Source organism: Saccopteryx leptura, unplaced genomic scaffold (genome assembly GCF_036850995.1).
Source record: "Saccopteryx leptura isolate mSacLep1 unplaced genomic scaffold, mSacLep1_pri_phased_curated manual_scaffold_17, whole genome shotgun sequence".
In the NCBI taxonomy this organism is placed as follows: Eukaryota; Metazoa; Chordata; class Mammalia; order Chiroptera; family Emballonuridae; genus Saccopteryx; species Saccopteryx leptura.
This window is the reverse complement of record NW_027095699.1, coordinates 2,809,250-2,881,338: the sequence shown is the minus strand read 5'-3', so window position 1 is coordinate 2,881,338 and position 72,089 is coordinate 2,809,250. Positions and strand designations below refer to the sequence as shown.

The window sequence follows — 72,089 nt, the reverse complement described above, 5'->3', positions numbered from 1 at the left end:
CCATCTACTATGCCTTGCCTGAATATTTAAGTTTTATTTATCCCTCAAAGATCTCTACTATGGGTATTGACAGTCTGATTTTTATTGCTTTATTTAATGTTTAGTATCTCCTTTGTTCCTCTTATCTCAATGCCCCATGCCTATTATAGGCTGGGACCTGCTGCTAATTCCAGTTAGAAGCAGTGGTCACTAGGACTTAAACTCTAACTGCAAAGTGTGGAAATGTAACACCCTTTCCCTAAGTACTTGCAGGTTTTATAGGTTACTCAGTAAATTGTTCAAAGACTGTCCAAGAGGCACTGCCAGCATTACATCACCCAAGGACTGACTTTCACATGGACAGGTCCACACACCATGATCCTGACAACTCCCACTGCTGCTAAAATAGAAAAACGGAATGCCTTACTCCAACCACAAACCTGAAGCTGGTTGGTCTATGTTTGGCAAATATATGAAAAAACTAAGGACTCTTTTAGTCAGGCTTTGGGAAAAAGGGAAACTAGGATAAAAAGAAAGTCAACTTGATTGTCACTAGAGGTTAAAATTTTTTAAATCAAGAGTTCTGACTAGAAAGGAATTGTATGGTTTTGATAATAGAAGGCATAAGGTATGGAAATACTTTTGAAAGAAAAAGGAAAAGCAAGTTGTTATGAAGGCCAGTTATTTCTGGATAAGAAAGTGCATGAAAGTTGAAGGTTTATGTAAGTTGTAGAAGGTTTGTGCAGGTTGTAGGAGATTTGTACCGAGAAAAAAGAATTTGTACAGTCAGAAAACTGGTTTTCAAAGAATGTTTAATCAGTCACCCTAGCTAACAATCCTCTACCCTCCCCACTTATTAGGATGACTCTTTCCTCCACCCTGACCATCTGGAGCTCAGAAACAGAGAAACAAAACCGACCTCTTGTCCTTCTATTCTCTATTCACCTCTCAGCCTGCCTCAGCAAATCAGGAACTTTCTACTCATATGGGACCAACACCTATCTGAATCTCCATACTAATTAGACAAAAGTAAGTACCCTAATTTATCTCACCCTAAATATCAACCTAATTCCACCCCATGAGCCTCTTCCCATTCCTAATACACTATCCATCAATGTAAGGACCAAACGAGCTATACAGGTAATTTCTCTTCTTATTGATTTAGAAATCTCTACAAAAGTAGATCTAGACGTGGGGGGACTGGCCATTTCCCTGTCTTATTTCTACTCTCTCTCTCTCTGAAGCCCAGCGAATTCATAAACATGGAATCAGGGGTTTCACACGAACTGGACATCTTACTATTGCCTTTCATTAGACCAATCACTCTCCTATTTATTTTTCTAACTTTTAAACCCTGCCTCTTATGTTTGCTTACTAGTTTCTTATAGAACCACATGCAGACCTTCATCAATCAGAAAACTGGAAAATCTACCTAACCCTACACACCAACCCTGAAACCTGTTCTTGTGAAACAGAAATATCTGAAACCCTATATCAGCAAACCTCCTAAATTCTATCTTTCAACCCCTACAGGTCCCCTAAACCCTAGCAGGTGTCCCCAAACTATGGCCCCCGGGCTGCAATGCGGCCCCCTGAGGCCATTTATCCAGCCCCCACTGCACTTCTGGAAGGGGCACCTCTTTCATTGGTGGTCAGTGAGAGGACCACTGTATTTGGCAGCCCTCCAATGGTCTGAGGGACAGTGAACTGGCCCCATGTGTAAAAAGTTTGGAGACCCCTGCAAAGCTCTCCTGTATCCCTCAAGAACTAGGAGAATGTATAGCATTCACTTCTAAATACTTCTCAGTCTTTTTCCCTTCACATAGTAAAAGGACAAGATCACTGGGTCTTCTTGGCTGAAGAAGAGCCTACAAACAGGCATGAAACATTTCTTTTAGCTCAAGCTAACTACTCTCTTCAGGGCTGCCAGGACAAAATATCTCTGACTTTACCATGGAAGAACTTTCACACACACACACCCCTATACAACCCTCCTTATCTCTGCATTGCTAATCTCCAAATACTTGCCTCTTTCTTTATTAAGTTCATACAGGCCGGGATGAGAGAAATCTCTAGGATTACCTACAATCAAATGCTCCTACACTCCTATTCCCCAGTACCCCAAGGAGAACTTCATGAGGGAAATATCAAATAGGTAGGGATGACAGCAGGAAGAAGCCACCCCTCAGCCCAAGAAGTTCCCTCCTGAATGTTCTCCAAACTCCCCCTTCCTTTTCAACCACACATACGCAGTCCTTCTAAAAACTTACACCAACAGGTTCCCTGTCTCCTAAAATCTCCACATGTCCTCCCATTCAAGAGGAACCAGACCAGCACGTCTTGTGGGAATCATCCAGGAGACCATGGATCACCATGTCACTCTGTCCACTCGGCACTAGCAGCAAGCAACTAACAATTATTACCTCGCAAATTTTTTTTTACTTCCTCACTCAGTTTTTCAGAGACATCGCCTGGTTCAGACCTCACAGCATGGAAATTGATGACCTTCTGAACTGGATGGGGGTCTTGGCTTGGCAAGGTTCCCTTCTCTAGTTCTCTCCAGAAGAAGCAATAATTTTTGCAATTTTTTCTCCTTTTTCTCCTCATTACCCCTTACCATATATTATAAAATTAATAACTGCCTTTCTTTTATATGTAACCACAGAGTTGAGTAATGATAGATACGTGAATTCCAAACTGCCCTCTTGATGTTCCGCTTATCTGTCAGACCTCCCCTTACTGGACTAATGACCCTGAGACAGAGGAATTCCAAAAAAGCTGAGAAGCCACCCCAAGGAGGGGCTCCGGACATACCAGGACTATTGATTCAACACCCACATGCTCGAAGCCCCCCAAGGAGAAGCATTCCAGACATACCGGGACTTTTGCCTCAGTATCCCCTCAGGCTCTGCCAAACACTACATAACTCGCCGCTAGTCTGTAACCCGGTGCACTTCTCCTGGAGGGGTGCCCGAGCAGGTCTTTCTTCTCTAATAAAGCCTGCACATCTGGTGATCGAGCACCATCTCATTTTTACACAATAAACTTGAGAGTAGAACAGAGGAACTCAAGAGAGCGCTTGAACAACAAGGAAATGTAATAATCTTATCCGGCTTGAGCGCGGATTCACCGTTTTGAGCGCGGGATCACAGACATGATCCCATAGTCGCTGGCTGAGCCCAAAGGTCGCTGGCTTAAAGCCCAAATTGCTGGCTTGAGCAAGGGAGTCACTGACTTGGCTGGAGTCCCCAGTCTGTCCCGTCCTTGCATCGCTGTGGCTAGTCCCACGTGCGCCCCGTGGGCCAATCAGTCAGCCTCAGCGGTGTCTCCCAGGCAGGCATGTCGAGGCTTGGCCTGCAGGGTGGACGCAGACGGAATTCCACGGGGCGGCGCGGAGGGAGCGGCGCGGAGGGTGTGGGCTGCGCTGCAGGTGAGCACAGGGCGGCAGGCGGGGGAGAGCCCGGACCCAGCGGGGCGGGGGGCGGTTCCTTCCAGCCACTGCGCAGGGTCAAGTGGCTTCGTTTCTCCCCCTCCCCCCACCCCCACAGGCCCCGGGTGCCCTCAGGGACATCTGCGCCTACATCTCCCGGACAGGTGGCCGCCAAGGTTGACTGGGACAAGGCGCGCTGCCCCAACGTGGAGAAAAACCTAGACGCGCTGCTGCGCAAAGGTGATGGAGCGCAGGCCGGAATCGCGGGCTGCATGAGGGCCAGTTAAGTGTCGGGCCTACCAGCGCTTCGCTTTCGGGACCACAATTTTGTTTCTCCCCAGGGCTCTGCGCCCATCTGCTCGCTTTCTTGGTTCACCGCTGGCAGGCCACCAGACCCCCAACGGACGACACTGAGGACTCACATGAAGGCACTCGGAGGCAGCGAGGTGAGGGGCTGCAGGCAGATGCTGTCCATTTGAAATGGACCCAGGGTCAGGTCCCCAGCCTCTAAACAGATAACGAGGGACAGAGCTTGCGTTTAGCAAACAAGTGAGATGCATGCTGTGCATTGTGAAGTAAGGGGGGATTTGCTACACTGCTTCCATGTTTATAGATGTGTTTACACATGTTTAATTACACTTGTTTATAGATGTGTTAATGAGCAGGAATGGTATAAAAGTATAAAAGCACATAAGAAATAACCCATTCAGAACACTTCTCATCACAAGAGGAGGATGAAGGTCTGGCCAGTGAGCAGTGCTCCAGGACAGGGCTCCCTGGGCAGCACCGGCCACATTGCAGATGGGAAAGGATTAATCATGGTGATTAAGGCAGCTGGGGTTATGAGCCAGGGTAGGGACCATTGTATCAGGCCCTGTGTCAGCCATCTCTTCAGTGCGTCTGGTTTTATGAGGGTGTGGTCAGTAAGGTCCTTCCGCTTTCATGGTCTAGCATTGAAACACAGATGAAGCACAGATGTGATCTCAAGCTTGACCCAATGGTTTCTGTGGTCCACGGAATTTGATGATTTAAGGAAGGGCAAGAACAGCCAAATGTGTAAAGGTGAAAGGATAAGAAGGAAAGCAGGCAAGGTGGTCACTGTACCATTAGACTGGACAAGGCTACTCTGAAACAAGAAGACAGAAAGGAACCCTGGCCAAGTTGCTTAATTCATTAGAGAGTCGTCCCTGTGCACCAATGTTCTGGGTTTGATGTCCAGTCAGGGCCCATATAAGAATCAACCATTTGAGCCTGACCAGGTGGTAGCACAGAGGATAGAGCATCAATCTAGGATGATGAGGACCCAGGTTCTAAACCCAAGGTTGTTGCTTGAGGATGGGTTCACCAGCTTGAGTATGGGGTCACTGGCTAGAGCATGGGATTGTAGATGTGACCCCATGGTCACTGGCTTGAAGCCCAAGGTTGCTGGCTTGAGCCCAAGGTTGTTGGTTTGATGAGCAAGTGGTCACTGACTGAGCTGCAGTCCCTGGTCAAGACACGTCTGAGAATGCAATCAACGAACAACTAAGGTACTGCAGCTATAAGTTGATGCTTCTCATCCCTCTCCCTTCCTGTCTGTCTCTCTAGCTAAAAAAAATAAAATAAAATAAAAAGAATAATCAACCACTAAATGCATAAATGAGTGGAACAACAAATCAATGTTTCACTCTCTTCCCTCCTCTCTCTCTAAATTATTTAATTTATTGATTTTAGAGAGAAGAGTGAGAAAGAGAGAATGGGGAGGCAGACAAGAGCAGGAAGCATCAACTTGTAGTAGTTGCTTCTTACATGTGTCTTGACCAGGCAAGCCTGAGGTTACAAACTGGTGACCTCAGTGTTCCAGGTCATTGCTTTATCCACTGTGCCACCACAGGTCAGGTAGACAGAAAAGAGAAAGTTTTATGTTAAAGAAATGGATTTTCTGTCCACTTAAGTGACCTTTATTATATTTTTGACATGATCGGCTTTTTTTCTTTTTCTTTTTTATTTTAGTGAGAGATAGAGAGGGAGGGACAGACAGGAATAGACTGGCTAAAAGGGAGAGAGATGAGAAGTATCAATTCTTCATTGCAGCTCCTTAGTTGTTCATTGACTGCTTTCTCATATGTGTCTTAACTGGGGGGCTACAGCACAGTAAGTGACCCCTTGCTCAAGCCAGCTACCTTGGACATGAGCCACCAACCATGGGGTCATGCCTATGATTCCATGCTTAAGCTGGCAAACCTGTGCTCAAGCTGGTGAGCATGCACTCAAGCCAGATTAGCCTGCACTGAAGCCAGCAGCCTAAGGTTTTCAAACTTGGGTCCTCAGCATCACAGTCCATACTGGAAAAGCAAGACCCTCTGGACAACACTTTAGATGAAAATTGGATAAGAGAAAATCATTTGTAGATTTTAGTTCCTCTGAGTCCTCTGGAAAGGCTAATAAGTATGACCTAGGTATGTGTGGGGGATTTTGGATAGGCCTGGATTTAAGCTCTACTAAACTGAGAGTGAATTTAGCACTGGAGCTTTGGGCAAATCTTACAAATTCTCTGAGCTCTTGAATGCTAATGTGTAAGGTGAAGATACGTGCATATATTCTTTGATAGTATTCAATTCAATTTACTTATTTGTGTATATATTTATTTATTTTTTAGATAAGAGGAGGGGAGATAGTGAGGCTGACTCTCATATGCACCCTTACCAGGATCTACCGGCAACACTAATTCTCGAGTACTGAGCTGGTTTTTAGCACCTCAGGGTGATGTGCTCTAGCTAACCAAGTCATCCTTAGTACCCAGGGCCAATGCCCGAACCAATTGAGCCACTGACTGCAGGAAAGGAAGAGAGAGAGAAGAGGGAGAGGGAGGGGTGGAGAAAGAGATGGTCACTTTTCCTATGTAACCTGACCAGAATCAAACCTGGGACATACACTGGGCCAATGCTCTATACTGGCTAGGGCTTAAATTCAATGTAAAGGAACTAACACACATTGTCCAATAAATACATCTCTGATAATAGCAACCATATGCTGCTGGTGTTGTATACCTGCCTTTCCTTATGCCTTACAGATACTGTGCCCTTAATAAATATTTTATGAATAACTAAATTTTGGGAAATTAAACCTCACAATGGGAAGATCTAGAAACAAAAATTGAATTGGCCATTTGTAGTCAGTGTAGAGGCTTACTATTATAGAGGCTCTCTGAGCCAATAGTTGACAAAAGAAAATACCAGAGTATGTAGAAGGACAGGTGATAATTTGATGGAAGGAAATTGTGTGTTTTTGACAAAATAGGGACTAACACTCCTAACTCCACCAAACTCACTCTTCTCCAACTTAGAACTCAGGAGAACGGAGACTGAAGTAAAGATGTATAACCTATGAGAAAGAAAAGGCCATGTGTACCAAGAGGTCAGCAGGCCCCAGGATGATAACTACCTCTGTAAGTAACCCTCAGAAAGCATGATATATCTTCATACAATAATTTCATCTGGTCATTTGCCCCTTAGAGCATTCCGTTCCCCTAGGGACTTGCACTACAGAATTGGGTTCAATGATGTGAGTTCCTGGGCTCTTTCTGAAGCTCTGTATGTCCAGAAACATGCACTAAACCTTCCTTAATCCCTGTTGCTCTCACCCCCAGATTGTGAGAAGTATCAGAACTTCTTCATTGACAGTTGTGACATGCATGGGCCCCCTACATTTGTAAAAGACAGTGCAGTGGATAAGGGGAATCAAAACCACGCAGCCCTCACTCTGCCCCCTGGGTTGAGAATTGGACCATCAGCCATCCCTGAAGCTGGTCTTGGAGTGTGGAACAAGGCATCTGCTCTGCCAGTGGGTCTGCACTTTGGCCCTTATGAGGGCCAGATCACAGAAGATGAAGAGGCAGGCAACAACAGATACTCCTGGCAGGTGAGAAGTATTTACCTCTTCCCCTGTCTTGTGGCTTCCCACATTTCTCCCATGGCTTGGTGGGACCTGCCCTTCTACATGCTAGGACATGGATGGAGACAATATGGTTAGCTCTGGGTACTGAGTGGACTCTTCTGACCATAGAGCTCCTGTTGAGGATCACAGGTTAAGTGGGAGCAAAGTGGTACAGACACAAAGGAATGCCTCCTCCCAGCCCTGAGTGAACAGGTCAACTCAGATGTGATGAGTAAAGAAAGTATCATGTGGTCACGAGTGGCAATGCATGCAAGCTGTAAGAGTTTTGTTGATAGTAGGGTAAAATAATTTCTCTATTACTTCCTCAACCAAAAAAAAACCTTTATTTTTTCTTCCTGAAATGCAGATCACCAAAGAGAGAAACTGCTATATGCATGTGAATGGGAAGGATGAATCCTGGGCCAACTGGATGAGGTAAGGCCAATAATTTTCTGGGAGTCACGAGAATACTCATCCCTCTCAAGCCCATACATCTTTCCTTCTCATCATGCCTCCCTCAGTGGTCTCCCTCAATCCTCTCTTCCTCTTTTTTCTCCATGCAGTCCTCTTTCAAAGCAAGAGGTATTTAGAGGAAAAAAGGGGATAAAAATATAGCATATGTCCTCAAAATATAAATCTCTATGATAGACAAAATTTAGGCACTAGAAAAAGACTTTGAGGGTCTGAATTACACTTTAATTGATCTAATGAACATTATTTAAGCCCTTCCTATATTCCAGTTTAAATGCAGGTATTCATTACCTAAGCAGATCATATAACCCATCTTCTTATGGAGGATTAATTGCAGGCACAGTGAAACAATTGATATTACAAATATTTAACTATAATTTTTTTTGAGAAGTGCACAGTGCCAGCATATTTAAACCAAGGATAGCCTAAACCAGTGGTCAGCAAAGTGCAGCTCATGAGCCACATGCAGCTCTTTGGTCCCTTGAATGTGGCTCTTCCACAAAATACCATGTGCAGGCACTACCTCGATAAGGAATGTACCTACCTATATAGTATAAGTTTAAAAAAATTTGGCTCTCAAAAGAAATTTCAATCATTGTAGTGTTAATATTTGGCTCTGTTGAATAATGAGATTGCTGACCACTAGCCTAAACCTGTGAGGGCAGCAAATATCCCAGCCTCCCTTCTAACTAGAACTGAGTTCTGAAGCCTGCAGAGCAATATCATGGGGCACTTGCCTGAGAGGATCTTTTATGAGGAGTTACAAAATGTGAATAAGCTATTATTTTTCTTTAAGATTTTGCTAAGGCAAAGAGACCTCCAAGTCCTGGCAGGTTGGCTCAGTGGTAGAGCATCAGCCTGGCCTGTGGAAGTCCAGAGTTTGATTCCCAGCCAGGGCACACAGAAGCGCACATCCGCTCCACTCTTCCCCCTCTCCTCTATCTCTGTCTCTTTCTTCCCCTCCCCAGCCAAAGCTCCATTGCAGCAAAGTTGGCCCCAGCTCTGAGGATGGCTCCATGGCCTCCACCTCAGGCAATAGAATGGCTTTGGTTACAGCAGAGCAGTGACCCAGATGGGAGGTCATCACCCCCTGGTGGACATGCCGGGTGGATCCTGGTAAGGCACATGCGGGAGTCTGTCTATCTCCCCGCTTCTCACTTCTGGGAGTGGGAGAGACCTCCAGGTTTTTATGGGAACCTGGTTGAAGCTACCTAAATAAAATGTGAGGAGAATGGAGAAAGGCCTCTCAAGAAAAGATGGACTTGGTCTGAGTATTGAATGATGTGAACTAATCTAGACACACAGTCCAACATCAAGTAGCAAGTTCTGTGATATAAACAAGAACTGAGCTAGTTTAGAGAAGCTAGAGTTCACTGTGTTTAATGGCCAATCTGGGTTAAGGTTACATCTGCAATTGGCTTTGGAAAATGGTATTAGGCAGGATGAGCACCGTAAGCAGGACATGGACATTGGAAGTCATATGACATTGTGAAATGCTCAGACATTGGAGAGAAGGTTCTCCGGGAGCACTGTGAATGTCAGCGACATCACAGCCCAAGTGTCATGTGCAGAGCTGGACATGGATCTGAGAGGTTGTAAGAACTCATCGCCTGTGGGTTTCTTTTCTTTCATCTGCCTCAATCCCAGGTACATGAACTGTGTCTGGGATGATGAAGAGCAGAACCTGGTGGCCTTTCAGTATCATGGGCAGATTTTCTACCGAACCTGCCAGGTCATCAGGCCAGACTGTGAGCTGCTAGTCTGGCACGATGACAAGTATGGCCAGAAGCTGGGCATCAAGTGCAGCAGCAAGTGGAAGAGAGAGCTCACAGCAGCTAGAGGTGGGCACAACTGCTCTTCAAAATGAAAAGAAAAGAAATAACTCACCTTAGAAATTTTCATGGTACACTCTAAAGTCAGTAAGATTTCAAATCAGATGCTTCAGAAATGAAGAATTCATTTCATATGCCTTTGATTCTTAGGAAAAATCTTTTTATTTTTTACTTTGGATTTAATTTTTTATGTGAGAGGAGTGGAGATAGACAGATTCCTTCATGTGCCCCAACCAGTACCCACCCAGCAACCCCAGTATGAAGACCATGCTCAGACTAGCTGAGCTATCCTCAGTGCTGGAAGTCAACACCTGAACCAACTGAGTTATTGGGCTGATGCTCGAACCAATTGAGGCACTGGATCTAGCAGGGGAAGAGAGGGAGAAGGGAGAGAGGGAGGGGGAGAGAAACAGATAGTCACTTCTCATTTGTGCCCTGACCGAGGATTGAACCTGGAACTTCCACATGCCAGGCCAACACTCTGTCCACTGAGAAACTGTCCAGGGCCTGTTTTCTGAGGGCCACTCCTGTTTAGCATACAGGGTAAGAGCAGAGGTCTGATAGATGCCCAGCAGCCTGGAAATGCTATGCTGTGATCCAAGCTAAGACACTGGAGACCCTCCTGAGTGAGGTGGGACAATGGTGCTATTTTCAGCTACAGGGAGACTTATTCTCTTATTTGCTTTGTTAATTTTTGTAAAATACACTTCAGTGGGGAATCCTCTCAGAGATTACTTCATCTCCAAGTGAGGATAGTGGATTACCTAGAGAGAAATAGGAATCAGGCATGTAAGTAGTATGGTTGGGGGCCCTGGCTGGTCAGTCGGTTACAGCATCATCCTGTAATACCAAGGTTGAGCCTGGTTCAGGGCACATATGAGAAATGACCAATGACTGCATGCCTAGGTAGAAAAATGAATAAATGCCTTTCTCTCTCTCTCTCTCTCCTCCTTCTTTTTCTTCTTCTATTTCTTCTTCCTCCTCCTCTCTGTCTCTCTAAAATCAATCAATTTTTAAAAAGTATGGTTGGGGAAATATTTTGAAACAGGACTTCCCATTGTATATGAAATGGGCTGACACTAAATAAAATCAAGTATGAATATTTGGTATGAGGCTTGAGTAAGGACATATTTTCAGTTTATCATCTATGGGAAACTATGAGGGAATCAGTTCCTAATTGGGCCCAGTGGTCTTTCTAAACAACTGTGTTAAAATCTATGTGTATATAAGAAAGGTCAGCATTGTTCTACCCATACAAGGGGTGAAACAGCCCCTGATGCTACTTGACAGTTCCTCATCTGGTAATATGTACAAAGGAACCTTGATATGGGCTTTCTGGATTTCTAAAGAAGATACAGTATATAAAAATTAAAAGATAATATGAAAAAGATGGCAGTGGAGTAGGCGGATGCACAGAGGCCCAGCTCTCACCACCAAACTGAAATACAAATCAATTTAGAAAAAATCAGCATGAGAAACCAACTCTGAACTGCAAGAACGGCTCTCAAAAACCAAGGAGCAAAGAAGAAACCACAGGAGTCCTGGTAGGGAGCCCCTGAACCTCCTCTGCTTGCCGGAATGGAGCAGGGTGGTGGGGCTGAGAGCCCAGAGAGGATATCGGAGGGAGGGGAGCAGAAAGCACTGCTCACAGCCACTTGCCTGGCGACCAGGGAGCGAGGTGCATTGAAAGGACCAGCTTATCTCCCAGGTGGAGAGGACAGGGAGAGGGACAGACTGTGAGGGGCTAAGGAATGCAAGAGACGAGCTAAAAGGGCTGACTCATCCATGCTGGAGGCGGCCATAGCTGGGGGAGGGACTGAAATTTCACAAAACATAGCTGAAGTGCTTCTGGATCAGAGATTTCCAGACTTCTCTCCAGCTCCAATCAGCACAACAAGACACAGCTGAAAACAAGAAGTGGGGAGGAGGGGCAGTAACTCAGGTCTCCATGGAGATCTGAGATACACCTCCCCCTACTGAAGCTGAGAAAACTCCCTACCCCCAGTGAAATTAGTGGGCTAAAGAGTCTCAGGTTACACCCATCGCATTCCTAAATACAGTTTTAAGGAAGCCCCCTGCTGAGATCAGCTAACAGGACTATCACCTGTTAAGAAAACAAACAAATCAAGACTTCAAAGCTGCCCAAATCCAAAAGTGGATTACAGATAACAGCTGATACCAACCCAAGAAGACCTAGAAATAACACAACTGAAAACTGGAGGCAGACAACACCAAGCCTAGACTCAACCAGCTCTACAAAGAAAGCACCCAGACACAATGAGAACACAAAGGAGTGCAATCCAAATAAAACCACAAGAGAGACCTTCAGGAGACGAACTGAGTGATATGGAAATAATCAAACTTCCAGATGCAGAGTTCAAAATAATGATTGTAAGGATGCTTAGGGACCTTAGAACAACAATGAAGGGTCAGTATAAAAACCTAAATAAAGAAATAGCAAGTATAAAAAAGAATCAGTTGGAGATGAAATATGCAATATCAGAAATAAAGACCGCAATGGAAGGAATTAAAAACAGGATAGATAGAGCAGAGGATCGAATCAGCGAGTTAGAGGACAACTGGAATGAAGGCATGAAAGCAGAGAAGAAAAGAGAAAAGAGACTCAAAAAGACAGAGGAAACTTTTAGAGAGCTCTGTGACAACATGAAGAGAAATAACATCCGCATCATAGGGGTTCCTGAAGAAGAAGAAAAAGAACAAGGGATAGAGACTTTGTTCAATCATATCATAGCTAAAAACTTTCCTAAATTAATGCAAGAGAAACTCTCACAAATCCAAGAAGCACAGAGGACTCCATTAAAGAGAAACCCAAAGAAACCTACACCAAGACACATCATAATTAAAATACCAAAGCTAAGCGATAAAGAGAAAATATTAAAAACTGCAAGAGAAAAAAAAGTTATTACCTACAAAGGAGCCCCCATAAGGATGACATCTGACTTCTCAACAGAAACACTTGAGGCCAGAAGGGAATGGCAAGAAATATTCAAAGTAATGCAGAACAAGAACCTACAACCAAAACTACTTTATTTAGCAAGGCTATCTTTTAAAATCGAAGGAGAAATAAAAAGCTTCCCAGACAAAAAACAACTCAAGGAATTCATTACAACCAAACCAATGCTGCAGGAAATGTTAAGGGGCCTGTTGTAAACAGATCAAAGTGGGAAAAGAGTATAGTAAAAAAAGGAATACACCTTTAAAGAAAAAAATGGCAATAAACAACTACATATCAATAATAACCTTAAATGTAAATGGATTAAATGATCCAATCAAAAGACATAGGGTAGCTGCGTGGATAAGAAAACAGGACCCATACATATGTTGTCTACAAGAGACACACCTTAGAACAAAAGACACACATAGATTGAAGGTAAAAGATGGAAAAAAACGTTTCATGCAAACGGAAATGAAAAAAAAGCTGGGGTAGCAATACTTATATCAGACAAATTGGACTTTAAAACAAAGGATATAGTAAGAGATAAAGAAGTCCACTACATAATGATAAAGGGAGTAATCCAACAGGAAGATATAAATATTAAAAATATCTATGCACCTAATATAGGAGCACCTAAATATATAAAGCAGACTTTGATGGATTTAAAGGGTGAGATAAACAGCAATACTATAATAGTAGGGGATTTCAATACCCCACTAACATCACTAGATAGATCCTCAAGAAAGAAAATTAACAAAGAAACAGCAGACTTATTGGAAACACTAGATCAACTCGATTTAATAGATATCTTCAGGACCTTTCACCCTAAAGCAGCAGAATATACATTCTTTTCAAGTGCTCATGGTACATTCTCTAGGATAGACCACATGTTAGGGTACAAAAGTGCTCTCAACAAATTTAAGAAGACTGAAATCGTATCAAGCACTTTCTTCGATCACAACGGCATGAAACTAGAAATGAATCACAACAGAAAAGCTCAACAATTCTTAAACACATGGAAACTAAATAGCAGGTTGTTAAATAATGAATGGAGTAAGAATGAGATCAAAGAAGAAATTTAAAAATTCCTAGAAACGAATGACAACGAGCATACAACAACTCAAAATTTATGGGACACAGCAAAAGCAGTGCTGAGAGGGAAGTTCATAGCACTACAGGCACACTTTCAGAAGCTAGAAAAAGCTCAAATAAACAACTTAACCCTGCATCTAAAAGAATTAGAAAAAGAACAGCAAGTAAAGCCCAAATGTAGTAGAAGGAAGGAAATAATAAAGATCAGAGCAGAAATAAATGACATAGAGGCTAAAGAAAAAATACAGAGGATCAATGAAACTAGGAGCTGGTTCTTTGAAAAGGTAAACAAGATTGATGAACCTTTAAGTAGACTCACCAAGAAAAAGAGAGAGAGGACTCAAATAAATAAAATTAGAAATGAGAGAGGAGAAATAATAACTGACACAACAGAAATACAAAATATTGTAAGAAAATACTATGAAGAACTGTATGCCAAAAAACTAGACAAACTAGATGAAGTGGACAAATTCCTTGAAACATACAATCTTCCAAAAATCAATCTAGAAGAATCAGAAAACCTAAACAGTCCGATTACAACAAAGGAGATCGAAAGAGTTATCAAAAAACTCCCAACAAAGAAAAGTCCAGGGCCCGATGGCTTCACAACAGAATTCTACCAAATATTCAAAGAAGAACTAACTCCTATCCTTCTCAAACTATTTCAAAAAATTCAAGAGGAAGGAAGACTTCCAAGCTCCTTTTATGAGGTCAGCATAATTCTGATTCCAAAACCAGGCAAAGACAACACAAAGAAAGAAAATTATAGGCCCATATCTCCGATGAATATAGATGCTAAAATCCTCAACAAAATATTAGCAAACCGGATCCAACAATATATGGAAAAAATCATACACCATGATCAAGTGGGATTTATTCTGGAGAGGCAAGGATGGTACAATATTCGTAAATCAAACAATGTGATTCATCACATAAACAAAAAGAAGGAAAAAAACCATATGATAATTTCAATAGATGCAGAAAAAGCATTTGATAAAATCCAGCACCCCTTCATGATCAAAACTCTCAGCAAAGTGGGAATACAGGGAACATACATCAACATGATAAAAGCCATCTATGAGAAACCCACAGCCAACATCATACTCAATGGGCAAAAATTAAAAGCAATACCCTTAAGATCAGGAACAAGGCAGGGGTGCCCCTTTTCACCACTCTTATTTAACATGGTCCTGTAAGTCCTAGCCACAGCTATCAGACAAGAAGAAGAAATAAAAGGAATTCAAGTGGGAAAAGAAGAAATAAAACTATCATTACTTGCAGATGATATGATATTGTATATAGAAAACCCTAAAGTCTCAATCAAAAAGCTACTGGACCTGATAAATAAATTCAGCAAAGTGGCAGGATATAAAATCAAAACTCAGAAATCAGAGGCATTTTTATACACCAACAATGAACAGTCAGAAAGAGAAATTAAGGAAACAATCCCCTTCACAATTACAACCAAAAAAATAAAGTACCTAGGAATAAACTTAACCAAGGAGACTAAAGACTTGTACTCGGAAAATTACAAAGCATTGATAAAAGAAATCAAGGAAGATACAAACAAGTGGAAGCATATACCGTGCTCATGGTTAGGAAGAATAAACATCATTAAAATGTCCATATTACTCAAAGCAATTTATAAATTCAATGCAATACCAATTAAAATACCAATGACATACTTCAAAGATATAGAACACATATTCCAAAAATTTATATGGAACCAAAAGAGAACACGAATAGCCTCAGCAATCTTGAAAAAGAAGAATAAAGTAGGAGGTATCACACTTCCTGATATCAAGTTATACTACAAGGCCATTGTACTCAAAACAGCCTGGTACTGGCATAAGAACAGGCACATAGATCAATGGAACAGAACAGAGAACCCAGAAATAAACCCACAGTTCTATGGACAACTGATATTTGACAAAGGAGGCAAGGAAATACAATGGAGTAAAGACAGCCTCTTTAACAAATGGTGTTGGGAAAATTGGACAGCTACCTGCAAAAAAATGAAACTAGATCACCAGCTTACACCACTCACAAAAATAAACTCAAAATGGATAAAAGACTTAAATGTAGGCTGTGAAACTATAAGCACCTTAGAAGAAAACATAGGCAGTAAGCTCTCGGACATCTCTCGGAGCAATATATTTGCTGATTTATCTCCATGGGGAAGTGAAATAAAAGACAGGATAATCAAATGGGACTATATCAAACTAAAAAGCTTCTGCACAGCTAAAGACAACAAGAACAGAATAAAAAGACAAACTACACAATGGGAGAACATATTTGACAATACATCTGATAAGGGATTAATAACCAAAATTTATAAAGAACTTGTAAATCTCAACACCAGGAAGACAAACAATCCAATCCAAAAATGGGCAAAAGAGATGAATAAACACTTCTCCAAAGAGGACATACAGATGGCCAACAGGCATATAAAAAAATGTTCAACATCACTAATCATTAGAGAAATGCAAATTAAAACAACAATGACATATCACCTCACACCAGTCAATATGGCGCTCATCAACAAAACAACACAGAATAAGTGCTGGCGAGGATGTGGAGAAAAGGGAACCCTCCTGCACTGCTGGTGGGAATGCAGACTGGTGCAGCCTCTGTGGAAAACAGTATGGAGATTCCTCAAAAAACTGAAAATCGAACTGCCTTTTGACCCAGCTATCCCACTTTTAGGAATATACCCCAAGGACACCATAGAACGGCTCGAAAAGGAGAAATGCACCCCCATGTTTGTGGCAGCATTGTTCACAATAGCGAAGATCTGGAAACAACCCAAGTGTCCGTCAGAGGACGAGTGGATTAAAAAGCTTTGGTACATATATACTATGGTGTACTACTCAGCCATAAGAAATGATGACATCGGATCATTTACAATAACATGGATAAACCCTGAAAACATTATACGGAGTGAAATAAGTAAATCAGAAAAAAAACTAAGAACTATATGAATCCATACCTAGAAGTTACATAAAAATGAGACTCAGAGACATGAACAATAATGTGATGGCAACAGCAGTGGGGAGTGGGGGGAGGGGGGATGAGGTGAAGAAGGAGAGAGGGGTTGCGAGAGGGGAGGGGCACAAAGAAAACCAGATAGAAGGTGACAGAAGACAATTTAACTTTGGGGGAGGGGTATACAGCACAATCAAATGGCAAAATAATCTAGAGATATTTTCTCTCAACATATGTACCCTGATTTATCAATGTCACTTCATTAAATTTAATAAAAAAAGAGAGAGAGAATCTGGAAAGGGGGGGGTACATGTGTTTTTAACCGAACCCTGATTATGTATAGAAAATCCCCATCTAATTGATAAAAAAAATTAAAAGATAAAACAGAGTATAAAGAAAACAACCCAGACTATAAAGAAACAGTTTGTGGAAGACAGAGATTATACTGTCAAATCCATAAGAATGACTCATGGGAGACGTCCTAACATCAGACAAAACATATGACCCATGCAGCCTTATCAACCTCTACCCTGACCAAAATTTACTCTTTCAGCAGAACCAAAGCCAGAGATACACCCGTGTCCTTCCTGCTCTCTCATCTTTTCCAGTCAGAAATTCCTCACCCAACACGTGGGACGCAGTCACCCCCCTCAGATTCTCCCAGGAACATCTACAAGAAAACAGCTCCAATCAGAGGATTCCTGCCCAGAGGATCCAAGTAAGCAGAAGCAACATACTTATACACACAACTGGGATGACAAAGCTGAAGGTCAAGGGGTCAAAGAAAAGTCCAGCCTTTTGCTTAAAAGGACCAAGCAGAGGAGGATTTCAAGGGCCTTTTTCAAACCTTATAAAGGACACATGGGAAGCTCTAGTGAACAAGAGAGAATGATACAGGAAGTGACCAGCACAGGCCAGGAAGTAAATTCAGTGGACACAGGCAAAGTATCTATGGGAGTAGGAATGTCAAGAATTGTAGCTGTCAAGTATGGAGAGTGTGGGCAAGGCTTTGAAGATAAGTCACATATTATCAGAGAACACAGGGCACACTCAGAGGAGAAGCCCTATGTTTGTAGTGAGTGTGAGCGAGGCTTCACACGGAAGTCAAACCTCCTCAAACACCAGAGGACACACTCAAAGCCCTATATTAGTAGGGAGTATGAACAAGGCTTTACACAGAAGACAGATCTCCTCATACAGCAGAGTACACAATCAGGGGAAAAGCCCTATATTTGCAGGGAGTGTGAGCAAGGTTTTGCACGGAAGGCAGATCTCCTCATACACCAGAGAACACACTCAGGGGAGAAGCCCTATGTTTGCAGTGCATGTGAGTGAGGCTTTACATGGAAGTCCCATCTCCTCATACACCAGAGGACACACTCAGGGGAGAAGCCCTATGTTTGCAGGGAGTGTGAACGAGGCTTTGCACAGAAGTCACATCTCATACACCAGAGGACACATTCAGGGGAGAAACCCTATGTTTGCAGGGAGTGTGAACGAGGCTTTGCACGGAATTCACATCTCTTCATACAGCAGAGGACACACTCAGGGGAGAAACCCTATGTTTGCAGGGTGTGTGAGTGAGGCTTTGCACAGAAGCCACATCTCCTTGTACACCAGAGGACACATTCAGGGGAGAAACCCTATGTTTGCAGGGAGTGTGAGCGAGGCTTTATACGGAAGTCAGATCTCCTCATACACCAGAGGACACACTCAGGGCAGAAGCCCTATGTTTGCAGGGAGTGTGAACGAGCCTTTGCACAGAAGGCACATCTCCTCATACACCAGAGGACACACTCAGGGGAGAAACCCTATATTTGCAGGGTGTGTGAGCGAGGTTTTGCACAGAAGTCACATCATCTCAGACACCAGAGAAAACACTCAGGGGAGAAGCCTTATGTTTGCAAAGAGTGTAGTGAGTTATTAGCATAAAATTGCATCTCCACAGCCATAGCTTTTACATGGGTCATATCCCACCTCTGAAGAGACTTCAGAAGAAGTCTACTGACCACTTCCCTTCCAAGAGTGTAGTTAATACAAAAGTAACTCGTTAAACAAATTCTTCACTTTCATAACAAGAGATGAGCTAGACAAACAGTTCCTTAAGTGTTATGGGAATGTCAACACCAATCTCCTCCATGGTATCTTGGCCTCCTGTTCTAATAAATCTTATCTTCATAAAACTTTGAAGCTCACATACCTCATTCCCCCTGTCACTGGAACCAGAGTTCCAGGAGAGCCACAGAGAACTCACACTGTCATGCATAGAAACTCAGCAACTGGAAATGTGGAAGTCTGGAGTCAATCTACTTAGCTTACTGCCCAGGGAGAGAGATTTGAGACAGACTCACCAGGAAAGGAATTTCCTTGACTCCCAGGAAGTGGAGCCTTTTCTCCTAGTAGGCTCACAACCCTCCTCCCTGGGCTTCTCTTGGCTCCTGTCATGATTTCCTCTGACCTCTGTGTCTCAGTGGTGCAAACCAGGGAAGAACATGTGCATGTGCATGTCTATGTACCTGGCTCAGTCTGGGCACCTGGTCTCCCTCACTCTCTCTTCACTGGCCTCTACAGGGTGAGCATCTCATGGTGCATACCACATGGACTCCGGATCATTCAGTAGTTGCTTTGAATCTCAGCTCTGCCCCCACCAGCTGTGCAACCTAAGGCAAGATTCTCAACTTCCATTTTTCTGTATTTTAATCTATAAAATGAGAATGGTGACAGACCAGGCAGTGGTGCAGTGCATAGAGCCCTAAACTGGAATTCAGAGGACCCAGGTTAAAAACCCCAAGGTTGCCAGCTTGAGCACAGGCTCACCAGCTTGATTGAGTGTGGGGTTGGAGGCTTCAGTGTGAAATCATAGACATGACCCCAGGATCACTGGCTTGAGCCTAAGGTTGCTGGATTAAGCAAGAGGTCATTCACTGTGCTGTAGCCTCCTGGTCAAGGCACATATGATAGCAATGAACAACTAAGGTGCCCTAACAAAGAATTGATGCTTCTCATCTTTCTCCCTTCAAGTCTTTCCCTATCTGTCCCTCTCTCTGTCTCTCTTGCAAAAAAAAAAAGGAAAAAATTGCTTCTCTCTCTGCACTATCTAAAATGAATTAAATTTTAAAAAGACTGGACTTGCCTGATCAAGGCACATATGAAAGTTGATGCTTTCTACTCCCACCTTCTCCCTCCCTCCATCTCTACACTCTCTAAAATATTTTTTTTTGTATTTTTCTGAGGTTGGAAACGGGGAGGCAGTCAGACAGACTCCCACACATGCCCATCCAGGATCCACCCGGCCCGCCCACCAGGGGGCGATGCTCCACCCATATGGGGCACCGCTCTGTTGCAACCAGAGCCATTCTAGCACCTGAGGCATAGGCCATGGAGCCATCCTCAGTGCCCGGGTCAACTTTGCTCCAATGGAGCCTTGGCTGCAGGAGGGGAAGAGAGAGACAGAGAGGAAGGAGAGGGGAAGGGTGGGAAAGCAGATGGGTGCTTCTCCAGTGTGCCCTGGCTGGGAATCAAACCCAGGACTCCTGCACATCAGGCCAACATTCTACCACTGAGCCAACCGGCCACGGCGTAAAATAATATTTTTTAAGGAGAGTCCTTTTATTTTTTTATTTATTTTTTATTCATTTTTATTAGAGAGAGAGGAGAGAGAGAGAGAGAGAAAAGATATAGAGAGAACAGAGGGAGGAGAAGGGAGCATCAGCTCCCATATGTGCCTTGACCAGGCAAGCCCAGGGTTTTGAACCAGCAACCTCAGCATTCCAGGTCAATGCTTTACCCAGTGCACCACCACAGGTCAGGCTGGCCTATAATAAATTTTAAAAAATAAATAAAATATAAATTGCTACACTGTCAGTCTGTAGGAATAGAGATCTTCATCCCAAACATTTAGAGTCATTTTGGCTCAAATGAGATCCTAAAATCTCCCAGTTTTCATGTTTCTTATGTTGATGAGACCAAGCACCTAACCTTGTAAAAATAAGCTCTGCCTGATATATCATTAGGAAATGACACAATAAGACTACAATAATACAACACTCACACCTATTAGAACTGCTAAACTCCAAATATGACAGCACCAATGTTCACATGCATTCACTGTTTAATTCTTAGAGGTCCCCTGACTGAGGATCAAGCCTACAACCTTGGTGTATCGGAATGATGCTCTAACTAACTGAGCTACCTGGTGAGGGCATAACCCTGGGTTTCATCCAACTCTCATTTAGGGATAGAAAATAATCTTTCAGAACCAATATAGTAACACAAAAAAAGAAAATACAGAGATAGAAAATATAACTAAGGAGGGAGGAGCATGCCCCCTCTTCCCTGAGAAGGAAGAAACAAGAAGAATGCAAGAGAAGGGAGCCCACAGGGGTAACTGAGTCAGGCAGTTATAGATTAACTACTTCCTATAGTTTTCTGAAATGGTGCCTGGGGCCACTTGCTACACAAAGCAAAGAAAATAAAACTTATCTGAAAACCACTTCCCTTTTTCATTTCTCAAAAGCTTTTAAGAAACAGTGTTTACATACCTTAATTGAAAAAATTCCAACACATCCTCTGAATCTACCTAAACTCACCCTCCCATCCTGGAGTCATGAGAGTGACATGTACCTCTAGACAAAGAGATCACAAGCACCTTACATTAAAACCTCTATTCTGTAAAAGGTATATAAGATGTAAGAAATCTAACTTCGGGGAGTACATGTTTGGTTGCCTCTTTGCAGTCACACTGCTCTGCCAGCTAAATAAATGCTACTTCCTTCATCAAGCTATCTCAGCATTTTTGTCCTCCTTTTGTTCCTGCCATCCAACAACTGACATATAATGCACTGTACTCACCCCTGTTCCTCCTTACCACCACTGATGTGTTGTTCTCAAGATGCACCCGACCTAACAGCAGAGACACATTGAAAAGGGTCCATACTGCACTATAGAGGAAGTGACAACAAACTTCAAAAGTTTGAAATTACATAACCCATGTTTCTTCCTCTTGTGACACTTAACCTTGAAATTATTAGTAATGCCTGACCAGGCAGTGGCACAGTGGAAAGAGCGTCGGACTGGGATGCAGAGGACCCAGGTTCGAGACCCCGAGGTCACCAGCTTGAGCACGGGCTCATCTGGTTTGAGCAAAAGCCCACCAGCTTGAACCCAAGGTCACTGGCTCCAACAAGGGGCTACTTGGTCTGCTGAAGGCCCGCGGTCAAGGCACATATGAGAAAGCAATCAATGAACAACTAAGGTGTTGCAATGCACAATGAAAAACTAATGATTGATGCTTCTCATCTCTCTCTGTTCCTGTCTGTTTGTCCCTGTCTATCCCTCTCTCTGATTCACTCTGTCTCCATAAAAAAAATAATAATAAATAAATAAATAAATTATTAGTAAGAAATAAGCCAGGAAGTCCTTATACTTACACTTATAAAATACAATTTTAAGTAACCTGAAACATAAATTGCAATTAGAATTCTAAAATAATTTCATCAGCTGAAAGATAATAATAATTTTTAAAAATCTATGGTTCCCTGACCAGATGGCTCAGTGCATGGAGTGTCCTCCTTGTTTGCCAAGGTTGTGGATTTTGTCACAGGTCTCAGCACCTAAGAGGAGTGACCAAGTAGCACACAACTAAATGGAACAACGAATTGAAAAAAAAAAAAGATTTTATGCTTCCCTCTCTCAAATCAATGTAAAAAAATGTAAAAATCAAATGGAAAAAGCTGAGAAAGACCTGCAACATGCCTAGTGCATTTCCCTCAACAGAAAGGCAGAAAATAAAAAAAGAAAAACAAAGTAAAAAATCCAGATATCTCTTCGGACCATGTTTCTATTTTTCACCTAGAAAAGATTAACTTTTTTACCATCAACAATCTAATTCTGCACCTCACAGTGTTTCCCGCCCATTACTGCCTCCCATGGTGCCTCTACTACAAATGGAGCCATTTCCTTCTCACTTCCCCAAAACACATGACTGGCAGTGCCTTAGAGAAACTCCTCCCAAACCTGAACCAGAGGGCTAAGGGGATGATGGACCTCTCAGAACAAAATGGATTTTTCTACTGTGTCATCAAGCCTACGAATATTGGAGCCTTCTATCAGATTTGACTAAATGGAACCTTGAGACATTTTCCTGGAGCAGGTATTGCAAGTTTTATAGAATAGAAACTCACATTCGCTTTGCTCTCTTTCCCATCCATATCTACCTTCCTGCCAACATGAACACAACAATCATTACTGAACAGACACCAGAGTCCTTAAACAGAATCAGGGCCCCATTGCCAAGGGAAAATGTGTGAGTCCCATTGTTGGCACCTAAAAGGAGCAACCAATGAGCACCTAACCAAATGAAACAACTAAGTGGAGCAATGAGTGAATGCTTCTCTCTCTCTTTCTCAAATGAATGGATAAACTTGGAAAATGAATGAAAAGTGGAGTGATGAATCCACAACGTGGCCACTGTGTTTCTCTCAGCAGGAAGGCAGAATAAAATGACAAACACAAGGCCCAGATCTCTGTTAGGACCATGTTTCTATTCTTCAGCTGAGAAGGACAACCTCTCTTGACCATAAACAATCTGAATTCTGAACCTCAGTGTTTTCCATCCATTTTTTACTCCCATGGTGCCTCTCCTACAATGGAACATTTTCCCTCTTCCTTCCCCTCCCACCTGGCCAGCAGTGCCTTAAAGAAACTCCTCCCAAACCTGAGCCAGAGGGCAGAGGGGACAATGGACTTCTCAGGACATAATGGATTCCTCTAATGTGCCATCAAGCCTATAAATACTGGAGCCTTCTATCAGATAAGACTAAATGGAACCTTGAGGCTTTTCCCTAGAACACATATTCCATTTTTTGTTTGTTTTATGTTGTTTGTTTTTGTTTGTATGTTTCTAAAGTGAGAAATGGGGAGGCAGACCGACTCCCACATACGACTGACTGGGATCCACCCAACAAGGCCACTAGGGGGCGATGCTCTGCTCATCTGGGGTGTTGCTCCATTGCAACTAGAGACAACCTCAGCACCCAGGCCAATTTGCTCTTTCAATAGGAGGCAGAATTTACATACCACCTTGCATTGATTGTAGATCTTCCCCCTTCCTGGAATCTTGAGGGTAAAATACCTCTAGGCTGCGGAAGGAAGTTAAACCCTGAAAGATTTGTAAACATCTTAGATTGTGTTACCTTGAAAGTCTTTTTTTTTTAACAGAGACAGAGAGAGAGTCAGAGAGAGGGATAGATAGGAACAGACAGACAGGAATGGAGAGAGATGAGAAGCATCAATCATTAGTTTTCATTGTGACTCCTTAGTTGTTCATTGATTGCTTTCTCATATGTGCCTTGACCGTGGGGCTACAGCAGAATGAGAAACCCCTTGCTCGAGCCAGCGACCTTGGGTCCAAGCTGGTTAGCTTTGCTCAAACCAGATGAGCCCACACTCAACTGGCAACCTCGGGGTCTCAAACCTGGGTCCTCCGCATCCCAGTGTGACACTGTATCCACTGTGCCACCACCTGGCCAGGCATCTTGAAAGTCTTAATGTTTCTGTGAATCCCCTAAACAAATGTTGTCATCCTATGCCATGATGTCATGCGCTTTCCTGCCCGTATGTGATCAAGGGTATATAAGCAGTCCCTGAACTATTTTTGGGACTGCACAATTTGGACCTGATGTGCTGTGTCAGCCATATGTGGCCAGCATATTTAATAAATCTCCTCCTCTAATAAAACTCTTCAAAATTCAACTTGACTGGGTGTTTCTCTACATGAACTCGATAAAATGAAGTACAGTGCCTTTTAGAATCTGAAGTGCGATATTTCATGACATATGGGGCTCGTCTGGAATCCATTATTTTGTGTCACTGGATAGAGACAGCCCCAATTGGCTGGTCTCTTTGAGAAGCTGCCTGGCCCCACTTGAATCTCATGGAGAGGCATGCCACCTGGGACTTTTCAGGGTTCTTGGTCTTCCTGTGGGGTCTGGACAGTTCTATGGTAGATGCCTTCCAGTTCCCAAATTTGACAATTTGGATAATTCAGCAGAGATATCAAGGAGGTAAGCAAAGCAACTTTTTTTGCTTTATGTTCTAGCTTTCCTTTGAATACTTGCTTTCGCTTTTTGTTTTAGAACTGGTACTGGTATGGGACTAGATGTAGGTAAAGTAGACTTGTGACTTACTAATTTGTAACTCCACTGCGTAGGTAAGACAGATCTTCTGTTTTGCTAATTTGAAACACTGATAGCCTGTAGTGATAGATATGTGTATTCCAAACTGCCCTCTTGATGTTCCACTTATCTGTCAGACCTCACCCTTACTGGACTATCACGCCTGAGACAGAGGAATTCCAAAAGGCTGACAAGCCACCCCAAGGAGGGGCTCTGGACATACCAGGACTTTTGATTCAACACCCACATGCTCACAATTCTTCATGACTTCATATAATTTGTCCCCCTAGCTTGTACTGGTGCACTTCTCCTGGAGAAGTGCCCCAGCAGGTCTTTCTCCTCTAATAAAGAGTGCACACCTGGTAATCGAGTGCCATCTTATTCTTACATCTGGTGCCAAAACCCAGGACAGGGTACTAACTGCCTGGACGATCCCTCTTTGCTGACCAAACTTACAACCAGAGAAGCAATGGGCAGCAGCAGCTCGTCCCAGGCTTACTCCCTGATTCTGTTTGGACGTGTAATTGTAGGTCGATCGGCCAGCAGTCTAACCCTGTCCTGAACCCCTACTGGACCAGAGAAAGGTAAGGACTTTCTCCCTCCCCCTCCTCGGTTGGCCTCTAAATTTCTCTCTACAAACACCCCTTCCAGTTCGAATGGTTTTCTCTGACACGCCTCACATTTTGAGGGGTTTAATTTTCAGTCTCAGTGGACTGCACAGAAGGCTGGGTGCCTAGTCGGACTTCTTGTCCTTGGAGCTCCCTGACAGGTGGTGATGACCTCTATCAGGGATGACTCCCCCACACGGAGATTCTCTCCTCTTGGGACAGTGACAAAAGGAGGAGACGCACACTCTTGCTCACCTGTCTCCACTATGGGCTCTTTAGAGTCTAAGCCTTCCGACCAGACCTCTCTAGGATGTTTCATAAAAAAACATCACGAAACTCGGTCTCTCAGACCTCAAACTGAAGAAATTAATCTTCTTCTGTAACACAGCATGGCCTCAGTACAGACTAGACAATGACTCCCATTGGCCTGAAAATGGGGCATTCGATTACAATATCCTAAGATATCTTGACAATTTCTGCCACCAGATGGGGAGGGCATGAGAAATTTCTTACGTGAAGGCTTTTCTTCTCCCTTCTTTCCTGTTCTTAATTTCTGTACCCTCTGTTCTACATGCAGGCTGTTTTTGGCCAAAAAACCCTCACCTAAAACCTGTGTTACTAATCTTTCCTTCTCCATGGACTCTCCACTCTCTCCTTCTCCTGTCTGACCCCTGAGGGCACCCCTCTCTCAGGACCCCTCTCTGGTCTTTCTGAAAATCTTTTCCACTTGAGTCTCTCCCCTCCAGAAAGCCCTCTTCCTTTGCAGAAACCTGTTTTCTCATTCACCTACAATACCACACTCTCTCTTTCTCTTCCCCTGCTGGCCAGGGGCCCTTCCCTTCTCCACAGTGTTTTTAAACCCCTTCTCCCTCCTTACAGATGGACAACTCTGTCTTTTTTCTTATTTGACCCATTCCCCCACCCCACCAGCTTCGGCTCTCTTTTTTTCTTCTTCGACCCATCCTTCCCCCTCCTCAGAGACTGACTGTGCCTTCCACTACCCCTCGTCCTCTCCCCTTTCCTCAGAGCTCTAAATCCTTTTGACTCCTCTGACCACATGGTGCCACACCAATAATTTAACCTCCTTTTTCTCCTCCTGCAGATTCTGACCCTCATTCTTTTCCATCCAGCTGCTCACATTGTCCATCTGTTTGCTTTCTCTCTTCCTCCCCTCTATGCTGGCAACTCCCTGCTATCTCGAAAAACATAAAAATCAGAATTGTATATTAAGCTATGGGAGTAAGTAATCTGTCTTGTCTCTTTGACAGAAAATATCTCTAGTATAGTTTGAATTGAAACAAGTAAAGTACGCACATTTAAATTTCATAATTCATAATTTGTAAAAATCTTAGTTTAATGTGTAACTGTGTCTGTTTCTAAGGCCTTAAACCAGTAATTATGCACCTCATAAACCAGGCTTACTCATCCCCATGGACTCTCCCTGCAATATCCTCATCCTTCCTGTTCAAAAACCTTCAGGGGCTTATCGCCTCCTACAAGCCTTACACCTAATCAATGAGGCCATAATTCCCCTCCATCCAGTAGTCCCTAATCTCTGCAAGTTACTGTCACACATTTTCTTACACACCACTCACTTCAGGGTCCTAGACCTGAAGGATGCCTTCTTTACCATTCCTCTACACCCTGACTCTTACTTTCTGTTTGCATTTACCTTTATTTAAACTGACTGGGACACTAATGCAGCCCAGCAATTTACATGGACTATTTTATCCCAGGGGATCAAAAACAGCCCACACCTGTTTGGGCAGGCACTAGCTCAGGATTTAGCAGCGTGCAATAATAAAACTAGTACTCTCTTACAATATGTAAATAACCTACTCCTCTGCAGCCCCTCCCTGCCTGCCTCAAGGAGACACCGCCACCCTTCTTAACTTCCTCACTGTGAAGGGATATTGTGACTTCTCTGCTAAGGCTCAACTTCACTCTTAGTTAGTCCATAGTCTATCTGGGCATCACTTTAACCCCCACCACTTGAGGTCTCACCCTAGATCTAATTCAGACCCTCCACAGTCTACAAACACATACCACCGCAGATAAAATATTTTCTTTCCCCAGTCTAATAGAATTCTTTAGACACTGGATTACCAATTTTCCTCTCTTAGGCAAACCCCTCGGTGAGATTTTCTGAGCATGGCTTTTAAGGTCTATAATGACCAAGGAAGTAACAGAAAAGGCAAATAAGGCCCAAAAGAAGTCAGGAAATACCAGCTTTTGGCATACGCTCTTAAAGGCTCCAGTATCCTAAAGGGCTTCATAGAATTCCATCAGGGCCCTACTTCAAGAGTGAAAAGAAAGGTCATTGAACTGAAGCCTGTCAGGCTTCCCGGAAACATCAAGGGACACAACTATGTTGTAGAAAGAGGGACATGAGAACTTAAGCTGCCCCCTTGCTCCATGGAGGGAGGGTTCAGTCTCTTCTAGCCCTGCTCCAGCTACCTGTAACCTGACCTTGCCCAGCATGCTGGGAATTGCCACTGAAGACCCAAGGACATCGTTCAGGTGCCTAAGGTATTTCTTCCAAATAGCAGATAAGCTAATCTCATTTCTTGTAAACACAAGGGCCATCTACTATGCCTCATTTGAATATTTAAGTTTTATTTATCCCCCAAAGATCTCTACTGTGGGTATTGACAGTTTGATTTTGTTACTTTATTTAATGTATAATATCTTCATTATTCCTCTTATCTCAGTGCCCATGCCTATTATAGGCTGGGACCTGCTGCTAATTCCAGCTAGAAGCAGTGGTCACTAGGACTTAAACTCTAACTGCAAAGTGTAGAAAGGTAACCACCCTTTCCCTAAGTACTTGCAGGTTTCAGGATTTATAGGTTACTCAGCAAACTGTTCAAAACTATCCAAGAGGCACTTCCAGCATTACATCACCCAAGGACTGAGTTTCACATGGACAGGTCCACACACCGTGATCCTGACATCTCACACTGCTGCTAAAATGAAAAACGGCATGCCTCCAACCACAAACCTTTAGCTGGTTGGCCTACATATGGCAAATATATGAAAAAACTAAGGACTCTTTTAATCAGGCTTTAGGAAAAGGGAAACTAGGATAAAAAGAAAGTCAACTTACTTGTCACTAAAGTAAGCACATTGCAGATTTATTACTCAATTTTTCTTAGGATTTTAATTTTTCTCATTAATGAGAGAGAGAGAGAGAGAGAGAGAGAGAGAAGCATGCACTGATTGCTCCACTTAGTTCCATTTAGTAATGTGCTCATTGTGTGATAAGATACAAAAGAACTGTAAAACTTAGTATTGGCAATGCCATTTTAAAGAGAAAAAGTCAGGCTTCTTGCCCCCTCTTTTCTTTAGAGCAGTGATCCCCACCTTTTTTGGACCACGGACCGGTTTAATGTCAGAAAATATCTTCACGGACCGGCCTTTATGGTGGGATGGAAAAATGTATTACATGACTGAGACAAGCATCAAGAGTGAGTCTTAGACAGATGTAACAGAGGTAATCTGGTCATTTTTTAAAAATAAGACATCGTTCAGACTTAAATATAAATAAAACAGAAATAATATGTTATTTATTCTTTCTCTGTGGACTGGTACCAAATGGACTATGGACCAGTTCTGGTCTGTGGCCCAGGGTTGGGGACCACTGCTTTAGAGAATGGAGGGAGAAGGATGTGGGAGCTTCCTGGCTTACAAGGATGACTGGGTCATTTAGTTTAACTATAGTTCTCTGAAAGAATAAAGTGTATCTGAAGAACTTTTTTTTCCTTTTACTAAGAGACAATATTTACATATCCTACTCTGATTTTAACTCTTCCTTTCTTCCTGGAATCCTGAGAGTAATATATACCTATAGACAAAGGAATGGGAGGTAGATACTAAAAGATTTGTGGATGTCTTTGATATGTAAAACAATATCACTATTGTGTTACCTTGTAAGTTTTAATATATAGGAATGTTTTTACAGATCCTATAGACAAATGTTGTCATTTTATTGTGTCATGCTCCCCCTCCTTTTCCCCCAACCTATATGTGATCAAGTCTATATAACTAGCTTCAGGGATATTTTGCTCACACATGATTTGGGTTAGCTATAACCCGTGTAAGTCATATGCAGCCGGCTTATTAATAAATCTCCTCCTAATACTTCTTCTGTATCCTGCCTTGGCTTCTCTACATAAACCCGCGAATAAAGGTGAGCTACTTTACAACATTTGGTTGTTCCTTTTAGGTGCCAACAATGGGGCTCACACCTGTCACGTTGCTGTTTGGCACAATGCCATATGTACTGAGCGACATTTCCAGTGCCCCATAGGCTTTTTTAAATGTAGTATTTTAATCATCATTCATTTGAAGTTATTTTATATTTCCAATTGTGATGTGTTTGGAGGGTTATTTAGAAAAATGTCATTTATGCCTTAAAGCAAAAGAAGCTCATGTATCTCTTTGATTAATATTTTTAGCCTGACCAGGCAGTGGTGCAGTGGATAGAGCATCGTACTAAAATGCAGAGAACCCAGGTTCTAAAGCTGAAGTGCAGGCTCATCCAGCTTGAGCACAGGCTCTGCAGCTTGAGTGTGGGGTCACCAGCTTGAGCATGGAATCATAGACATGACCCCATGTTTGCTGCCTTGAGCCCAAAGTTCAATGGATTAAAGCCCAAGGTCGCTGGCTTGAGCAAGGGGTCACTTGCTCTGATGTAGCCCCCCAGTCAAGGCACATATGAAAAAGCGATCAATGAACAACTAAGGAGCTGCAATGAAGAATTGATGCTTCTTATCTCTCACTTTCTGTCTGTTTCTCTCTGTCCCTCTCTCAACTTAAATTTTAGGTTAATGGCCCTGAGAACCAAACACATATTTTATAATCTTTCAAACCTGGAAGCTTGTTTGATGTTGCTTTCTGTTGCTTTGTGGTCCCTTTTCAATATGTTTGAAGTTTACTACTCTGTTGTCACTCTGTGTCCATGGTAGTTTCAGAAGAGAACTTAAAAGTACAGTCACCTCAGTGTTAACATGAAGACTCCAAGGAACAGCTGTTGACATCTTATTTCTTGTGTTTAATAGGTTTTGGGGTTTCCCAACAAAAAGTAATCTGTCAGGTGTGTCACATGTTCTGAAATTAGCTGCATGTTTTTTTTTTTCCAAAGTGAGAAGCAGGGAGAAGCAGATAGACAGACTCCTGCATGCACCCAACCAGAATCCACCCAGCATGCCCACCAGGGAGTGATGCCTCGCCCCTCTGGGGTGTTGCTCACTGCATTTGGAGCCATTCTAGCACATGAGGTGGAGGCCATGGAGTCATTTTCAGTGCCCGGGCCAACTCTGCTCCAATGGAGCCTTGGCTGCAGAGGGGAAGAGATAGATAGAGAGAAAGGAGAGGGGAAGGGTGGAGAAGCAGGTGGGTGCTTCTTCTCTGTGTCCTGACCAGGAATCAAACCTGTGACTGCCACACACCGGCTTGATGTTCTACTGCTGAGCCAACTGGCCAGGGCCTGTCCATGTCACCTTTAAAAATCCAATATTCTCGCCTGACCTGTGGTGGCACAGTGAATAGAGTATCAATTTGTAACTCTGTGGTTGCCAGTTTAAAACTCTACGGTTGCTGGGTAGAGGTACACATCAGAGGCAACTACTCTGAAGTGATGCTTTTTACTTCTTCTCTTTTTCTCTCTGTCTCTTCTCTCTTTTCTCTATAATCAATCTGTAATTTTTTCCTTAAAAACCTAAGATTCTGTTATTCTGTTTTGAAATGTCCTATATATGCAATATAACCTCATTGTCTTGTATTCTTGGGAATATAAATTTCCCTTGAGCATGTATTATACATTGAGCATATCTTGTCCATTTGACTATTTCACTTGATTATTAGCCCAGCTGCTAGAATTTTCAAAGTATAAGGACTTTTTTTTATTTCATTCCCCACAGTGTCGATGAGTTGTCTTGTGACATGAATGGCTGGGGCACTAACTCCTGAAGAGTCATGTGCATCTGAAATCATGGACATGTGTCAGCTAAGGGTAAGCATTATTTCTGTTCTCTCTGTCAGTTACTTGGTTTATTTTTGTGGGATTTGGTAGAATGTGGTAGTGCTGTGAGTTATGTTTCTCTCTTCTACATTTACATTGGTAGTGAAATATATATTTTAGCTTCCTACTTGAACTTAGGGAGCTATGAGATTTTTTTTATGGAGTCCTGGCTGTGTTTGCATTGTAAGTATCTGGTTTAGCTCCTGCATCTGTCATGCAGCAAGTGGGGTCAGGCATTTGGCTCCACGTCTAAAGTTTGGTTATGTGGTCTTGGTTACAGATCAGGAGTCTGTCTACAGGGTCTGTGTTCGAATCTGTCTTCTGTTGTGCATCTGGGGTCTGAGGTCCCTTTGCATGTAGCCTCGTATTCGAGTTCCAGTGTGGGTCCCATGAGCAGCTCCAGTTCTAGGGCCTGATGTATGGACTCTGCTGTCCAAGGTATCGTGTCAGTTTCTGGCATTGGTGTTTCCTAGTCTCGGTTGGGTCTGTAGACCAGTGTTTGGAGTTCAGTGCCAAGTCCTCTCTTTGGTTTGGGAGTTGGTCCAGTGCTCAGCTTCAGTCATCTAGAGTCCTTGGGGTCCTGATTCTGTCTAAGGTCTCTGTTCAGTAATAGTTATGTTCCCATTGGCAGAAAAGTAGATACTGATGGGAAAAGAGAGCAAAGCAAATTGGAGATTCTATTCTGTAAAACAGAATATGTGGGCCCTGGCCACTTGGCTCAGTGGTAGAGCATCTTTTCTATGTGTGGAAGTCCCAGATTTGATTCCCAGCAAGGGCACATAGGAGAAGCGCCCATCTGCTTCTCCACCCTTCCCCCCCTTTTTTCTCTCTCTCTCTCCCTGCAACAGAAGAGGCTCTATTGGAGCAAAATTGGCCTGGGTGTTGAGGATGGCTCGAGTTGCAATGGAGCAATGCCCCAGATGAGCAGAGCATCGCCCCCTAGTGACCTTGTTGGGTGGATCCCAGTTGGTCACATATGGGAGTCTGTCTGCCTCTCTGCTTCTCACTTCAGAAACATACAAACAAAAACAAACAAAATAAAACAAAAAAATGGAATTTGTGTTCCAGGGAGAAGCCTCAAGGTTCCATTTAGTCTTATCTGATAGAAGGCTTCAGTATTCATAGGCTTGATGGCACGTTAGAGGAATCCATTGTGTCCTGAAAAGTCCATTGTCCCCTCAGCCCTCTGGCTCAGGTTTGGGAGGAGTTTTCTTAAGGCACTGCTGGCCAGGTGGGAGGGGAAAAAAGAGGGAAAAGGTTTCATTGTAGGAGAGGCACCATGGGAGTAAAAAAGGAATGGGAAACACTGAGGTTCAAAATTCAGAGTGTTTATGGTCAAGAGAGGTTGTCCTTCTCAGATAAAGAATAGAAACATGGTCCTAACAGAGATCTGGGCCTGTGTTTGTCATTTTTTTCTGCCTTCCTGCTGAGAGAAACACAGTGGCCACGTTGTGGATTCATCATTCCACTTTTCATTTGTTTTCCAAGTTTATCCATTCATTTGAGACAGAGAGAGAGAAGCACTTACTCATTGCTCCACTTAGTTGTTTTAATTAGTTATGTGCTCATTGGTTGCTCCTTTTAGGTGCCGACAGTGGGGCTCACACCTGTCACCTTGGCAATGGGAAAATGGTATCTGTACTTAGCTACATGGCCAGTGCCCCATATGGGTTTTTTTTAATGTATTTTAATTATCATTCAATTGATTTATTTTATATTTCTAATTGTGAGGCATTTGGGGGGTTATTTAGAAAATGTTATTTTTACCTTAAACCAGGGGTCGAGAATATTTTTGGCTGACAGAGCCATGAATGCCACATATTTTAAAATGTAATTCCATGAGAGCCATACAACAACTCAAGTACATTATGCATTATCCAATAAAAATTTGGTGTTGTCCTGGAGGACAGCTGTGATTGGCTCCATCCACCTGCAACCATGAACATGAGCAGGAGGAAATGAATGGATTGTAGTACATGAGAATGTTTTATATTTTTAACATTATTACTTTTTTTTTTACAGAGACAGAGAGAGAGTCAGAGAGAGGGATAGATAGGGACAGACAGACAGGTACGGAGAGAGATGAGAAGCATCAATCATCAGTTTTTTGTGGCAACACCTTAGTTGTTCATTGATTGCTTCTCATCTGTGCCTTGACAGTGGGGCTACAGCAGACCAAGTAACCCCTTGCTTGAGCCAGCGACCTTGGGTCCAAGCTGGTGAGTTTTGCTCAAACCAGATGAGCCCGTGCTAAAGCTGGCAATCTTGGGGTCTCGAACCTGGGTCTTCCGCATCCCAGTCCGATGCTCTATCCACTGCGCCACTGCCTGGTCAGGCTTACTTTCTTTACTTAAAGATTTGTCTGCCATTGATAAGAGTGTGGTGGTTATGGGGGGAGGGGGGAGAGGGAGAGGGAAAGGGGGAGGGGGAGGGGCAGAAAGAAAACTAGATAGAAGGTGACAGAGGACAATCTGACTTTGGGTGATGGGTATGCAACATAATTGAACGACAAGATAACCTGGACATGTTATCTCTGAATATATGTATCCTGATTTATTGATGTCACCCCATTAAAATAATAAAATTATTAAAAAAATAAAAAAATAAGATAAAAAATAATTATCACATTAAAAAAAAAGATTTGTCTGTGAGCCAGATGCAGCCATCAAAAGAGCCACATCTGGCTCACGAGCCATAGGTTCCTGACCTGTGCCTTAAAACCATAAGGAGCTCATAGGTCTCTCTTATTAATATTTTTTAGGTTCATGGCCATGACAGCAAGACACACACTTTGTTTTCTTTCAAATCATAAAGATGGTTGAAGGTTGCATTCTGTTGCTTTGTGGTCACTGTAAATATGTGTGAAGTGTGCTTCTCTGTCACCTTGTGCACATGCCAGTTTCAGAAGAGAACTTAAGTACAATCACCTTAGTGTTAGACATCAAGACTGCAAGGAGCAGCTTGTTGACCCCTTTACCTTATTTCTTTTGTCCAGTAGGTTTGGGGTTTCCAACAAAAAGTAATCTGTAAGATGTGTCACATGTTCTCAAATTACCTGCATGTTATCCATGTCACATTTGTGAATATAAGATTCTGGTTTGACCTGTGGTGGTGCAGTGGATAGAGCTTTGATTTGGAATGCTGAGGTTGCTGGTTTGAAACTCGAGGCTTGCTGGGTCAAAGCACATGTGAGAGGCAACTCCTCTGAGGTGATGCTTTCTTCTTTTTTCCCCCTTTCTATGTCTTCTGTCTTTTCTCTAAAATCAATCAATAACTTTTTTCAAAAACTCTTAGATTCTGTTATTCAGTTTTTTGAAGTGTTCTATACACCCAGAATAACCTCATTGTCTTGTATTCTTGGGAATATCAGTTCACCTTGAGCCTTTATTATAACTAGAATATTCCTTGTTCATCTTATTATTTCACTTGATTATTAGCCCAGCTGTAGAACTTTCAAAGTATAAGGACATATTTTTATTTCACTCCCCACAGTGTCAATGAGCCAGGCATGTGACATGAATGGCTGGGGCATTAAGTCCTGGAAAGATCATGGACATGTATCAGCTAAGGGTAAGCTTCATTTCTGTTCCCTCTGTCAGTTACTTGGTTTATTTTAGTAGGGGTTGGTAGAATGTGGTAGGGCTGCTAATGATGTTTCTCTATTATACATTTACATTGGTAGTGAAATATATTTTGAAGCTAGCTGCTTGGACTTAGGGAGTCATGAGAAGTTCTTTATAGAGTCCTGGCTGTGTTTGCATTGTGAGTATCAGGTTCAGCTCCTGCACCTGTCATCAAGCAAGTGAGGTCTGTTGTTTGGCTCCATGTCTGAAGTTCAGTTATGGGGTCTTGTTTACAGATCAGGAATCTGTCTCCAGGGTTGGTCATTGAATCTGTATTCTGCTGTGCACCTGGGATCCCATTGCATGTAACCTCATAAACGAGTTCCAGTGTGGGTCCCACTAGCAGCTCCAGTTCTAGGGCATGATGTATGGACTCTGGTGTCCAAGGTGCCATGTCAGTTTCTGGCATGGGTGTGTCCTAGTCTCGGTTGGGTCTGTAGATGAGTGTTTGGTGCTGAGTCCCCTTTTTGGTTTGGGGGTTGGTCCAGTGCTCAGTTCAAGTCATCTAGAGTCCACAGGGCCCTGATTCTGTCTAAGGACTCTGGTGTCTGTTCAGCATTGATTGTTGTGTTCATGTTGGCAGGAAGGTAGATATGAATGGGGAAAGAGAGCAAAGTGAATGGGAAATTCTATTCTATAAAACTCAGAATACTTGCTCCAGGGAGAAGTCTCAAGGTTCCATTTAGTCAAATCTGATAGGAGGCTCCAATATTTGTAGGCTTGATGACACAGAGAAATAAATCCATTGTGTTCTGAGTTGTGCATTGTCTCCTCAGCCCTCTGGTTCAGGTTTGGGAGGAGTTTCTCCAAGGCACTGCTGCTCATGTGCTTTGGGGAAGTGAGAGGGAAATGGTTCCAGTGTTGGAGAGGCACCATGGGAGGCAGAACTGGGCTGGAAACACTGTGAGGTGCAGAATTAGATTGTTGATGGTAAAAAAGGTAGTCTTTTCTAGGTGAAAAATAGAAACATGATCCAAAGAGATATCTGGATTTTTTACTTTGTTTTTCTTTCCTTATTTTCTGCCTTTCTGTTGAGGGAAATATCCTAGGCATGTTGCAGGTCTATCACAGCTTTTTTCATTGGATTTTTATATTTTTTACATTGATTTGAGAGAGAAAGAGAAGCATAAAATCATTTTTTTTCAATTAGTTGTTCCATTTAGTTGTGTACTCCTTGGTCACATCTCTTAGGTGCTGAGACCTGTAACTAAACCCACAACCTGCACACAGGGTGGGCACTCCATGCACTGAGCCATCTGGTCAGGGCATCATAGGTTTTTTAAATTATTACTATCCTTCAATTGATGAAATAATTTTAGAAATCTAATTGCAATGTATGTTATAGGTTATTTAAAATTGTATTTTATAAGTGTAAGTATAAGGACTTCCTGGCTTATCTGTTACTAATGATTTCAAGATTAACTGTCACAAGAGGAGGAAACATAAGTTATGTAATTTCAAACTTTTGAAGTTTGTTGTCACTTCCTTTATAGTGCAGTATGGTCCCTTTTCAATGTGTCCTCAGTGTGTGTCTCTGCTGTTAGTTCGTGTGCATCTTGAGAACAACACATCAGTGGTGCTCAGGAGGAACAGGGGTGGGTACAGTGCATTATATGTCAGTGGTTGGATGGCAGAAATCAAAGGAGGACAAAAATGCTCAGACAGCTTGATGAAGGAAGTAGGATTTATTTAGCCGGCAGAGCAGTGTGACTGCAAAACAGGCAACCAAACATGTACTCCCCAAAGTTAGATTTCTTACATCTTATATACCTTTTACAAAATAGAGGTTTTAATGCAAGGGGCTTGTGATCCCTTTGTCTACAAGTACACGTCACTCCCATGACTCCAGAATGGGAGGTGAGTTTAGGTAGATTCAGAGGATGTGTAGAAATTTTTTCACTTAAGGTATGTAAACACAGTTTCTTAAAAGCTTTTGAGAAATGAAAAGGGGAAGTGGTTTTCAGATAAGTTCTATCTTCTTTGCTTTGTGCAGCAAGTGGCCCCAGAAACCCTTTCAGAGAACTGTAGGAAGTAGTTAATCTAGAACTGGCTGACTCCGTTACCCCTGCAGGCTCCCTTCCCTTGCATTCTTCTTGTTCCTTCCTCCTCAGGGAAGAGGGGACCTGCCCCTGCTTCCTCCATTGATCCACTTACCTGCTTATGTTAAGTATGTTTTCTATCTCTGTACTTTCTTTTCTTGTGGTAATCTATTGGTTCTGAAAGATTATTTTCTATCCCTAAATGATAGAGTTGGATGAAACCCATGGTTATGCCCTCACCAGATAGCTCAGTTAGTTAGAGCATCATTCTGATACACCAAGATTGTAGGCTTGATCCTCAGTCAGGGGGACATTCAAGAGTTAAACAGTGAATGCATGAGAACATTGGTGCTGTCATATTTGGAGTTTGGCAGATCTAATAGGTGTGAATGTTGTATTATTGTAGTCTGAGTTTGTCATTTCCTAATGATACATCAGGCAGAGCTTATTTTTACAAAGTTAGGTGCTTGGTCTCATCAACATAAGAAACATGAAAACAGGGAGTTTTTAGGATCTTATTTGAGCCAAAATGACTCCAAATATTTGGGATGAAGATCTCCATTGCTACAGACTGACAGTGGAGCAATTTTTAAAAATAATTTTATTTTTTTAATGGGGCAACATCAATAAATCAGGATACATATATTCAAAGATAACATGTCCAGGTTATCTTGTTGTTCAATTATATTGCATACCCATCACCCAAAGTCAGATTGTCCTCTGTCACCTTCTATCTAGTTTTCTTTCTGCCCCTCCCCCTCCCCCCTTTCCTTCTCCCTCTCCCCCTCCCCCCATAACCACCACACTCTTATCAATGTCTCTTAGTCTCACTTTTATGTCCCACCTACATATGAAATAATGCAGTTCCTGTTTTTTTCTGATTTACTTATTTAACTTCGTATAATGTTATCAAGATCCCAACGTTTTTCTGTAAATGATCTGATGTCATCATTTCTTATGGCTGAGTAGTATTCCATAGTGTATGTGTGCCACATCTTCTTTATTTATTTTTAAAATTTATTTTAGACAGTGTAGAGGGGGGAGGGAGAAGGTGGGAGGAGCAGAAAGCATCAACTTTCATATGTGCCTTGATCAGGCAAGTCCAGTCTTTTTATTTACTTATATATTTAACTCATTTTAGAGAGTGGATAGAGAGAAGCAATTTTTTCCTTTTCTTTTTTTGTGAGAGAGACAAAGAGAGGAATAGATAGGAAAAGACAGGAAGGGAGAAAAATGAGAAGCATCAATTCTTTCTTGGGGCACCTTAGTTGTTCATTGATTGTTCTCATATGTGCCTTGACCAGGAGGCTACAGCACAGTGAATGACCTCTTGCTCAATCCAGCAACCTTGGGCTCAAGGCAGTGATTCTGGGGTCATGTCTATGATTCCACACTGAAGCCTGCAACCCCAAGCTCAATCAAGCTGGTGAGCCAGTGCTCAAGCTGGCGACCTTGGGGTTTTGAACCTGGGTCCTCTGCATTCCAGTTTAGGGATCTATGCACTGCACCACTGCCTGGTCAGGCACCATTCTCATTTTATAGATTAAAATACAGAAAAATGGAAGTTGAGAATCTTGCCTTAGGTTGCACAGCTGAGATTCAAGGCAACTATTGAATGATCTGGAGTCCATGTGGTATGCACCATGAGATGCTCACCCTGTAGAGACCAGTGAGGAGAGAGTGTGGGAGACCAGGTGCCCATCCTTAGCCAGGTACACAGACATGCACACACACATGTTCCACCCTGATTTGCACCACTGAGACACAGAGGTCAAAGGAAATCATGACAGGAACCAAGAGAAGCCAAGGGAGGAGGGTTGTGAGACTACTAGGAGAAAAGGCTCCACTTCCTTGGAGTCAAGGAAATTCCTTTCCTGGTGAGTTTCTCTCAAATCCCTCTCCCTGGGCAGTAAGCTAAGTAGATTGACTCCAGACTTCCACATTTCCATGTGTTGAGTTTCTGTGCCTGACAGTGTGAGTTCTCTGTTGCTCTCCTGGAACTCTGGTTCCATCGACAGGGGAAATAAGGTATGTGAGCTTCAAAGTTTTATGAAGATAAGATTTATTGGAACAGGAGGCCAAGATACCATGGAGGAGATTGGTGTTGACATTCCCGTAGCACTTAAGGAACTGTTTGTCTAGCTCATCTCTTGTTATGAAAGTGAAGAATTTGTTTAACCAGTTACTTTTGTATAAATTACACTCTTGGGAGGGAAGGGGTCAGTAGATTCCTTCTGAAGTCTCTTCAGAGGTGGGATATGACCCATGTAATAGCTATGGCTACGGAGATGCAATTTTATGCTAATAACTCACTACACCCTTTGCAAACATAAGGCTTCTCCCTTGAGTGTTTTCTCTGGTGTCTGAGGAGATCTGACTTCCATGCAAAGCATCTCTCACACTCCCTGCAAACATAGGGCTTCTCCCCTGAGTGTGTCCTCTGGTGTCTGAGGAGATGTGACTTCCGTGCAAAGCCTCGTTCACACTCCCTGCAAACATAGGGCTTCTGCCCTGAATGTGTCCTCTGGTGTATGAGGAGATGTGACTTCCGTGCAAAGCCTAGTTCACACTCCCTGCAAACATAGGGTTTCTCCTCTGAGTGTGTCCTGTGGTGTATGAGGAGATTTGGCTTCTGTGCAAAGCCGTGCTCACACACCCTGCAAACATAGGGTTTCTCCCCTGAGTGTGTCCTCTGGTGTATGAGGAGATTTGACTTCCGTGCAAAGCCTTGTTCACACTCCCTGCAAACATAGGGTTTCTCCCCTGAATGTGTCCTCTGGTGTATGAGGAGATGTGACTTCTGTGCAAAGCCTCGTTCACACTCCCTGCAAACATAGGGCTTCTACCCTGAGTGTGTCCTCTGGTGTATGAGGAGATTTGACTTCCATGTAAATCCTCGCTCACACTCCCTGCAAACATAGGCCTCTCCTCTGAGTGTGCCCTGTGGTGTCTGTGAATATGTGACTTATCATCAAAGCCTTGCCGCCTGACCTGTGGTGGCGCAGTGGATAAAGCATTGACCTGGAAATGCTGAGGTCACTGGTTCAAAACCCTGGGCTTGCCTGGTCAAGGCACATATGGGAGTTGATGCTTCCTGCTCCTCCCCCCTCTGTCTCTCTCTCCTCTCTCTCTCTCTCTCTCTCTATCACTCTCTCTCCTTTCTAAAATGAATAAAAAAAAGCCTTGCCCACACTCTCCATACTTGATAGCTACAATTCTTGACATTCCTACTCCCATAGATACTTTGCTTGTGTCCACTGAATTCACTTCCTGGCCTGTGCTGGGCACTTTCTGCATCATTCTCTCTTGCTCACTAGAGCTTCCCAAGTGTCCTTTAGGAGGTTTGAAAAAGGCACTTGAAATCCTCCAATGCCTGGTACTTTTAAGCAGAGGTCTGGACTTTTCTTTGACCTCTTGACCTTCAGCTTTGTCATCCCAGTTGTGTGTATCAGTATGTTGTTGCTGCTGATTTGGATCCTCTGGGCAGGAATCCTCTGATTGGAGCTGTTTTCTTGTAGATGTTCCTGGGAGAATCTCTTGGGGGTGACTGCGTCCCAGGTGTTGGGTGAGGAATTTCTGACTGGAGAAGACCAGAGAGCAGGAAGTACATGGGTGTATCTCTGGCTTTAGTTCTGCTGAAAGAGTAAATTTTGGTCAGGGTAGAGGTTGATAAGGCTGTGTGGGTCATATATTTTTTCTGCTGTTAAGACTTCTCCCATGAATCATTCTTATGTGGTTGACAGTATAATCTCTGCCTCCCACAAAGTGTTTCTTTACAGTCTGTTTTATCTTTTAAATTTTATGTACTATATCTTCTTTACAAATCCAGAAAGCCCATATCAAGGGTCTTATCTATGCATTGCCATATGAGGGACTGTCAAGTAGCATCAGGGTCTGTTTCACCCCTTGTATGGGTAGAACAATGCTGACCTTTCTTGTATAGGTCACGTAGCTTTTAACACAGTTGTTTTAACACAGTTGTTTAGAAAGACCACTGGCCCCAATTAGGAATTGCTTCCCTCACAGTTTTCCACAGATGATAAACTCAAAATGTCCTTCCTCAAGCCTCACACCAAATATTCCTACTTGATTTCATTTAGTGTCAGCCCATTTCATATACAATGGAAAGTCCTGTTTCAAAATATTTTCCCAACCATACTTTTTAAAAATTGATTAATTTTAGAGAGACAAAGAGAGGATGAGAAAGAAAAAGTAGAAGAAGAAAAAGAAGAAAGAGAGAGAGAGAGAGAGAGAGAGAGAGAGATAAAGGCATTTATTTATTTTTCTACCTAGACATGCAGTCATTGGTCATTTATCATATGTGTCTTTACCCAGGTTCAACCTTGGTATTACAGGATGATGCTGTAACTGACTGAGCTAACCAGCCAGGGCCCCAACCATACTTCTTACATGCCTGACTCATACCCCTCTCCAGCTAATCAACCATCCTCTCTCACTTAGAGATGAAGTCATCTCTGAGAGGAATCCCCACTGAAGTGTATTTTCAAAAAATTAACAAAGCAAATCTTAGAGAATAAGACACCCTATAGCCGAGAACAGCACCATTGTCCCACCTCATTCAGGAAGGTCCCCAGTGTCTCAGCTTGATCACAGCACTGCATTTCCAGGCTGCTGGGCATCTATCCAACATCTGCTCTTACCCTGTATGCTAAACAGGGGTGGTCCTCAGAAAACAGGCCCTGGCCAGTTTGCTCAGTGGACAGAGTGTTGGCCCGGCATGTAGAAGTCCCAGGTTCAATCCCTGGTCAGGGCACAAATGAGAAGTGACTGTTTCTCTTCCCCTCCCTCTCTCCCTTCTCTCTTTCTTCCCCTTTCAGAATCAGTGCTTCAACTGGTTCAAGCATCAGCCCAATAACTCAGTTGGATCAAGTTTTGACCTCTGGCAGAGAGTATAGTTTGGCTAGTCTGAGCATGGACCTCAGACTGGGGTTGCTGTGTGGATCCTGGTTGGGCACATGAAGGAATCTGTCTATCTCCCCTACTCTCACTTAAAAAAATAAATCAAAAGTAAAAAATATAGAGATTTTTCCTAAGAATCAAAGGCATATGAAATAAATCCTTCATTTCTGAAGCATCTAATTTGAAATCTTACTGACTTTAGAGTGTACCATGAAAATTTCCAAGGTGAGTTCTCTCTTTTCTTTCCATTTTGAAGAACAATTGTGCCCACCTCTAGCTGCTGTGAGCTCTCTTTCCTGCTTGCTGCTGCACTTGATGCCCAGCTTCTGGCCAAACTCGTCACCATAGCAGACTAGCAGCTCACAGTCTGGCCTGATGACCCAGCAGGTTTGATAGAAAATCTGCCCATGATACTGAAAGGCCACCAGGTTCTCACTTCATCATCCCAGGCACAGTTCACATACCTGGGATTGAGGCAGGTGAAAGAAAAGAAACGCACAGGTGATGAGTTCCTACTATCTCTCAGATCCATGTCCAGCTCTGCACCTGACACTTGGGCTCTGATGTCGCCCAAGTGCACTCCCACAGTGCTCCCGGAAAACCTTCTGGTCACTGTCTGAGCCTCTCATGATGTCATATGACTTCCTATCTCCAGGTCCTGCTTATGGTGCTCATCTTGCCTAATACCATTTTCTAAAGCCAATTCCAGATGTCATCTTCACCCGGATTGCCCATAAAACCTAGTGACCTCTTGCTTCTCTTAACTAAATCAGGTTTTATTTTATATCACAGAACTTGCTACTTGATGTTGAAATCTGTGTCTAGATTAGTTCACATCATTCAATACTCAACCCAAGAACATTTTTTCTTGAGAGGCCTTTCTCCATTCTCCTCACATTTTATTTAGGTAGCATTTGAGGCCTCAACCAGGTTCCCATAAAAACCTGGAGGTCTCTCCCCAAACCAGAAGTGAGAAGCAGGGAGGCAGACAGACTCCCGCATGTGCCTGACCAGGATCCACCCAGCATGCCCACCAGGGGCTGATGCTCTGCCCATCTGGGGCGTTGCTCTGCTGCAACCAAAGCCATTCTAGCATCTGAGGTGGAGGCCATGGAGCCATCCTCAGAGCCAGGGCCAACTTTGCTCAATAGAGCCTTGGCTGTGGGAGAAGAAGAGAGAGACAGAGAAAAAAGAGAGGGGAAAGAGTGGAGAAGCAGATGAGTGCTTCTGTGTGCCCTGGCTGGGAATCAAACTCTGGCCTTTCACAGGCCAGGCTGATGATCTACCGCTGAGCCAATCAGCCAGGACTTGGAGGTCTCTTTTTCTTAGAAAAATCATAAAGAACAATAATAGCTTATTCACATTCTCTAGCTCATGATAAAAGGTCACCTCAGGAAAGTGGCCCATGATCATTGCTCTGCAGGCTTCAGAACTCAGTTCTAGTTAGAGGGAGGCTGGGATAATTTGCTGCCCTCACAAGTTTAGGCCAGTGGTTGGCAAAGTCATTAGTCAGCAGAGACAAATACCAACAGTACAATGACTGAAATTTCTTTTGAGAGCCAAATTTTTTAAACTTAATCTATATAGGTAGGTAAATTCCTTATTGAGGTAGTGTCTGCATGTGGTATTTTGTGGAAGAGCCACATTCAAAGGGCCAAAGAGATGCATGTGGCTCATGAGCTGCAGTTTGCTGACCACTGGTTTAGGCTGTCCTTGGTTTAAGTATTCTGGCACTGTGCACTTCTCAAAAAATAAAAAAAAAATTATAGTTAAATATTTGTAAAATCAATTATTTCACTGTGTCTGTAATTAGTTCTCCATAAGAAGATGGGTTATATGACTTGCTTAAGTAATGAATACCTTCCTCTAAACTGGAATATAGGAAGGGCTTAAATAATGTTCATTAGATCAATTAAAGTGTAACCCAGGACCTCAAAGTTTTTCTCCAGTGTCTAAATTTTGTCTATCATAGAGATTTATATTTTGAGGACATATGCTATATTTTTATCCCCTTTTTTCCTCTAAATACCTCTTGCTTTGAAAGAGGACTGCATGGAGAAAAAAGAGGAAGAGAGGATTGAGGGAGACCACTGAGGGAGGCATGATGAGAAGGAAAGATATATGGGCCTGAGAGGGATGAGTGTTCTCGTGACTCCCAGAAGCTTATTGTCCATGCCTCATCAGTTGGCCCAGGATTCATCCTTCCCATTCACATACTTATAGAAGTTTCTCCCTTTGGTGATCTGCATTTCAGGAAGAAAAAATAAAGGTTTTGTTTCAGTTGAGGAGGTAATAGAGAAATTATATTCCCCTACTTTTATCAAAAGTCTTTCAGCTTGCATGCATTGCCACTCGTGACCACATGATACTTTATTTCCTTACTCATCACATCTGAGTTGACCTGTCCACTTAGGGCTGGGAGGAGGCATTCCTTTGTGTCTGTACCACTTTGCTCCCACTTAACCTGTAATTCTCAACAGGAGCTCCATGGTCTGAAAGGCCACTCAGTACCCAAAGCTATTTTCTCTATCCATGTCCTAGCATGTAGAAAGGCAGGTCCCACCAAGCCATGGGAGGGATGTGGGAGGCCACAAGACAGAGGAAGAGTTAAATACTTCTCACCTGCCAGTTTTCTTGTTGTCTGCCTCTTCATCTTCTGTGATCTGGCCCTCATAAGGGCCAAAGTGCAGACCCACTGGCAGAGCAGATGCCTCATTCCACACTCCAAGCCCAGCTTCAGGGATGCTCGATTATCTGATTCTCAACCCAGGGGGCAGAGTGAGGGCTGCGTAGTTCAGATGCTCCTTATCCACTGCACTGTCTTTACAAATGTAGGGGGGCCATGCAAAGCAAAACTGTTAATGAAGAAGTTCTGACACTTCTCACAATCTGGGGTTGAGAGCAAAAGGTGTAGTGCATGTTCCTGGACATATAGAGCTTCAGAGAGAGCCCAGGCACTCACATCATTGAGCTTCAATTCTGTAGTGCATGTTCATAGGGTAACAGAATGCTCTAAGGGGCAAATGACCAGATGAAATTATTGTATGAAAACATGACATGCTTTCTGAGGGTCACTTACAGAGGTAGTCATCATTTTGGGGCTCACTGTCCTCTTGGTGCACATAGCCTTTTCTTTCTTGTAGACTATACATCTTTACTTCATTCTCCTTTCTCCTGAGTTCTAAGTTGGAGAAGAGTGAGTTTGGTGGAGTCTGGAGTGTTAGTCCCTATTTTGTCAGAAAACACACAATCTCCTCCTATCAAATTATCACTTGTCCTTCTACATACTCTGGTATTTTCCTTTGTCAAGTATTGGCTCAGAGAGCCTCTATAATAGTAAGCCTCTACACTGACTACAGATGACCAATGCAATATTTGTTTCTAGATCTTCCCATTATAAGTTTTAACTTCCCAAATTGTAGTTATTCATAAAATATTTATTAAGGGCAGAGTATATGTAAGGTATTGAGGAAAGGCCTGGTATACAACACCAACAGCGTATGGTCACTATTATCAGAGATGTATTTATTGGACAACGTGTATGTGTCAGTTCTTTTACATTACATTTAAGTCTTAGCCAGTGGCTCAGTGGATAGAGTGTTGACCCAGTGTATGTGTTGGGTTTGATTCTGGTCAGGGTACATAGGAGAAGTGACCATCTCCTTCTCCACCCCTCCCTCTCCTTTTTCTCTCTCTTTTTCTTTTCTGCAGCCAGTGGCTCAATTGGTTCGAGTATTGGCCCTGGGCACTGAGGATGGCTCAGTTAGCTAGAGCACATCAACCTGCGGTGCTAAAAACCAGCTCAGTACAAAAGAATTGGGGTTGCCTGGTAGATCCTGGTAAGGGTGTATATGGGAGTCAGCCTCACTATCTCCCCTCCTCATATCTAAAAAATAAATAAATATATACACAAATATATAAATTGAATTGAATACTGTCAAAGAATACATTCATGTATCTTCACCTTACACATTAACATTCAAGAGCTCAGAGAATCTGTAAGATTTGCCCAAAGCTCCAATGCTAAATTCACTCTCAGTTTAGTAGAGCTTAAATCCAGGCCTATCCAAAGTGCACCCCACATACCTAGGCCATACTTATTAGCCTTTCTAGAGGACTCAGAGAAACTGAAATCTACAAATGATTTTCTCTTACCCAATTTTCATCTAGAGTGTTGTCCAGAGGGTCTTGCTTCTCCACAATGGACTGTGATGCTGAGGACCCAGTTTGAAACCCTTAGGCTGCCGGCTTCAATGTGGGCTAATCTGCATGCTCACCAGCTTGAGCACAATGTTGCTGGCTTGAGCAAGGGGTCACTCACTGTTCTGTGGCCCCCCAGTCAAGGCACATATGAGAAAGCCATCAATGAACAACTAAGGAGCTGCAATGAAGAATTGATGCTTCTCATCTCTCTCCCTTTTAGCCAGTCTGTCCCTGTCTGTCCCTGTCTTTCTATCTCTCACTAAAAGAAAAAAGAAAAGAAAAGAAATTGGCCGTTCATGTCAAAAATATAATAAAGTTTACTTAACTGGACAGAAAATCCATTTCTTTAACATAAAACTTTCTCTTTTCTGTCTTCTATTATTAAATTAAAAAAAAAATTGCCCTGGCTGTTTGGCTCAGTGGTAGAGCATCGGTCTGGCATGCAGGAGTCCCAGGTTCGATTCCCGGCCAGGGCACACAGGAGAAGCACCCATCTGCTTCTCCATCACTCCCCCTCTCCTTCCTCTCTGTCTCTATCTCTTCCCCTCCCACAGGCAAGGCTCCACTAGAGCAAAGTTGGCCTGGGCATTGAGGATGGCTCTATGGCAGGGGTCCCCAAACTACAGCCCACGGGCCACATGCAGCCCCCTGAGTCCATTTATCTGGCCCCCGCCGCACTTCCAGAAGGGGCACCTCTTTCATTGGTGGTCAGTGAGAGGAGCATAGTTCCCATTGAAATACTGGTCAGTTTGTTGATTTAAATTTACTTGTTCTTTATTTTAAATATTGTATTTGCTCCCATTTTGTTTTTTTACTTTAAAACCAGATTTGTGCAGTGTGCATAGGGATTTGTTCATAGTTTTTTTTTTATAGTCCGGCCCTCCAACAGTCTGAGGGACAGTGAACTGGCCCCCTGTGTAAAAAGTTTGGGGACCCCTGTTCTATGGCCTCTGCCTCAGGTGCTAGAATGGCTCTGGTTGCAACAGAGCAATGCCCCAGATGGGCAAAGAATTGCCCCCTGGTGGGCATGCTGGGTGGATCCTGGTCAGGCACATGCAGGAGTCTGTCTGACTGCCTCCCCGCTTCCAACTTCAGAAAAATACAAAAAAAATTTTTTTTGCCTGTCCTGTGGTGGCACAGTGGATAAAGCAATGACCTGGAACACTGAGGTCACCAGTTTGTAACCCCAGGCTTGCCTGGTCAAGACACATATAAGAAGCAACTACTACAAGTTGGCGCTTCCTGCTCCTGCTCCTGTCTGCCTCCCTCTTCTTTTTCTCTCTCTCTCACTCTTCTCTCTAAAATCAATAAATTACATTTTTATTGATTTTAGAGAGAGAGGAGGGAAGAGAGTGAGAGAGAAACATTGATTTGTTGTTCCACTCATTTATGCATTTAGTGGTTGATTATTCTTTTTTTTTTTTTTTTTTTTTTTTTAGCTAGAGAGACAGACAGGAAGGGAGAGGGATGAGAAGCATCAACTTATAGCTGCAGTACCTTAGTTGTTTGTTGATTGCATTCTCAGACGTGCCTTGACCAGGGGACTCCAGCTCAGTCAGTGACAACTTGCTCATCAAACCAACAACCTTGGGCTCAAGCCTGTGACCATGGGGTCACATCTATAATCCCATGCTCCAGCCAGCGACCCCACACTCAAGCTGGTGAACCCATCCTCAAGCCACAACCTTGGGGTTTGGAACCTGGGTCCTCATCGTCCCAGGCTGATGCTCTATCCTCTGTGCTACCACCTGGTCAGGCTCCAATGGTCGATTCTTATATGGGCCCTGACTGGACATCAAACCCACAACTTGGTGTATGGGGACAACTCTAACAAATTAAGCAACTTGTCCAGGGCTCCTTTCTGTCTTCTTGTTTCAGAGTGGCCTTGTCCAGTCTAATGGTACAGTGACCACCTTGCCTCCTTTCCTTCTTATCCTTTCACGTCTACACATGTAACCGTCCTTGCCCTTCCTTAATCATCAGAGTCTGGTCAGCACCAAACAGTCTTGGGAACAGAGCCTCAGGTCTGCGGAGCACAGAAACCATTTGGGTCAAGTTAGAGATCACATCTGGACTTCAGCTGTGTTTCAGTGCTAGACCCATGAACGCAGAAGGACCTTACTGACCACACCCTCATGAAACCAGACACACTGAAGAGATGGCTGACACAGGGCCTGATACAATGGTCCCTACCCTGGCCCACAACCCAAGCTGCCTTAATCACCATGATTAATCCTTTCCAGTCTGCAATGTGGCCATCGCTGCCCAGGCAGCCCTGTCCTGGAGCACTGCTCACTGGCCAGACCTATCTCCTCCTCTTGTGATGACAACTGTTCTGAATGAGTTATTTCTAACATGCTTTTATACTTTTATACCATTCCTGCTCATGAACACATTTATAAATATGTGTAATTATTTACACATGGAAGCAGTGTAGCAAATCACCCCTTACTGCACAATGCACTGTTTGCATCTTGCTCGTTTGCTAAATGTAAGTTATGTACATCCTTAGCTGTTGAGAGGCCGGGGACCTGACCCTGGGTAGATTTCAAATGGGCAGCACATGCCTGCGGCGCCTCACCTTGCTGCCTCTGAGTCCATTCTTCATGCGAGTCCTCAGTGTCCTCCGCCGGGGGTCTGGTGGCCTGCTGGCGGTGAACCATGAAAGCGGGCCTAGGGGCTCTGAGGCCTGGGGAGAAACAAAAATGTGGTCCCCAAAGCGAAACGCTAGTAGGAGCAGCCTCGACCCTTAGCCGACCCGCATGCCTCCCGCGATTCTCGCTGGAGCACCTTCACCTGTGCGCAGCAGCGCGTCCAGGTTTTTCTCCACGTTGGGGCAGCGCGCCTTCTCCCAGTCGACCATGGCGGCCACCCTTCCCGGGATATGTAGGCGCAGATGTCCCTGAAGGCGCCGGGGGCCTGGGGGGCGGGGGAGAGACGCGGCCACGTGACCCTGCGCTGCGGCTGGAAAAAAACGCTCCACGCCGCGCTGGGTCCGGGCTGCCCCCGCCCTCCCCAACGCTCCCTCAGCGCCTCTGCACAGGCTCCCGTGCGCTTCATGCTCCAGCCACCCCGCACGCCCAGCCCAGCCCCGATGTGCCTGCGTGGGAGACAGCGCTGAGAATGACCGCTTGGCCCATGGGGTGCACGTGGGGCTATCCCCAGGGATGCAAGGACGGGCCAGACTGGGGACTCCAGCCAAGTCAGTGACTCCCTTGCTCAAGCCAGCAATTTGGCTTTAAGCCAGTGACCTTTAGGCTCAACCAGCATCCACGGGGTCATGTCAATGATCCTGCGCTCAAGCCAGTGAATCCGTGCTCAAGCCGGATGAGATTATTACATTTTCTTGTTCAAGCGCTCTCTTGAGTTCCTTTATTCTACTCTGAAGTTTATTGAACATCGTTATGACTATTTGCTTTGAATTTTTTTATCTGTTCGATTACCCATCTCCATTTCATTAGGACATTTCTCCTGAGTTTTTTTCTTGTTCCTTCATTGGGGGTATATATTCTTCTGTCTCCCCATTTTGTTTGACTTTCTGGTTTTGTTCTTTTGAGTAGAATGAAATAGTCATCTCGCCCAGTCTTGAAACAGTTGTCTTAGTTACATTGTGTGTTGAACAGTTTCAGCCTGCTGGTTGTTGTTGTGGGGAGGTGCATGCAGTGCTTGTCTGTCACCTGGCCTGAAGGAGTGGGTTCTGAATGGGCCACCTGGGGTGTGTGAGCCTCCTTGCTTTTTAATCTGGGCAGGGCTGCCTGGTGTAAAAGGGGCTGCATGGTGTGTGCTCTGCATGTCCTGTTTTAATTATCTGTTGTCAGAGCACAGTCTGCGCTGGGTTACCTGATTGCTTTCTTGTATCTCACCCCCCCCCGTTAGATCCACCCTTTGTCCTGGTGGGGTAGCCTGGGTGCACACATAGCCTTAATTTGTTCATTCTTCACCTTCTTGGGGCTTGGCAGCCTTGTGCACAGGCCCAGCATTGCCCCCCTCCCTCCATACTGGGCTGCAAGGTTTTGCTTGCTTTGTGCTTTCTTTGGATAGAGCAGCCTGACCAGTGCATGCAGCATCACCCCCCCAATCTCTGTACTTTCTCTGATCAGGGAGTCCTGTGTGCAGACCATAGACCATTTGCCAGCTCCATATTTTCCAGGAGGGGTAATGCCAGTAGTAACCCACTATCGCTGCACTATTCTCTTGGTCGAATAGTCCTGCAGCTGGTACTGGAGTGTTTTGCTAGCTCTGCACTCTCTCTATGTGGGGGGCACCACATTCATATGCAGCTCAGTGGGCAAAGATTTGCCACTCCCCCATACCTACCTGCTGGGTCGATATCCGGGAAGAGGAGCTCTCTTTATACAAGCTACACTGCCCTCATGATTTTGTTGTATTTAGCTCCAGTAGGGTGGCTGGGGATGTGCTGCAGCGCCCTGCAGGTGATCATAGAGCCTGGATGGAGCTCCGGTCTTCTATCCACATGCCCAGGAGGTGTACACAGTGGTGCTCACTGGTCTTTTCAGTCCTGAGCTGTTCCTTCACCTCCTGCAGACCTCTCCTGGTTCCTCAGCCTTCTCTATGTGGGTGGTCTCTCTCTCTCTCTCTTTCTCTCTCTCTCTCTTTCTCTCTCTCTAGCTTGTTGTGTCAAAGCTGTTTAATTGTTTCTCAGTTGTCTTTCAAGAGGAATTTTTCTAAGCAAAGGGGTACATTGAATAGGCACATGTACATGGGTACAGCATCCACATGTACCATATATGTTGGACCCACTGGAGAGTTCTGAAATAAAGTCTGATATTGGCTGCAGCAGCAGGCTTCTGCTCTGATACATTCTTATTTTCCATATTCAAATTTCTATACAATTTTTGAGACATTGGTTTTCCCTCTTACTTCAATTAGTTGTTGGATCCAGGAGGAGTAGTTTATTTTCACCTTGTTTAGTCTTTTTCTCCTGTGAGAATGGGCATGATAACTGTCGAGCTTCTTACTTGTAGGACCAGAAACTGGAAGTCTTGTTTAGTAGCTTTTTATCTCTTGGCTTTGTGTTCCCTATTTGTAAAATAAAGGGATCAGATCACTCCATGGTGCCTAAAGTCTCCTCTAGCTCCAGCATTCTGTTCATTCCATAAGCACTGACTTGTGTGAATGGCAGTGCCAATTTGTGACATTTGCTACCATTCTACAGGTAGACATGCAGGTGGACAAAGAGAGGCCCATTTTTTTCGAGTCATTCCTTGATTACATTTATCAAATCCAGGAAGTTCAAGAGTCCAAGAAATTCAACATTGTGGAGCTAGTAAGTTCCATGTATTCTTTAATGCTCTAAAAATATTTTCTGAATGCTTGGTAAATGCGGAGAACTTTTATAGTCAACTTTGGATCTCAAAGAATGTGAATGTGTATAATTGTGATGAATCTCTTTTTTTCCTTCCCATTTTTCTCTCTAGCTATGATTCTTTTTTCTCTTTTTTTTTCTCTCTTCCTCTTTCCCTCCCTGGATTTCTTTATCACCCTTCTTTTCATTTTGTTTTTCTTCTTCCTTCCTCCTGTGCTTTCATAAAGCCTTTGAAAGTGCCCACCAAATATCAGGCACTGTACTAGGAACTCATGTCCCTGCAGTCAGTGGCATCCCATTCTATTTTTACTTCTTTTTTTTTTTTTTCTTGACAGAGATAGAGTCCGAGAGAGGGATAGACAGGAATGGAGAGATGAGAAGCATCAATCATTAGTTTTTCATTTCGTGTTGCAACACCTTAGTTGTTCATTGATTGCTTTCTCATATGTGCCTTGACCGCAGGCCTTCAGCAGGCTGAGTAACCCCTTGCTTGAGCCAGTGACCTTGGGCTCAAGCTGGTGAGCTTTTGCTCAAACCAGATGAACCCACGCACAAGCTGGTGACCTCGGGGTCTCGAACCTGGGTTTTCTGCATCCCAGTCCGAAGCTTTACCCACTGCGCCACTGCCTGGTCAGGCATCTATTTTTACTTCTTTTTCATATGTGCTTAAATGGGGGGAAGGGGGACTCCAGCAGAGAGAGTGACCCCTTGCTCAAGCCAGTGACCATGGGGGTCATGTGTATAATCCATCCCATGCTCAATCCAATGACTCGCACACTCAATCTGGTGAGCCTGCACTCACACCGGTGACCTCGGGATTCAAACTTGGGTCCTCTGCTTTCCAGTGTGACTCTATATCCAATGCACCACTGTCTGGTTAGGTGGAACCTATTGGTTCTGAAAGAGGCATGCTCAGTCTAGAAGGGGAGAGGTGTTGGGTTAAATCTGTTATGATTATCCATTTGCTCATTTTCCCTTGTAGCTCTGTTCTGTATAATTAGAATTTATGTTATTGAGCACAGACCAATTTGGAGCTCCCTAGTTAATTAAAGTCACTGATATGAAGTGCTGTTCATTTCTATTAGTGCATTTTGCCCTCAAGTGTACTGTATGCTATTATATAATTTTGCATGTAATACAGATAAGTGTGAAAGGAGGTTTACATTTGTTCATATGGAAACAACACAATAGTTCATAAATAGTAATCCCACAAATAACTATTTGACATACTAAAAAATATAAACCTACTTTTGTACCACCTGTGTGCCTTTACCTATTCTTTCATTTTCAATCTCTTTGTACCTTTATCAGAGGTAGATTTAACGTTGGGCACACCAGGTGTGCACCCTGGGCCCTGACTTCTGAAAGGCCTTGCAAAACCCTAACTTGACACTTTTTTCTAGTCACAAGGGGCCCAAAATTTTCTTGTGCGCCCGGGGCCTCAACCGACCTTAGTCCATCTCTGACCTTTATGTTTTAGGTGACTTCGTGTCCTATATTAGTAATGAATAGTTATTAAAATCTATAAGAAATGGAGTTTGGTCAAGGCTCCAATATAAGGCTCCAATATGTTTTTATATTTACTTTTCTCACAATATTTGTTATATAATGCATATTGTTTTCATGCAACTAAAAAGATATCTCAGACAAAATTTTCATATGTATGTGCAGGTATTACTGGGCATTATTTTCTGTTTTGTCATTTTGTCTGTTGACAAAATGTCATTATCCCAAAGTTTTAATTTTTTTTTTTACACAGAGAGAGAGTCAGAGAGAGGGATAGATAGGGACAGACAGACAGAAACAGAGAGAGATGAGAAGCATCAATCATTAGTTTTTTTTTGTTGCAGCTCCTTAGTTGTTCATTGATTGCTTTCTCATATGTGCCTAGACCACGGGCCTTCAGCAGACCGAGTGACCCCTTGCTCAAGCCAGCGACCTTGGGTCCAAGCTGGTGAGCTTTGCTCAAACCAGATGAGCCTGTGCTTAAGCTAGCGACCTCGGGGTCTTGAACCTGGGTCATCTGCATCCCAGTTTGATGCTCTACCCACTGAGCCACTGCCTGGACAGGCATTACCCCAAAGTTTTAAGTATTGTATCTTTATACTGGAATGCATGTCTGTGTCTAGTTGTGCAAGCTTCTGTGTTTTATTTTGCTTTTCAGAATTGTCCTGTGCATTGCGGGTGCTTATCATCCTCCTTTCTGTGCACACTGCCTGCCGTTATGACCCACCCTCAGTCCAGGCTCATGACAATCCAAAGTGTCTGCATACATTGCAGTTGTCCCTGGGGCCACCATCTGACCTGGGTGAGAAACATGTGTTCAAAGATCATTCTGGAACCTGAATGATAGTCCTAGGAATGTAGAAACCACACCCCATTAGTGCAGTGCGTTAACCTCTGAGGATTGAGGAGTAATCTAGAATGTTATCCATTGATGAATACATAGGGTCACAGTGCTTTCTGTGTTGTTCTTCATGTCTTTGTGTAATGTTATGAGGAAAATGTTCACATTCTGAGGTTTATAGTCAGGACACATTGAATGAGTCAGCTCTGGAATGACCATCTCTTCTGTTTGGTTGAATGTGAAACCTCCCCATCCACTTCCCCAATGGCCAGGTGAGATAGGAAGCAAGGAAAAGGTGTAGGGCTCTGAGGAAGTTCGGTTTCCCCACATAGCCTTCTACAAGCAGGTAGTTATTTGTCAGAGGAAAGCCAGAGCACCGAGTGACTTTCCATTCCCATCCTGAGGAAGTGAAGGTTGAGGCAAGGCATACATGACTGAAGGCAGTTGTGTGCATCCAGGAAAGGCCTCAAGGATGCAGTGCTTGGCCCTGCTGGAGCTTTCTGCAGGTCAGAAATCAGACAGCAGAAGGTTGTGTTGTTATGTCTCACACAGGGCAAGAGCAATCTAATCAGTTTTGCAAAACTAAATAATAAAATTGGACACTGTATTCTGCTTGTTAGTTTCTCATGCATGATGTCATGTTTCTGCTTAATAAATTCAATAGCTGATGGGGGCAACCCTGACCCAAGCACTGAGCCCCAATCTGCAAGCAGGGCCCCGCGCCGCCCAGCTGGCAGCTTGCGGTGCGACTGTGGGGCAACGAGGCTTCTCTGTCTGGCAGAATGTGACACTCCTGAAAAAGACAGACATCAATCAGCTAACAAAGTACTTCTCCTATGAGCACTTCCACATCATCTGCTGCAAGTTCTGGGAGCTGGACACAGACCACAACCTGCTTGCTCATTGACTCGCAGTGCCAAGTGGACAGAGTGACATGGTGACACGTGGTCTCTTGGATGAGCCTCATGAGATGTGCTGGTCTAGTTCCTCTCAAATGGGAGGACATGTGAAGATTTTTAGAGACAGGGAACATGTTGGTGTAAGTTTTATAAGGACTGAGTATGTGTGGTTTAAAAGGAAGAGGGGGAAAGAAAGGGGGTTTGGAGAACATTTAGGAGGAAACTCCTTGGGCTGAGGAGTGGCTTCTTCCTGCTGTCATCCCTACCTATTTGATATTTCCCTTGTGAAGTTCTCCTTGGGGTATTGGGGAATAGAAGTGTAGGAGCATTTGATTGTGGGTAATCCTAGAGATTTCTCTCATCCCATCCTGTAGGAACTTGATAAAGAAGGGGGCAAGTATTTGGAGATTAGGAATGCAGAGATAAGGAGGGTTGTATAGCGGGGGTGAAAGATTATCCAAGGTAAAATTAGAGATTTTTTTCCTGGCAGCCCTGGAGAGAGCAGTTAGTTTGCATTAAAAGAAATGATTCATGTCTGTTTGTAGGCTCTTCTTCAGCCAAGAATATCCAGCGATCTTGTCCCCTTACTATGTGAAGGGTAAAAAGACTGAGAAGCATTAAGAGGTGAGTGCTATTCATTCTCCTAGTTCTTCAGAGATATGAGAGAGCTTTAGGGTTAGGGAACCTGTAGGGGTTGAAAGATAGGATTTAGGAGGTTTGCTGATATAGGGTTTCAGATTTTTCTGTTTCGCGAGGGCAGGTTTCAGGGTTGATGTGTAGGGTTAGGTAGATTTTTCCAACTTTCTGATTGGCAAATTTCTGCATGCAGTTTTGTGAGAAACTTGTGAACATACATGAGAGGCAGGGTCCAAAAGTTATAAAAATAAATAGGAGAGTGAGTGGACTAATGAAAGGCAATAGTCAAGACACCCAGTTTGTGTGAAACCACTGATTCCATGTTTATGACTTTACTGGGCTTCAGAGAGAGAGAGAAAGAGAGATAGAGTAGAAATAAGACAGGGAAGTGTCCATTCCCTCTGCCCCTAGACCTACTTCTGTAGAGATTTCTAATAAGAAGAGGGATTACTTTTACAGCTCGTTTGGTCCTTAGATTGATAGGTAGAGTACTAGAAATTGAAAGAGGCTCATGGGGTGGAATTAGGTTGATATTTGGGGTGAGATAGATTAGGGTACAGATTTCTGTCCAATTAGTAGGGAGACACATATAAGTGTTGGTCCCATTAGAGTAGAAAGCCCCTGATTGGGTGAGGCAGGCTGAGAGGTGAATAGAGAATGGAAGGACAAAGGGATGGTTTTGTTTCTCTGTTTCTAAGCTTCAGGTGGAGGAAAGAGTTGTCCCACTAAGTGGGGAGAGTAGAGGATTGTTAGCTAGGTTGACAGATTAAACATTTTTCAAAAACCAGTTTTCTGACTGTTCAAATTCTTTTTTCTTGGTAGAAATCTACAACATGCACATACCTTCTAAAACTTACATAAACCTTCAACTATCATAAACTTTCTTATTCAGAAATAACTGGGTTTTTTTTTTGTATTTTTCTGAAGCTGGAAATGGGGAGAGACAGTCAGACAGACTCCCCCATGTGCCCGACCGGGATCCATCCACCCGGCACTCCCACCAGGGGCAACGCTCTGCCCACCAGGGAACGATGCTCTGCCCCTCCATGGCATCACTCTGTCGTGACCAGAGTCACTCTAGCACCTGGGGCAGAGGCCAAGGAGCCATCCCCAGTGCCCGGGCCATCTTTGCTCCAATGGAGCCTTGGCTGCAGGAGGGGAAGTGAGAGACAGAGAGGAAGGGGGGTGGAGAAGCAAATGGGCGCTTCTCCTATGTGCCCTGGCTGGGAATCGAACCCAGGTCCCCCGCATGCCAGGCTGACACTATACCGCTGAGCCAACCAGCCAGGGCCCAGAAATAACTGGTCTTTATAACAACTTGCTTTTTCTTTTTTTTTCAAAAAGTATTTCCATACCTTATACCTTCTATTATCAAAACCATACAATTTCTTTCTAGTCAGAACTCTTGATTTAAAAATCTTTAACCTTCAGTGACAAGTAAGTTGACTTTCTTTTTATCCTAGTTTCCCTTTTCCCAAAGCCTGATTAAAAGAGTACTTAGTTTTTTCATATATGTGCCATACGTAGACCAACCAGCTAAAGGTTTGTGGTTGGAGTAAGGCATGCCATTTTTTTATTTTAGCAGCAGTGGGAGTTGTCAGGATCACGGCATGTGGACCTGTATGTTTGGAACTCAGTCCTTGGGTGATGTGATGCTGGAAGTGCCTCTTGAAAAGTCTTTGATCAGTTTGCTGAGTAACCTATAAATCCTGCAAGTACTTAGGGAAAGGGTGGTTACATTTCTAAACTTTAAAGTTAGAGTTTAAGTCCTAGTGACCACTGCTTCTAGCTGGAATTAGCAGCAGGTCCCAGCCTATAATAGGCATGGGGCATTAAGATAAGAGGAATAAAGGAGATACTATACATTAAATAAAGTAACAAAATCAGACTGTCAATAACCACAGTAGAGATCTTTGAGAAATAATTGAAACTTCAATATTCAAGTGAGGCATAGTAGATGGCCCTTGTGTTTACAAGAAATGAGATTAGCTTATCTGCTATTTGGAAGAAATACCTCAGGCTCGTGAATGATGTCCTTGGGTCTTCAGTGGCAATTCCGAGCATGCTGGGCAAGGTCAGGTCACAGGTAACTGGAGCAGAGCTAGAAGAAACTGAACCCTCCACCATGGAGCAAGGGGGCAGCTTACTATCTTGTGCTTCTCTTTCCACAGCAGAGGTGTGTCCCTTGATGGGTCTGGGAAGCCTGGCAGGCTTCAGTTCAATGACCTTTCTTTCCACTCTGGAGAGGGGCCCTGATGGAATCCTATGAAGCCCTTTAGGGCATTGGAGCCTTTAAGAGCGTATGCCAAAAGCTGGTATTTCCTGACCTCTTTTGGGCCTTATTTGCCTTTTCTGTTACTTCCTTGGCCATTATAGACCTTAAAAGCCATGCTCAGAAGATCTCACTGAGGGGTTTGCCTAAGAGAGCAAAATTGGGAATCCAGTGTCTAAAGAAGCCTATTAGACTGAGGAAAGAAAAGATTTTATTTTCAGTGGTAGGTGGTTGGAGACTGCGGAGGGTCAGAGTTAGATCTAGGGTGAAACTTCAAGTGGTGGAGGTTAAAGCAATGCCCAGATAGACTATGGACTAACTAAGAGTGAAGTTGAGTCTTAGCAGAGAAGACATGATGTCCCTTCACAGCGAGGAAGTTAAGGGTGGCGGTGTATCTCCTTGAGGCAGGCAGGGAGTAGGTTATCTACATATTGTAAGAGAGTACTAGTTTTAAGATTGCACACTGCTAAATCCTGAGCTAGTGCCTTCCCAAACAGGTGTGGGCTGTTTTTGATCCTCTGAGCTAAAGTAGTCCGTGTAAATTGCTGGGCTGCATTAATGTCTGAGTCATTTTAAATAAAGGTAAACACAAACAGAAAGTAAGAGTCAGGGTGTAGAGGAATGATAAAGAAGTCATCCTTGAGGTCTAGGACCCTGAAGTGAGTGATGTTTGAGAAAATGTGTGACAGTAACTTGTAGAGATTAAGGACTAATGGATGGAGAGGAATTATCACCTCACTGATTAGGTGTAAGGCTTGTATGAGGCAATAAGCCCTTGAAGGTTTTTGAACAGGAAGGATGGGGGTATTGCAGGGAGAGTCCATGGAGATGAGTAAACCTTGGTTTAAGAGGCGGGTAATTATTGGTTTAAGGCCTTAGAAACAGACACAATTAAGAAAGAGAGGAAGCAGATGGATGGACAGTGTAAACAGCTTAGATAAAAAGAAGGAAGGTCAGAATCTGCAAGAGGAGGAGAAGGAGGATTGGTGGTGTGCCACATGGTCAGAGGAGTCAAAAAGATTGAGAGCTCTGAGGAGAGGAGAGAGAACGAGGCGTAGTTAAAGGCCGAGAGGGTGAAAGTTAAAGTTAAAAAGTATATGATCTCTAAGACCCCAACAGATAGCGGTGCTCAGAGGAGCTGAGTTGCCTGCTTGTGTCTTGTACGAAGTGTACAGCTTTGCTTAATAAAATGCTTGCTTTGCCTGAACACTGTACCCTGTCTCTCACCTGAATTCTTTCTCACCTGAGCGACTCTGCTCTGAGTGTTATGGGAGAGCTTGTTTGGCTGGTGTCCTGCTTTCCTTTGCTGGTATTGCTGTTTCCAGGTGAAATATTCACTTTTTTAAAATTTTATTTTATTTTATTTTTTTCTTTACAGGAACAGAGAGAGAGCCAGAGAGAGGGGCAGATAGGGACAGACAGACAGGAACGAAGAGAGATGAGAAGCATCAATCATCAGTTTTTCGTTGCAACACATTAGTTGTTCATTGATTGCTCTCTCATATGTGCCTTGACCGTCGGCCTTCATCAGACCAAGCAACCCCCTGCTTGAGCCAGCGACCTTGGGTCCAAGCTGGTGAGCATTTCTTATTTTGCTCAAGCCAGATGAGCCCACGCTCAAATTGGCAACCTCGGGGTCTCAAACCTGGGTCCTTGGCATCCCAGTCCAACACTCTATCCACTGCACCTCCACCTGGTCAGGTGAAATATTCACTTTTGATTGGAGAGTAACTCATTCCAGAAGTTAGGGTGGCTAGCTCTCAAAACGTTTCTCCCTGTGCCTCCTAGATTACACTCTCCTCCTGCTACTCCAGTCCTCTCCTCTCTCCCTGTCTCCCAGAGCTCCAGGTGAGTGGTTGTGAGAGAGGTTTTTTGCGTGGTCCCTTTAAGAAGAATCCTGGGTCTGAGAAATCAGTCCCTTTCTCACAAACAGTATCCTGTCTTGTTTCGAACTAAATACTGTCCATACACCTCTTCTAGGCTCTGGGGCTGCAGGTTGAGGCTTTGTTCCTGGGACTCAGGACCATCTCCTCTCTGCTAAAGTCACTTCCCACCATGCAAGTCTCTCCCGGCTGCCATTTGCTCTGCTCCAGGGAGCTGGGCAGTCCTCTCCATGTTTCCACTTTTCCTACCAGTCTCTATGTGGATTCTTCAGTGTTCTTTGGTTGAAGAGTCCTCTTAGTTTACTCCAACATTGGTTTTTCCAGATGATGGTTCTTAAAATTAGTTTGTAATCCACTTTGGTTCTGGGAGGTGGAAGTTGGTACGTCTGCCTACACCATCGCCATCTTGTCTTCCCTGGAAAAAACATTTTAAATTACATTAACACATTCTTTGATCTACCATGAGCAAAAATAGATTCACAAAACTGACCATAACGACCTACTGAGCCTGAACATGTTGGACTTTGTTGCAATAATTAACAGATTTGCAGAACCCTTGAAAACAAAACCTATTTATTACTGCAGAGTAGTACATGGGTCCTATTCCTCTTGTCACAAAAAAAACCCCCACATTAATACAGTAAAATTTAAAGTTTTAATTCATTACTTTTTTCCTTTTTGGTACAATATTATTTCTTTTTCTTTTTTAATAAAGTGACTACATAATAGGTCAATAAAAGAACATTGGGCCTGACCAAGTGGAGACTCTGTGGATAGAGCATCGGCATGGGATGCAGAGGACACTTGTCCAAAATCCTGAGGTTGCTGGCTTGAGTGTAGACTCACCAACTTGAGTGCAGGGTTGCTGGCTTGAGTGTGGGATCATAAACATGACCCCATGGTTGCTGGCTTTAGCCTGAAGGTCACTGGCTTGAAGCCCAAGGTCGCTGGCTTGAGCCCAAGGTTGCTGGCTTAGCTGAAGTCCTCCAGTCAAGTTACATATGAGAAAGCAATCATTGAACAACTAAGGTGCTACAACAAAGAATTGATGCTTCTCATCTCTCTCCCTTCTTGTCTATCTGTCCCTCCATCTCACTCTCTCTTGCTTGAAAACCTCCAAAAAAAAAACCCCAATAAAATAAAAGAATATTGGGACTGTCTGTATTTTGCGTCTGTCTGTTGCTGTTCTTTGTCACTGAAAAAACTGCTGCTGGAGAAATACACAAACCTGGGGGCTCCCACGAGGGGTCAGTGGTTGAGAGGACCATTCTATTCCATCCACCACCAGCCTCCAGACAACCTAAGCAAGAGCTGGGTTCTTGGTTGTTGTTATCTTTATCTTCTCATGAAACTGAATTTGACTAAAAGCAAACTTGGGTCTGACGGGTTCTGAGGGTGGCCTGATGGAGTGTACTCTGGTACCCACACCCTCCCTTCCAGATGGACTTCCCAGACTCTAGCCTAAAGTTCCACCTGCCTATCACCTGAGGACACCCTGTTTCAGGTGAATGAGGGACCAGGTGGGGCTTCAGCAGCTCAGGCCCTGCCTACTCTCTCCTCGGGCAGACCAGGTGTTTTCATAACCTACCCCATCCCGTCTGCTTCTGACTAATGCACTCACATTGCCTGAGATTGTGACAGTGCTTCACTGTGAGTCCTCATGTCCCCAGCGAGAGCCTCAGGCAGCACTGAATGTTGGGAGCCTCAGGTGTGAGGTCAAAGTTGGCAGATGCCGCAACAGTGAGAGGCCTAGTGGGCAGACCTCTGCACTAACTGGGTCAGAACTGGCCTGCTGACAACCAGGGTGGCCTGCACCTTGCATGGACCCTTCCAGCAAAGGAAGTTTTCCTGCTCTCTGTGGTCACTCCCCGTGGCACCACCTCTATGCCCTTCTAGGAAGTACCCTCAATTGTTGGGAGACCATTTTACTAAGTCACTGACATCAGCATCCAAGAGGCCAGGGCAGATCCAGCTCTGCTGTGTCCTCCACCCCTAAACCTCACTTGTCAATCATGGTACCACCCCAACCTTGAAGAGGGGCACAAGGATTATGTGAGTGAGCACATTTTAAGTGCTCCCTGGCACACCATAAGTGCCCAGTAATCAGTGGACCCACCATGCTGCCATGAGTGTCTACACAAAGATTATGGGCAAAGACTGAGGAGAAAAACGGGCTCAAAAATACAAATCAGTCATGTGACAAGGATGTCAAATAAATGTCATCTCGCTAAAAGGAAACACATGGTGGCTGTTGGTGTGGCAAATATTAAATTGCAGCAATCACCCGGAAGAAGTCTACATCTATGGTGTCATGTGGGTATTGATCAAAAAGATCCCCATGGGAATGTCTGCGTTTTCTCCCAGACAAGAAGCAGCTGAGAAAGGCAGCTAGTGGCTGAGGGAGATGAGAAGCAGGAAGAAGCAGAGAGGTAGAAACTTCTTCTGTGAGTCCCCGTATTAGAACTGATAGATGTCCAAAGGGACCCAGAGGGTGAGCCAGTTTGTGAAGGAACCAAGATCAGACTTGCTGTGGTCCACTGAGCACATCCCAGAGCCCACACTGCCTGCTCCTCCAGGCTCTGCTCCAGGAGAAAGAGCGCAGTGTGGACACATCGCTCAGACGTTCTTAGTAAACTCCCAAGAGAGAGTTGTGTGAAACTTACACTCTTTCAACAAATTCTAGATTTGAAAGACTCAAAGTCAACTATGCCAGATTATTAACCAAGTTATGTAAGGGTAGTAGATTGGAGCAATTTCCATTTTCTCCTTTGTACTTCTAAATTTTTTTAAGAATTAAAAATGTGTCCTGTTTGTCCTGGCTGGTTGGCTCAGTGGTAGAGCATCTTCCCAGCGTGTGGAAGTCCTGGGTTTGATTCTCAGCCAGGGCACACAGGAGAAGTGTCCATCTGCTTCTCCACCCTTCCCCCTCTCCTTTCTCTCTTCCTTCCCACAACCAAGGCTCCATTGGAGCAAAGTTGGCCCAGGCACTGAGGATGGTTCCATGGTCTCCACCTCAGGAGCTAAGAAGAGCTCAGCTGCTAAGCAATGGAGAAATGACCCAGAGAGGCAGAATATCACCCCTTATGAGCTTGCTGGGTGGATCCTGGTGGGGCACATGTGGGAGTCTGTCTCTCTACCTCCCCACTTCCCACTTCAGAAAAATATAAATAAATAAATAAATAAATAAATAAATAAATAAATAAATAAATAAAATGTGTCACTGTTTGAAACAAAACCTAAGCCTTGATTTGTGAACTGATAAGTACAATATAAGAATCATGTGAACTGGGTGGTCTTCTCAGGTTACATACTGGGGGCCCATTATTTCAACTTGTAAAATGGGATTATTTCATGGAGCCTGGGATTGAAGCAGAGAAGAATTTGCTTTTGTAACCAGTTCATTTGAGAATAGATAATACATAATGGAATGTCAGGAATCTAGAAACGGGGTGGGGGGCAAGGTGGAGCACAGTGTGGGCAGAGGGTTTAAGGCTGAATTCCAATCACAGTGATGCATCTTCAATCAAACATTATTGTAGAAAAAGGTGCACCTGGAGTCTTACTAGAAGCCTTTTTGGTTTTTGTCATTGGGGCCCAACCCAGAATGTACTCTGCATTCTCAGCCAACCTTGACCTGAACTGGCGCTAGGAACAAAGGTAGAGACAGTCATGTACTCAATTCATGAGCCAGGTTTTGCAAATAACTGCTGTTTTCTAGAATGGTCTGTGGGCTGCTATCATCTAAAGACTACAGCACATTATAGGCCCAGGAAGAAAGAATAGGCATTCTGTATGGAAGCAACCTTTAAGACTTTTAACTTGAAGTTTGGACCCCTTTGGTTAGTGACTGAGGAAAGTGAAACACTTTTATATGATAAGCACAAAAAAACAAGAAAGGGACAATGTCGAGCAGAATGTTTAAATGACTGAAAGAAACCAGTGTTTTCCAAACATGGTGCATATGTGAGTCCTTGTCAGTGTGAGACCCTGGACGCTCCTTGGACCCATAGCTGAGCCATCCCTCCACATGTGCAGAGTGGCCAGACCTTTCCCCTTGTTTCCAGGCCTCCTCAAACTCACTCTAGGCTGAAAACCTCTGATTAGGAAATCGTCACGATCATTCTCTCATTCATTCAAGATCTGCACAGCTCTTCACTTCTTTGTATGCTGTGGTGACATGGCCACCTCGGATGCTATCTTCTGATTGGCCTTTTGCAAATGAGGGGAAGGTCAGTCTGCGTCAGCAATGAGTGACTTTGTAAAACCAAGGGGATCCTGTAATGCTGCACCCACAGCAGGCACACAGACACCCACAGACAGACACACACACACAGACACACACACACAGAGACACACACACAGAGGCAAACACAGACATACAGACAGACACACACAGACACACAGACAGACACAGACAGACACACACACACTTAGAGACACACACAGACACACACACACACACAGACGCACATGATAAGATTGTGTCCGTTCCCCTTTGGGTGTCTTCCTAAATTCTAGGACCTTTTGTCTAAGGAACTAAATGTCCAGCACACAGAGAAGTTAATTAGCATCCACGAAGGGAACCGCTATTTCATACCCAGCATGGATTTATATTTTGTGTTTGTCACAGCCCAAAACACATGAAGAAAAACTCTGAAAAAATGAGTTCTGCCGAGTGGTGTCTGGGAGTGCTGCAGAGACTACCCCTTTGGCTGTTGTTTGTAGTATTTACTTTTTTTACTGAATTATCTAGTAAAAATGCAATTGTTCCTAATGGCTCACACTCAGAGTGTTTCTCATCCTCACATATGAGAAAGGGTTTATTACCCATTTGTAGTAATTAAGACACTGATGTTATATAGACCCATAAAAATCCTTCATTAAGCCAGTAAAGAGCTTTTCACAAAAATCATTGTAGCTAAATACTTATTTAAAAATAAAAACTAAATTAAAATGAAGATCTCCCCTTGCCAAAAAAAGAAAAATAAACTTTGAGAGAGTTTTGAAAGTGGTGGTGGGCACCCTCCACAGCTTCTAGCCACATAACGGTACTTTCTCACAGGGCAGACAACCGTGACTGGCAATCAATCATTGCTCGCTATAAAGAAATGAAGTAATTAACCATAAGGAAATAATTCAGCAAAATGCTATCAGTTTAGTAACACAAGTATTTGCATTGAAGCGTTAATGTTCTCAAATAGCTTTGTAATTGTTTCAGATTCACAGAGGGTGCTAACACAAGAGCAGGGCAGGTTCCCTGATTGACAGGTCAGATGTCACAGAACAGGTCTCCTTGGTCCAGGAGGAATGAAGAATATAAGCCCCTTTGTGAAGCAGGTCTGTGAGCGCAAACGCGACAGCCTTTGGGACAAGAGGGTGGAAACCAGCAAATCTCTTCACGAAGAGAAAACCCTCAGGTGCTCTCATCTCCTTATGGGCGGGGAGAGAGGGGAGGATGGAGCCCAACAACGCAAACTCAGTGACTGAGTGTGTGAGGACTTCCCAGTGGGCGGCGTGGGGATGAGCTTGTAGCAGAAAGGCCTTTCTTTGCCTTTGAGGTTTAGGGAGAGAGCCAAGGAGAGAGCAGTGCTTGTCCATCAGCAAACTCCTCTGCGCACAGTGGAGCCTCTGTGTTTCCATCACGACCCTGGAGGGGGAACCGAGGTCTGTCCCATTTTTCCATCAGAGACCAGAGCAGTGTTTCTCACCCAGGACTGAGGCTCAGGGCTCCACAGGGTCTCTGTAAACACTGTCGGTCAGTCCCTCACCTTGGAGTCTGTGAAATCTTTTAAAGTATTGGAAGGGCTGAGCGTCGCCCTGGGGACCCCTTGCTGTTGTGTTCCTGTAGCAACAGGGAGGCAGCGAGTGAGTGGGGCTCAGGGCAGCCATACCCTGAACTTTCCAGTAAATCGCTGATTTCAATTTCATTAGTTTAACGGTTTTGTTTGTACGTGTTCTGTAACTGTGTGTCAATTTGTAACGTTAGGTGTAAGCAGATGTGCACTTCACACTTAGACAAGGACTCTTGTCCTTGGCACTCACGTGTCATCTTGGGCCTCCTAAGCGGGGCTGCTCTGGACGTTGTGGGGGGCTGAGCGGCATCTCTGGGCTCTGCCCACTAGATCCCAACAGTACTGCCCCCCCCAATTTGTCACAGAAATGTCTTCAGACAGTCCCAAATATCCCCTGAAGGACAAAATAGTCCCCAGTGGACAACTGCTGTCCTGGAGAATGGGTCAGGGTCCAGGCAGAAAAGAGATGACACATCCAATTAGGTAACATAAGGAGAGTTTTGTGTACAGACTATTTATAAAGGATGGGGCATGCAGGGCCCCAACAACACTTTAGCACAATTCGTAGGGGCTGAAGCAGCAAAATCACCAAAAAGCAATGCAGACACACACAAGGCATGGCTCTGAATGGACCCGACAGACCCTGTGAGCAGTGTGAACCTGGGGAGGGGGGGGAAAGTGTCCGCTGGGACACACCACACAGGTGACTGCAAGTGTCCATTTGAGGATCTCATAGTTTACAATTAAATTGAGTGAGTCAGCAAGTTTGTAAACATACAACCCATGAATAATGAAGGTTGACTGCACGATTCTCTCTTTCACTACATGACAGCTCAGATCATTGGTGGGAAGACACATGAACTGGTAACACAGGTTAGAGCACTCCCAGAACTAATAATGGTAATAATGTTGCATTATTGAAAAATTCAGTACACAGTCAAGGTGTTAAGAATGTTTTATTATATAAAAAGGAGTTAGGGTCTATATATTTAAATAGGCTTTCTCCCATATAAATACTGGAGAGCATGGAAGATTGTCCGGGGTTTGGAGCAGTTTGTCACCGAGAATAAGTCTCCCACACACGACAGTCTCCGTGCTTGGCTGCCAGTCACTGTCAGACCCCACCAACACCCCAAACACCTCCCGGGCCTTGGAGCTGGGGACTGCAAGATGGGCCAATCCCGGGAGTGTGAGGGCACGGAGGACGTCACTGTGGTGCAGTGAATGCAGGACATGTCCCCGGGGAGGTCTAGTGTATGAGCTTTGAGAAAGAGGGGATAGTTGTTACAGAGGGTGGTGGGGTAAGTGAAAGCTTCTTCTGAAATGAAGTTGAACATCCACAGAAGTGGAAGAGTCAGCAACAGAGAGACCCCGAAGAGAAGGGGCTTCCTCTGGGTGGGGACCAGGCTGGGGTTCAGAGGCAGCAAGACAGGGAGCTTCCTGCAAAGTGTGTCTGTGTGGTGGTGGCTGTCATTGTTCCTGTCCCTGTGTGGGGGTCCTCACCCCAGTGGGGGCACCACCCAGACCCCCACACACCCGTTCCCACCCAAGAGGTGTGGGGTGGCCCAGCAGGTGCCTGGCGAGAGGCAGGAACCTCGCTTCCCCTAAGAAAACGAAGGGGGGTAGGTAAATCCTCTTTCTGGAGCTGAAGTCGTGACCTTCACTGTGAGCCACTGTAACAAGCCCAGACATTCAGGTGTCTTGGAAAGGACTTTTCTATGCAGTGCAGGCCCTGCTGACGCAATGCAAGTGACAGTCATTTCCCCACTTGTGAACATGAATGATCTGTGAGCAGCAGTTATGCCTCTAAAGTGTTTGTGAATTTCCTGCAGACTCACTCACAGTAGCCCCAACATTGAAACAACTTGACTGTCCCTCGTACAGACTGAGCTGTGCATCCTGGTTCACATGTTGAGGGGCTGCCCCAGCGGTCTCTGTGTCTGGACATGGGCAGAGGTAGTGAAGGGTGGCCTGGGTTCTCTAGGCTGGTGTCCTGCCAGCAGGAGAGTCACCGTGGCTCTCCCCACACATGAGCCCCGAGGGATGGCTGTGCGACAATGCAGTGAGGAGCACCATGGGCCACCGGGAACTCACCACACAGCAAATCTGCCACCCCTTGATCTTGGATCCCCAGCCTCCAGATTTGTGAGCAATTAATGTTTGTTATTTAAGCTCCCCCCCCAACTGACCCCATCCACGGCACCTGAAGCTGCCTAACATACCTATCAACAACTTGGTTACATAAATTACAGCATGTTAGTGAACTGGAGTGCTGTGGAGACTGAGGAGAAATGAAGGAGACCCACCTGCAACACTAAGACGGACGTCCCAGCATCACTGCATGATTAAAAAGCCCAGTTGTCAGGACATGGGCGGATGACCCTTGAGAACAAAGTGCCGTGTTGGGTCACGTGGGCTTTTCCAGTCTGGAGCAATCACTACAATGATGGAGGCATGGGTAATCAGAAGAGAGAGAGACGGGGGAGTTTCTTCTTTTTTTTTTTAAGGTTGTACATGTATGTAATTCTTATGTTTAAACAGGTTTTTTTAGATTTATAAAATGTATCTACATTAAAAACAAAAAAATTCATGTTTATTTAGACTTTCCCAATCTTCCAAGGCAATGAACACCCCTGAGTTTGCCTGTAAGTTAGGACTTGATTGATGATTGGTTGTTTGATTTCAGTGAGAGAGAAAGGGAGAGTTAGAGGCAGGAGCATCGAGCTGTTTGTTCCTGTGTGTGCCCTGACTGGGAATCGAAATGGCAGCCTCTGTGCCTCGGGAAGACGCTCTAACCAGCAGAGCTGTCTGGCCAGCACTAAGTCAGGACTTTTATAGCATTAGGAACCTGGGTTTCATCAGTGTAAGAAACCTACGTGATAAAAACCTGTTTTTTTTCCCTCCCAATGCTTTATTGTAAAAATGTTTCATACCTACATAAAAGGTGAATTTTCAGTGAACTTCTGTGTCCTGCTACACAGACTCCACATGTAACATCTTGCTATACTTGCTTCACCACATGGCTATCTACTGCTCTACTCATCCGTCCATTTTTAAAATGTATTTCAATGTAAATGGAAGACATGAGTGTACTTACCCATAAATATTTCCACATGCATAGCATGCAAGCTGCTTTTGAACAGATAAAGCATGAAAACTTCCACACACCTGAGGGACCACACACTTCATGGCAGGCTGGGAAAGGGAGGTGCTCAGGAGAATGGGTTTGGGACTTCAAAAGGACTAATTAGGTTTTGTTTTTCACCTTGGTCCAGACTTCACTAAGAACAGGGAAGCACCCACACCTCAGAACCTAACATCAATGTTTGTCATTAATCAAAACTGCAGTTAAATCAAAGTGAGAAAAGGACCGGGACACATGTGCTGTGAGCACTTCCCAAGAGGGGCTGGTGTCAGACTGGGCGGGTCTGTCCTGGGCGCTAAGCTGGGAGCTTCTGGGGAGAAAACTCATTCTTTCAAGTCTTTGAGAGAGCTTGTTGCTATTTTCCTGCAAATGTTTGCATGCAGTTTTTTCTAGTGTTGTTTCACCTACAGAAACACAAGCAGCCCACAAAGGCTTCCTTGATGCCCACAGTGTATCATCTCCCCTCATGACCTGAGGTTTATATATTAATTTTTCAGGTAGTCCCAGGTTTCTAACTTTTCAATTAGCAAGTGACCAAATAGGGCTGGAAAGGTATGCAAGCCACACCTCCTTTGCCAGACAGACCCCCAGCCAGCCCGGTTTGTGGAGCAGCAGAGCCTTCTTCTTCCTAAAGCTGAGCTGGCATCAGCTCACACTTTGAGGATGGTGCCCATGAGCACGGCCCACACCACATTTGAAGAACACGGCTGCCCTGACACACGACCTAGCTTGGGCTCTTGGCTGCGAACGCCGGTTCCGCGGCTCCCACCAGAACCACAGCTGCAGGTGCCCTGTCCTCACGTGGGGGCGTGGTGTGTACACAAACCTCCACACAGCTTTTGTGCCCATGGGAGGAGGTGCTTTCTAAGATCATGGGAGTATCTAAAATGCCAAAGTTTAAGACTGCCCAGAAAATTCTGGAATACAAGATTTAGTGTGGCACATAAAAAAATAAAATGACACTAATAAAAAATCTGCCACACTCACATAAATTAAGGCAAAGCCCTAAAATGTCAACCTCTGAATATCATAGATTCTTCAATAGATTTTCCATTTACAGCCCCAAATGCAATATATTGCAAAGTATTAGCATGCAGCACAGTGCTGATCAGAGACAGTAATTCTCTCCTAAAACATCTCAGCCATTTCTTATCATATTTGTCTTTCCATATCTTTATTAAGTCCACCAAAAGAGCTTATTGAAGACCTACCTTCATTCTGACCTCAGGGGCTTCCAGCCAGGAAAAACAAAACAAACTACAACTGATATTCACATACATATGGGGGGGAATGAATAGTTTTAATTTTCACATTGAGACCCCCAATTTTCAACTGATGGCCTCAGCAGGTTTTAATGGACACAAACAATTTACTTTTACTGTTTTAATTGCTTGTAGTCAATCACTTTTTACTGCCCTCTACATCTGACTAAACAAACTAATTGAGCTGCATTCATAAGTGGTGACTGGGTGAGATGGCTGGTTATGTCTATTTTACTATTTGCGTCTCAATTATAGGCAGCGTTGGGAAGAAGCCGGCCAAAATGCAGTGAAGCTCATTAAAGCAGAAAATGGAAGTTAGGAGGAAAATGGTAGACCAGTAGCCCTGGGGAGGTGTGGGGTCAGGGCCATCGAGGGCCGCTGGGGGTGGCTCTCCTACCTGACTGCAGGAAGGGGAGGAGAGGGGTGGGTTTCAGGTTGCCGGGACAACAGAGAAGGCAGGTGAGGGCTGTTTGTGTGTTAACGGGAGGTGCCACAGCACAGGCAGATAGATGGCTGTGCCGCTGTGCCTGCACCCCCCCCACCAGCCATGGGAGGAGCATGGCAGGGACTGAGCCGAACCGGACTTCCTGGTCCCCCGTGGTTCTGAGCCGTAACTGGCTCTCAGCTGAGGCAGCTCCAGTCAGGAGACGTCAGCACATTGGATTTAGTGAGAGATGGACCCGTGGTTTCCAAAGCGGGGCTTCCTGCAGGTTTTGAGGGTGGCTGGGCCCTTGAAGTGCTTCCACTGCATTTAGAACTTACCTGGTGGGGGGTCCGCTCCTCTGAGACCAACTGGAGTCCCGACTTGGAAGATCTGTTGAGCCAAACCACAATATAGAGACTCTTCTGGGACTTGACCTATTTACACATCACATCCGCCAGGGAAACAGCTGGGGAGACGCCGTGAGCGCGGTGGGCGCGTCCCTGTCGCCTGTCCTCCTCTCCTTCCCGAGGACCTGAGTGCGGTGGGCGCGTCCCTGTCACCTGTCCTCCTCTCCTTCCCGACGACGTGAGCGCGGTGGGCGTGTCCCTGTCGCCTGTCCTCCTCTCCTTCCCGAGGATGTGAGCGCGGTGGGTGGGCACGCCCCTGTCGCCTGTCCTCTCCTTCCCGAGGACCTGAACGCGGTGGGCGGGTCCCTGTCGCCTGTCCTCCTCTCCTTCCCGAGGACGGCTGTGTGCGGTCGCAGAGCACCAGGAGGGTACTTCTCTCTAGTCCTCGCTAGCCCAGAAATGGAGTTCAAGTTACATGAATGCTCCGTGCCTCAGTTTACTCACCTGTAAAGTGAAAGTCATCATAGTGCTTGCTTCTGAAGTTGTTATTAAGACCTCAGTTTATATAAATATTTGCTGCATGAATGGATAAATGAATGTTGGTTACGGTTATTACCACTCATATCAATATCACCTTCATTACTATGAAAGTTTAAAAAGATAATAGAAGACACACCTAGTGCCTCTCTGTGTCTGGCCCCATGACGCAGCAAATGTTCCGTAGCCCTGGGCCCGTCTGGCAGGCACAGCCCCTTTCAGGGAGATCACATGTGCAGGAGGCCATGGTGTCCGTCTCTCTCATCTTCCTTCCTTGTGACTGCCTGCAGAGCTGTGACATCCACGTCTGGGGTCCTGGGCAGTCAGATAGAGTTCTGTAACCTTCTGTGTTATGCGTCCAGTGATCTAAGAGAGCCAGAGAGCTTCATGTGTGCCAGCCGGCTTCTCAGATTCACCAGCTTCTATCGGCATCTCTGCATGGGTGCCCGGGGGCTGTGGCGCCATCGTAAGAGAAAGTTCAGGCTTATCTGCAGCTCCCTCAGCCGCGATACACAGTAAAGAGGAAAACACACCAGAATCCCAGTTTCTAGTCATTGAAACGTGGCCGCGTGGGGCTTCTGGCTCCAAGTTCAGGCTCAGAGACACCAGGGGTGAGACCTACGGGGAAGACAAACTGCATCGTGCTGACCCCCTCCCAGCACAGGTGGATGACACCACACCCACTCCACTGACCTTCTGAGGATGTAGTATTGTGCTGACCCCTCCCAGCACAGGTGGATGACACCACACCCACTCCACTGACCTTCTGAGGATGTAGCATCGTGCTGACCCCTCCCAGCACAGGTGGATGACACCACACCCACTCCACTGACCTTCTGAGGATATAGCATCGTGCTGACCACCCTCCCAGCACAGGTGGATGATGCCACACCCACTCCACTGACCTTCTGAGGATGTAGCATTGTGCTGACCACCCTCCCAGCACAGGTGGATGACACCACACCCACTC

The 72,089-nt window shown here is 44.3% G+C and overlaps 1 long non-coding RNA gene and 1 pseudogene across 1 annotated transcript; one reads left to right on the top strand and one right to left on the bottom strand.

Moving 5' to 3' along the window:
* The window catches only part of LOC136386857 (histone-lysine N-methyltransferase PRDM9-like), a 962,510-nt pseudogene extending 943,918 nt beyond the window's left edge, over positions 1–18,592 (top strand).
* Positions 18,593–44,896: 26,304 nt separating this feature from the next.
* Positions 44,897–49,113, bottom strand: LOC136386858 (uncharacterized). The gene is made up of 3 exons (XR_010748035.1): positions 49,040–49,113; positions 48,831–48,938; positions 44,897–44,935 (listed from the first exon to the last, which is right to left on the bottom strand). It is a non-coding gene; the product is annotated as an uncharacterized lncRNA (long non-coding RNA).
* Positions 49,114–72,089: the final 22,976 nt, after the last annotated feature.